The sequence below is a fragment of the Argopecten irradians genome, chromosome 8 (assembly GCF_041381155.1).
Source record: "Argopecten irradians isolate NY chromosome 8, Ai_NY, whole genome shotgun sequence".
Taxonomy (NCBI): Eukaryota; Metazoa; Mollusca; class Bivalvia; order Pectinida; family Pectinidae; genus Argopecten; species Argopecten irradians.
In genome coordinates, this window is record NC_091141.1 from 101,101 (window position 1) to 173,189 (window position 72,089).

The window sequence follows — 72,089 nt, forward strand, 5'->3', positions numbered from 1 at the left end:
TTAAAAATTTGTTACCGCTATTTCTCAAAAAGAACTGAAGGGATCTTTCTCAAATTTCATATGTAGGTTCACCTAGGACCCTAGTTGTGCATATTGCATTTTGGGACCGATCAGTCAACAAGATGGCCGACAGGCGGCCATCTTGGATTTTGATAGTTTAAGTTTGTTACCGCTATTTCTCAAAAAGTACTGAAGAGATCTTTCTCAAATTTCATATATAGGTTCCCTAGGGCCCTAGTTGTGTATGTTGCATTTTGGGACCGATCGGTGAACAAAATGGCCGACAGGCGGCCATCTTGGATTTTGATAGTTTAAGTTTGTTACCGCTATTTCTCAAAAAGTACTGAAGGGATCTTTCTCAAATTTCATATGTAGGTTCCCCTAGAACCCTAGTTGTGCATATTGCATTTTGGGACCGATCGGTGAACAAGATGACCGACCGACGGCCATCTTGGATTTTGATAGTTAAAGTTTGTTATCGCTATTTCTCAGAAAGTACTGAAGGGATCTTTCTCAAATTCCAAGCATAGTTTCCCCTTGTACCCTAGTTGTGCATAGTACCTTTAAGGACTGCTCCATAATGCTTTTTGGGACTGATCGGTAAAAAAGATGGCCAACCGGCCGCCATCTTAGATTTCATTGTTGAAGTTTGTTACCACTTTTTCTTAGAAAGTACTATAGCGATCTGTCTCAAATTTTATATGTAGTGTGTTTGAAAAAGTTTGAAAAGCAGGGAAAAGACCCTCTTTCCATTGTCAGACATAGATCATTCTTTGGTGGGCGCCAAGATCCGTCTGGGATCTCTTGTTAAAGGGTATGATAAACGGCAAGTGTATGATACAATGTATTACCATTTCATTGCATGAGTGTACTGTAATTGATTCTCATCACATATTTGTTCTCCATATATATGCATTACCTGTACAAATAGGTAGTTTTTAGGTCATCTGACCCGAAGGGTCAGGATGACCTATAGTCGTCATGTTTCGTCCGTCGTCGTCCGCCGTCCGCCGTCCGCTGTGCGCCGTCCGCCGTGCGCCGTGCGTTAACTTTTCACATTTTGAACTTCTTCTCAAGTTTCTACCGGCGCGATTTAGCTGAAACTTGCATGAAATGATCCTGACATGGTCCCGACAAAGTGTTGTTATTTTTCGGGTCAATCCCAAATCCAAGATGGCCGCCACAGCTGCCATACTGAAAAACACATTTTGAACTTCTTCTCAAGTTCTACCGGTGCGATTTAGCAGAAACTTGCATGAAATGATCCTGACATGGTCCCGACAAAGTGTTGTTATTTTTCGGGTCAATCCCAAATCCAAGATGGCCGCCACAGCTGCCATATTGAAAACACATTTTGAACTTCTTCTCAAGTTCTACTGGTGTGATTTGGCTGAAACTTGCATGAAATGATCCTGACATGGTCCCGACAAAGTGTTGTTATTTTTAGGGTCGATCCGAAATCCAAGATGGCCGCCACAGCTGCCATATTGAAAACACATTTTGAACCTTTTCTGAAGTTCTACCGGTGCGATTTAGCTGAAACTTACATGAAATGATCCTGGCATGGTCCAAAAAAAATGTGTTGTTATTTTTCGGTTCGATCCTAAATCCAAGATGGCCGCCACAGCCGCCATATTGAAAACACATTTTGAACTTCTTCTCAAGTTCTACTGGTGCGATTTGGCTGAAACTTGCATGAAAACAATCCTGACATGGTTCTGACAAAGTGTTGTTATTTTTCTGGTTGATACGAAATCCAAGATGGCCGCCACGGCTGCCATATTGAAAACACATTTCAATCTTTTTCTTAAGTTCTACTGGTGCGATTTAGCTGAAACTTGCATGAAAATGATCCTGACATGGTACCGACTTAATGTTGTTATTTTTCGGGTCAATCCGAAATCCAAGATGGCCGCCACAGCCACCATCTTGAAATCACATTTTGATCTTCTTCTCAAGTTCTTACAGTGCGGTTTAGTTGAAACTTGAATGAAATGATCCTGACATGGTCTCGATTAAGTTGATATCTCACCAAATGGCACGAAATAATAGGATTTGTATATTCAAAAACCAGTGGCACTGGATGAATCCAGAAATTAAATCAACCCACAAATCTCTTGAGTTCTCATGTTTAAATGAAAAGGTTTATTGCCATAATACCTGGGGGTTTTAGTATGATAAACAATTATCAGATCAAATTATGCAGTAGATGTTTTGCCTACAGATTTTATTTACATTAAAACTGTTGCTTGTTGGACCAGTTCATGTAAGTATATAATGCAAATAAATGTTTGTTTAACCCAAAAGAGGAGTTTGTTTTCACGCTCATATTTAAGTTGTAGATTGCATGAGGATTCAAATTTGTTAAATGATTGGGTTTATATCCCACTAATCTGAGGTGGCCCGTTCCCATATTATTCTCCTAATGGTGAGTCTGTTACAAACTTCTTAATACTTGAGAGTTGAAATTGTGTATATTTTCTTTTTAAACAACAACAACAAAATTTTTCTTTCTGCAACATTTTTTTATGTTCTTAAAAATGTTCTGCAATATCATAATTTCTCTATGATCTTCCTATATTGCCAGTATTAACATCAGAACCCTCCGGATTATACTTCAACATCTGTAAATAGACCAACTTGATGATGTTGCTTAATTTAATGTATTTTGAAATAGTATAGAAAAGAAAATAAACAATTAAACTTCGTTCTTTTTATGCTGTATAATGATTCATATTATCCAGTGATTAGTCCGCTAAACCTGCCTATATTATTAGGCTTTTTTATTTATTTATTTTTTTTTTTTTTTAAGCAAAAAAAAAAAAAAATTAAAAAAGCCTAATGATATAGGCAGGTTTAGCGGACTATCCAGTGATATCCTTGGAGAAAATATTAAGAAATCCTGGATTGCGTACAAGGCAATGATAATGTTTAATAATTATTGAATATTTTTCTTTGGCATGAATAAAATATTTCATTTAAACAGTTTATTCAGTGGTGAAAATAAAGCGCTAGAAATATATATATATATATAAAAAGAAAAAGAAGGAAAAAAAAACCAAAAAAAATTACGCCGGCGGTGTGATTCGAACTCGGAGATATTTTATCGGAGTACAAGAACGATAACTCTGTGCATCAACAGGAAGTTATCGAAGAATTGCATTCTGGGATTCGACAAGGTAACGTGGTGGTTGTTTTGTAAAAAGTGCTGGCAATGTTGAACTTTTTCTTGCGTTTTGTTGGTGTAAATGGCGTTTTTAACATTGTTTGTACATCACATATAACATGTTTTAACGTGAACCGATTTACATATGGTTTTGGTGATTAAAAAATCGTCAGCATCGTAAAGACATCGGCTCCTCAGCACATGATCCAGTAATATTTGACATAGATGCTGGGAGTTTACACTGAATTTGCGATGTTTTATGTAATTTTATTTTGGGCGAGTACATTTCGTTATGAATGAGTAAACATGATCTGTTTTCTAGCTGAATTTTTCTTTTCGGATTTGATTTTATGTAGGCCTACTAGGCGTCTACACTCGTTTGTCCCAACGCTAATCATAATGTTATTTGTACCTGGTAACAGTTTTGGGACACTCCCGTATATGCAGGATAGTCCTGCATTTGAGTAACAGTCCTGTATTTGAAGGATAATTTTGTTACGCAAATGCAAGTTTCTGTAAAAATGAAAACTGATAAAGTTGTTTTTAAACATTGCTATAAAAAAGGGCGTCATTATTTTTACATGGCATCATCACACTAATACAACTACTTACACATCATTTACTCCAAATGGGAAAAAATTTCATTATCTAAAATGTTTGTAAAATAAAATCATCTCTATTGCTTACTTATGGGGCTAAAAAATAGAACACAGGTTACTGGTAAAAGGTCAATCAACCATGTCACTGTATTTGCACTAAATTTCCCTTGATGGTTAGAACACTGTAGTCTATGGAAGAGCACCTCAATTGTCCACTTTATGAATTATTAGAATCATAAGCTTTGCTGAATATTACTGGCATTGAGTTCATAACAAGAAAAACAATATTGAACACAAATAACTTCTACTTTCACTTTCCTCTTCTGCAAAAATACGTGACTCCAGCTACAAAATAATATATCTCAACGTCATTCTCCGTATATATGTTACTTAATAATTATAATTTTACATGTTTATAAACATTATCAAAATTATATTGACCTTAACCATCACTCAAGATGTCTTCTGTGCAGCTTTTACTCAAATAGGGATAAGATATTCCTTCTTTAAACTCTTATCACCCTCGGGTGGATGAAAATGGCATTAAGGAATAAAAATTGAAAATAATTTCAACTGCTAAGAATGTTAGACCTAACGGTTATTAATGGGCCACTAACCTTCCGAAATGGCTTTCAATTTTTAGCTCACCTGGTCCAAAGGACCAAGGTGAGCTTTAGCTGCGATGACGTAGCTCTGAACGACGGATGGAAGATTTCTGACAGATGGTCGTCGTCAGAGCTACGATTCCGTCCCATTGACCGTAGTGTTGCAAAACATCCAGCGGTGAAAATGTTGCATTTCACGTGTGTCATGTAATTTTGTAATTAAATTCAACAATATCAAACATTTTAAATATAAAATGATTATTTATTTACCTACCTCCATGTCTAAATTATGTTTTTAAAACACTTTTGAATGGCTCACATCTCCGACACGGCTCACTTGGCCGCCATGATGCTTCTCGTTAGAAAGTTCTCGCGCTCCAAATATGGCAACTAGTACCATATATGGAATGACCTACAAATTTTCACTACGAAAGAAATAAATGTTACAAAGTTTTTAACATGAACTTTAAAAATTCTTTTACGCTAAATTCTAAATAATACTTACATTTATCAGTTCCACCATGTTTATTCTTAGTTTATTGGCTTTTTAAAACTTTTAAACATATTTTACCTGTTAAGCGTTTCATTTCGTCACGGTTTCCGGTTAATCAAACATGGCGGCGTATTTGAACAGAATTATACATGTGCTGTGTTTGCCTTGAATTTTACCACTAATAGTTGATGAAACATTATAATCGAAAGGTTTGTGAATTGAATATTGATCATAGTTGTCAGAACAATACAGTTACATAAGGATATTACCCGAAAAATATATTTTTATCAGTCTCAAGTGTGCGCGTGTGGATCACAGCGGGGCTTGCAACACTAGTGGCAATGGGGTGGAATTCATACGCTGCCGGGAACCGGAGTGGAGGCAGGGTATGATTATTCGTTCTAGGTGAGCTTATGCCATACCGTGGCGTCCGTACGTCAACAATCGACTTCTTCTCCATAACCGCTGGTCGGATTTCAACAAAATTTGACTGGTAGCATCCTTATGGGCTACTAACTGAAAATTGTACAAATGATGGGGGCTGACCCCTCAGGGGCCTGAGGGGCGGGGCCAAAAGGAGTCAATTTGGCTATTTCTATTTAAACGACTTCTTCTCTGAAACTAAGCATGGGAGAGCACCCAAAATGCAATGGTAGCATCCTTATAGGCTGGGGATTCAAAATTGTACAAATGATGGGGCTGACCCCCTGGGAGCCTGAGGGGTGGGGTCAAAAGGGGTCAATTTGGCTATTTCCATTTAAACGACTTCTTCTCTGAAACTAAGCATGGGATAGCACCCAAAATGCAATGGTAGCATCCTTATAGGGTGGGGATTCAAAATTGTACAAATGATGGGGCTGACCCCCTGGGGCCTGAGGGGCGGGGGTCAAAAGGGGTCAATTTGGCTATTTCCATATAAACGACTTGTTCTCTGACATTAAGCATGGAATAGCATCCATAATGCAATGGTAGCATCTTTATAGGGTGGGGATTCCAAATTGTACAAATGATGTGGCTGAACCCCCGGGGGCCTGAGGGGCGGGGTCAAAAGTGGTCAATTTGGCTTTTCCATATGAACGACTTCTTCTCTGAAACTAAGCATGGGATAGCACCCAAAATGCAATGGTAGCATCCTTATAGGCTGGGGATTCAAAATTGTTCAAATGATGGGGCTGACCCCCTAGGGGCCTGAGGGGCGAGGTCAAAAGGGGTCAATTTGGATATTTCCATATAAATGACTTCTTCTCCGCAACTAAGCATGGGATATATATATATAGCACCCATAATGCAATGGTAGCATCCTTATAGGGTGAGGATTCAAAATTGTTCAAATGATAGGGCTGAAGTGGTCAATATGACTATTTCCGTATAAAAGACTTCTTCTCTGTAACTAAACATGGGCTTACGCTCATAATGCAATGGTAGCATCCTTATAAGGTGGGGATTCAAAATTGTGCAAATGATGGGGCTGATCCCCCGGGGGGCCTGAGGGGTGGGGTCAAAAGGGGTCAATTTGGCTACTATTTTCATATAAATAACTTCCTCTCTGAGCCTTTGTATTGGATAGCATATTTGTATGGTATCTATAGCATTATTATATGGTTGTGTTTCAAAATTAAAAAAAATTTGGAGTCCATTTTACTAATTTTTCTAATTGTTAGAGTCTTTGTGATAATTACAAAAAAAAAAAAACCAAAAAAAAAACCAGGTGAGCGATACAGGCCCTCTGGGCCTCTTGTTAAATTGGGAATTTAAAAACAAGATTGATTATTTTATAGAGTCACAGAAGCTATTAATCAACCGTTACACTTACCATCACCTTCTTGACACTTTAATCATTTTCATAACGGGTGTCGTTTCTCGCCATCCGTCCTAATAACCACACGTCGGCCGATTATCACTGCGCGACATGGCAAAACAGCAAAATGATTCTTCACTGTTAACATAGTTTACACAGGGAATCTAGCATTTTGTTCGTGTTTTAACATCCTCTTAGGCCATTCATAATTGATATACATTTTTAGCCCACCATCATCAGATGGTGGGGTATTCAAATGGCTTTTTGTCCGTTGTCCGTGGTCTGTCCTTCCGTCCATCCGTGAACAATTCTTATCACTATTTCTCAGAAAGTATTAAAGGGATCTTTTTTAAATTTCAGATGTAGGTTCACCTATGGCTCTACCTAGGGCCCTAGTTGTGCATATTGCATTTTGGGACCGATCGGTCAACAAGATGGCCGCCAGGCAGCCATCTTGGATTTTGATAGTTAAAGTTTGTTATTGCTATTTCTCAAGGACTACCGAAAGGATCTGTCTCAAATTTCATATGTAGGTTCCCCTAGGGTCCTAGTTGTGCATATCACATTTTGGGACCAATTGGTCAACAAGGTGGCCACCAGGCAGCCATCTTGGATTTTGATAGTTAAAGTTTGTTATCGCTATTTCTCATTAAGTACTGAAGGGATCATTCTCAAATTGCACATGTAGGTTCCCCTAGGGCCCTTGTTGTGCATATTGGGATTTGAGACTGATTGATAAACAAGATGGCCGTAGGGCAGCCATCTTGGGTTTTGTAGTATGTTTGAAAAGTTTGAAAGTAAAGAAAAGATCCATCTTTCCATTGTCAGACATAGATCATTTTTTAGTTGGCGCCAAGATCCCTCTGGGATCTCTTGTCTTATATTAATATTGTTTCAAGAAACTTATACTTTCTGTTTTGCAATGGTAGTTTAATATTAAGTTTTACCTTCACAGATTTGAGCTTGAAACTAAGCACAGGCACATATACGTGTGAATTACAAGTCACTTGTAAAAATAATGAACAAGATGGTCGCCAGGCAGCCATCTTGGATTTTGATAGTTGAAGTCTGTTATCGCTATTTATCAGAATGCACTGATAGGATCTCTCTCAAATCATATGTAGGTTGCACTAGGGCCCTAGTTATGTATATTGTGTACATATTTTGGGACCGATCGGTCAAAAAGATGGCCGCCATGCAGCCATCTTGGATTTTGATAGTTAAAGTTTGTTATCGCTATTTCTCAGAATGCACTGATAGGATCTCTCTCAAATTTCATATGTAGGTTGCACAAGGGCCCTAGTTTATGTATATTGCATTTTAGGATCGATCACTGAACATGATGGCCGCTCCATCTTGGATTTTGATAGTTAAAGTCTGTTACCACTATTTATCAGAAAGATGCTAAAGGGATCTGTCTCCAAATACCATAAGTAGGTGGTACCTAGGGCCCTTGCTGTGCACATTGCAATTTTGTTTACTAATCCATCAACAATATGGCCGACCAGCCGCATCTTTTATCACTCTTTGTCAGAAAGTTACTGAAGCGATTCCATACATAGGTTCCCCTTGGGCCATAATAGTTGTGCATAGTAACCTTTTCTGGGACTTGAATCGGTCAACAAGATTGGCCATTACTGTGCCGGCAGTCCTAAAATTTCACCTCTGTTTCTCAGAAAGTTACTGGATGTGATCTGTCTTAAAATCTCATATATAGTTATTGTTTGTAAAAAAAAGTTTTAAAAGCAGGGAAAAGATCCCTTCATTCCATTGTCAGACATAGGCCTTTCTTAGGGTGGGCGTCATGATCCCCTCATGGGAACCTCTTGCTGAAGTGAACAGTCAACAAAATGGCCGACAGGCAGCCATCTTGGATTTTGATAATTGGCGTTTGAAAAGCAGACAATTAATATCCCTCTTTTCAGTGTCATATCATTCTTTGGTGGGTACCAAGATCCTCTGGAATCTTCTGTTACATTTAATTTTTTTTCGGGGAAAAACAGGTGTTTGGGTTTTGAAAACATTCAACAATAACATTTTGTGTTTTAGGTCAGTTTCTCACTACACAAGCTACAATAACCAAGATTTAGTCAATGATTGATGTGGTGTAACATACACATAATGGCATTTGAAAAATGTATATATGCACTATACATTATTTGTGAATATTTTGTTTACTATTCAAGTTTTTTTTTTTTTTTGGGGGGGGGGGGTGGCCAAGTGGTTAAGCCCTTCACCTCTTATATGCGGGTTTGAATCCCAAGTGGGGCAGTTTGCCAGGTACTGACCACTGGTCAGTGTTTTTCTCCGGGTACTCCGGTTTTCCCTGTACTATTATTCCTGGCACATCCTTACATGACCCTGGCTGTTAAAAGGACGTTAAACTAATAAAACTAATTCAAGTTTTTAAGAGGGTTTAATGAACTTTAATCGTTTTTGCACTTTGAAAATTTTAGTGCTATTATTTTGATAATAACATTTACATTTGATACTTCTTAGTTCTGTATTCTGTATACAAGAAGACACAACACGAACATACCGCAGTCTCCCAGTACACTCACCTCGCACAACATACACGCAACATACCGCATTACATGGGAGGCCGTCCCTTACATGACCATCAGCTGTTAATAGGACGTTAATAAATCAAACAAACAAAAAAGTATTCTGTATGTGGTATATACCAAATTCATTGACAAAGTGGAACATAGAACAAAGATAATTATGAGTGTTGGCTGTGTTGATTGTATATGCTAGTAATTGCTGATCAGTCATGTTTTGCTTTACTAATGCATTGTATAATCATAATTTCAGATTCTATCTTTTGCAATGCCTCGAGGGAAGTTTTGGCGAAGAGGGCTTGCTGCAAAGAAGGGGAATGGCCACCCCTCTAACAAAGGCTTGACGAGTGTGACGTTGACATGGGTACGCCCCCTGTAAAAAAGGCACTGGTTGACGACATGGGTACGCCCCCCTGTAGAAAAGGCACTGGGTGACGATGGTTTGAGTGTTCATTTCAAAAATGCTTTACGAGTGACATTGACATGGGTACGCCCCCTGTAAAAAAGGGCACTGGTTGACGACATGGGTACGCCCCCTGTAGAAAAGGCACTGGTTTGACATGAAGGTACGCCCCCGAAAAAGGCACTTGAAGTTGATTTGAGCACTGTGTTTGAGCACTGGTTTGAGTAACTGAATTTGAGTATTGATTTGAGTATGATTTGAGCAATGATCGAAACACTGGTTTGAACAAAGATTAAAGCTTTAGTTTTTGAACAATAAATTAAGCAATGCTTTGACAAAATTTTTATGGAAACTGATTTTGAAAACTGAATGCAATGAATCTACCTCTGAATTGAGCAATAATTTTGACAGCAGATTTAAGTACTGGTTTGATCTTAGCAAAGAATACTGAACTACAGACAGAAACCAACATTTTCTCAACAGCCCACCTACTACAGGTAGAAATTACCTGAACCAAACTGTGAAAAAACCCTAAAAATTCTGTTGGAAAAAACTTGAGTACCACAGTTCTGAATAAGAACAGAAAACACAAACCTTTGTATAACATTATGCTAGTCACTGCTAAGTATGAACGCATAAGAAAAAAGATTAATGACAAAGCTATAAAAAAGCAGAAAACAAACTCCAAAGGGAAAAAGAAAAAAATAAAGAAAAAGCCTCTCTACAATATCATGCTGATAACAAATAAATCAAACAGGAAAAAAAGCAAAGTTCCACAAATGTCAGCAGATGCAATTCAACCTGATCGAAATACTGAAAAATGTACCAGGATGGGTAAACAAGCAATGAGAAAAAGAAACATCACAATACAAAGAAAAAATGTCTACAGAGACAAAAAATTGCCATCAAATGTTAGAAAAATAACAACAAAAACCTAGTTGTGGTCACAGAAAGAATGCCCATTGCCCAGAAAAATATTGCATCAGAACATACAGGGAAAACAAAAAGCGCCAGCAACGGAAAATCAAAGGCAAAGATTTGCTCAAGTAAGCAAAAGAAAGGAATACTAAAGTATAGATTGAAGGCACAAACAAATGATGAGCAATTGCAAATTGATCAAAGTTCTGTACAAAACTTGAAGACTGATGATACAAAACTTCCTTCAATCAAACATGAAACAAGGAAGAGAAAACCAAAAGTTGTTGGCGGAAAATTAAAACTTGATCATGAAAATACAACATCACCTGAACAAATCCGCTTAAGTGATGAAATGATGAAAACAGTAGAGCATCGTATTGCAGAGCTATCTTTTCTAAAGCATGTAGAAGATGTTTGTGCTGAGAGAAATGTTAATTTAAAAAGAAATTCAGAGCAAGCCCAAACTCAAAAACTTGCTGATAGTACAGCTTTTACCAGCAGTATGGATGTTATTTTTGAAAAACAAACGGGTCCTGTTACTTACTATTTTCAGAAATTATCGTTTTGTACAAAATACAAACTGATCAGCAAGTTGGGTATTGAAACTAACATTATATCAACTGAAAAATGCGACCGAAGAATCTTGGGAAAACCTCTGAACACGAAAATCATTATGGGTGATGGAAATTGTTTCTTCAGAGCCTTGTCGTTTGCGGTATCAGACGAAGAAAGTCACCATAAATTATTGAGGAAAGCAGTTGTTGCGCATATGATAAAATTTCAAAATAAATTCAACAGCTATTTACGACTAGGATATAAGTCTGTACCTGAATATTTGTCGAAGAAAAGCATGCTACATGATGGTACATGGGCTACTGAAGTCGAGATCTTAGCTGCAGCAGACTTGCTTCAAACAGACATTTACATTTTTGATGAAGCAGTATATTCATGGCAGCTCTTCTCTGCAAAACAAGTAGATAAAAGAACAAAAGTGGAACTGGAAGCCATTTATATGACACATTGCGATCAGACACATTACAATGTTGTATTGTCTGTAGACACTGTATTTGCTGTTGAAGGTCATGGATCAAACAAAGTCATATCAGGAGTAAATTTTATAGAAGAAAATAATTCACCATCGCTCATATAAATTTCGAGATGTTTGAACAGCCTTCTGTACTTCACTGAAATAAAGAGTATATTATGATTGAAAAATCGGACTTGCATGCATGACTACCAGAAACATTTTTAATTACAATTATAGAATTAATGTTCACACCATGCAATTAATAAACTTTATCTGACTTGTGCTTTTGATGTGTTTGTTATCTGGACCAGTTGGTTTTTCAATGATATCATGATAATGAAATAATGTTCAGTAACTGTGTTGTGTAATGTACGTAGCAATTCTAAATTGACTGGTGTAGGTCCCAGAGAAATCAGTTAGATTTTCAAATATAGATGTCACTTGCACTTCTTATTTATTGTAGTATACTTTGAAAGAGCGCAGTTCTCTGTGCGGCCTTTGGCCACGTAGAGCGAAGCTCTACTAACCATAACACATGTGTGAGCATATAGATTCCAATACATTCCAGTACCCCTTGGACTTTGAAATTGTGTTCCGCGGTAAAAGTCTCGCGCCTCCATGTAGGCAGCCATGTTTTAATTCTCGTTATCAGCACGACGAGATTTAAAATTTTCTGTACTAGACGAAATGTGTCATCGGGATACGCTTTAAAATTACTGTTTACACAAATACGAGAACAACGCTAAATGTACTGGTCCAATATATACTCTGTATGTTTTCAAACGCACGGTACCGTTAGTAGTGACGTAACAAAACCAAACGTCAAAGATGACGCCACAGATTCCCGCGTAACATGATAACATGGCATATTGCCAAGTTTTCTCTGCATCTGATCAAAACAAGAATTTGAACTATTCCATTTGGATTATTTCGAATTCTTTATAACTATTGATATTATGTGCATGTCAATGAAATATATTTTATTGTTAATCTCATAGAAAAATGTAGACAATATAAAGTTATAATGTTATAATCTTTTACATGTAGATGCGCTCTTCTGAGGCTTTGCCTTAAATTCATATTACTTTCTATTTACAATGATTGGGCAGGAAAACATGTATGTGTCACAGACAGTGGTTAGTAGGGGGGGGGGGGTGCAAAAAGTAGTGTTATTTAGGTAGATCATATAAATTGAAATTTAAAAATACAAATTACAAATTTGTATATATCAATGTATTAAATGGAGATTCGGTATTTAATCCCTATTTTGGATAATCTAATGTAATCTCTTTCCGCGTGTGGCTCAACTAGGACTAGGAGCCTACAAACGTCAGTATGACTGTTGACAGTGTTGTCAGAAAACTAGGCCTACTGGTTTGTTTGTATGTGACTCACTCTCTGACGACGAAAAATGGGTCTTCTAGAGACATTTTGTGCCTCAGTTCAGTTGATGATGATCTTCTCTTAAAGTTTCATCTCACGATATCGTCATACACTAGATTCTCTTTTACATCCGTCCCTGGTGTCGAGACAAAAAAAAAAGTGTTATAAAAAAATTATGGGACTCATAGCCGGAACTAATAATAATGAACCAATATTAGAAAACGTTTGTCGGAATGCGGAACTCCGGAATAATGTAAAATCAAATAAAATTTAATTGGATGACTTATATACGGTTAAAATATGAGTTTAAAAGAAACATACAATTTTTCGATACTTAATAGCATATTAAAAATCACATTTCTATGTGAAATATTTTTTTCGCGGTTTATCTTGGAGTTGGCTCCCCTCCGCACAAGGTCAAGAGTTCAAACGCAGCAGCAGCAGCAAGCTCATCAACATCACATCGGCTCTTCGATAATGTATCCGAGCTGCGGCCATCTTGTGGTGATCAGAGTAGCTTTCATCACAGACATAAAGATGCTAAAGTGTGTTTTTATCAAATGTTCTAACTGAAATTGCATTATGGTAAAACGGAAGGCCGTTTCAGGCGACGATTCTGATGGAGATCAAACGATCCCATTGCCCATTCAGACCGTTTTAACATTTAATCATATTCCCTCTTAAGTTAAAATATCATTTGAATTTATTTCCCTTAAGTGTAATACTTTTTATCTTAAGGTAAATAAACGCTTTTGCATTATGTGTCATTTTCCCTTAACATAAAACGAAAATCACTTAAGGGAAATTAATATAATTCATCTTAAGGTGAAATCATTTTCACTTAAGTTAAAATCGTTTTCACTTAAGGGAAATGAGCACATAAAGTATGGGTATCAATATAACCCCCATGAGGACAAAATATTGAACTGACCCAAAATTGACCAATCACTAAGCGTTTACTTTCTGTCCAATCAAAACCAGCCTTCTGTAGGCGTTATGTTGTTACTGTAAACAACATGGCGGCGCCCTTAAAAACTAGCGAGATGAAATGGTTTGAAGTAAACTCAGCATGGACGCCGCGGCTGTCGTACAAAACGCCATCGAAGCAGTGGAAAGGGCGATTCCTCGTCCAGACGAGATAGTAGAGACAACAAGAAGAATTTTCAGAAGAAGACAGCGAAGAGACGGTGGTAAGCACACGTTTTCAATATTTTGAATAAAATTTCAATCAATACTGTTACACTTCATAAAATTCTTTATTGTAGTCGATACTTCATGCAAAATACCTTATCAAAGTTTCTTCTTGTATATGTATCTATGTATTCCAATTTAATGTTGAAAATTAACACTTACCAAGAAAAAAAAATATTTATATTGATCATATGGGAAGGCTGGCAAAATATCTGTATACTTGTTCTATTAATGTCAGGTTTCTCAAACAGCCTCTTGTATGGGTTCCTAAGTTTAGTGTCTTTGTATATTAAATCTAATATGCAGATAAACTTTGTAAGTTGATTGTATACACATATAAAGTTTCAGTATTAAAAATGTGGATGCACAAAAGGTTTAATATTAGCATTAAAAATGCTATCATAAGGTTGATCGAAACACATTAATTATACTATATTGTTCTTATGTAAGACCAATATTAGAGTATGCAGATATTGTCTGGAGTAACTGTACTGATAGTGAATCAATATTACTTGAATCTGTTCAAATTGAAATGAAATTTATTACAGTAGTGGAACATCACATCAAAAACTTTATTCTGAAACTTGTTTGGAACTTTTATCTTCTAGACGATACAAACATAAACCTATTTTTATGTACAAAATATTACATCATATAACACCCATATATACTTATATGACATAGTCGCACCACTTATTAATAATGAAGTTCCGCTTCATAATCTGAGGCACCATAGGTTCTTTAATAATCCTCATTTTACATTAAATCTTTTTGGTAATAGCTATTTTTGCGTTGCCATGCGAATTCGGAACTCATTTGACACTGATATAACTTAAGCGCCAACATTAGGTATATTTAACAAAAATTGATTAATGCAAATCCTATAATTTACTTATAACAGGGTACAGACAAAACCCCCCCCCCCCTCCCTACAGACAAAAGCCCCTCCATACTAATGGAAAAGTAAACAAGCTCCTGCATTTTTAGAAAAAAAGATTAAACTAAAAAAAATAGAATCAAAATATCATTTTTTGAATAATTTTATGTTTCAACTATAGTTCAAAATAAGACACAATATAGAAATTTACTGGATTACTGGGATTTTGATAAAATTTTGATTAATTTATTTAATGATTTATAGAAAAAAAAGTAACAAATTATTTTGATGTTACACTAATTATTACACTATATGTCCTCCACTCTTTCATTTCATTTCAAAATATTTTATTAAACAATACAAGTTATACAGGAATTACAGAGAAAGATATTATATTGATAAATGGATTAGACAACAGGCAAAGCCTATATAGGTCCTCTCCAGAAATCCGGTTTTACTAAACTAATTAATTATTAATAAATAAATATAGATAGTGTTGTCTCAGTATATAAATATCATAGAAATGAAAAGAAAAGTGTATAATATTAGGAGCATACGCAAGCGGGCCATAGAAAAGAAAATTTATTTAAACTATTAAATATATATTTAAATGAATAGGTAATAAATAGGCAATCTCTTTTATAGAAAATACATTAATTAAGTTATACATATCACATCCACACACACATACACACCCTCTCATACTGGCCTTAAATATATCAATACATGAATATATTTTAATATTATCATAAAACTATTTGTACAATTGAAATCTCTTAGTTTTTTAAATATAATTACTTGTATGAAGTAATATCATTTCATTAGTATTATTAGAAAAATCAATAGACCCAGATAACAGAATTTCAATATTAACAAAACACAAAAGATTAGAAATAGATCCATTTATGTGACAACAAATTGTAGAAATTGAAATTTTATGCTAAATGAAAACAAATAATATAATAATTTGATAGATAATATAAGATATCAATTTAACTGCACAAAACTATTTTTGACCTTGCAAATCATATTTTCATCATTTTCAATTTCCTTTATTTATGATAAATTATTTTAGATGATTACTTATTTAATTGGTTTTATTTATTTTCTTAATTTATCAGATGTGATCATATAATTAGTCACTTGCAACCACATACTTCACACCTTTGAGATGATTTTATAAATTTACTGACATTGTGTGTATATATGTAATCGCTGTCATTATCATACTGTCAGGTGTCATTGTATGATCTATAGCGGTTAAATACGCATACTTAGTATATATGTCACCTACAAGTGAACTCGTCACCAACACCTGACAAAGCAAATGATGTCTTAATTGTTTTAATTATATAAACTCAAGTGTCATTGTTTGTGAAAATTATGGCTTGTGTTTTCAAATGAATGTGCCAATTATGTTACTAAAAAGACACATAATGGAAATAGAATTCTTTTTACCTTAAGTGGAAATAATGTGTAAAGGCACCTTATGCAAATCCAAATAACACATAATGGAAATAAAAACATTTTCGCCTTAAGTGAAATAACACATAATGGAAATAAAAATCTGTTCACCTTAAGTGAAATAACACATTATGGAAATAAAAATGTTTTGGCCTTAAGTGTAAAGACACATAATGGAAATAAAAATCTTTTCACCTTAACTGAAATTACACATAATGGAAATAAAAATCTTTTCACCTTAACTGAAATTACACATAATGGAAATGAAAACATTTTCACCTTAAGTGAAATAACACATAATGGAAATGAAAATCTTTTCACCTTAACTGAAATAACACATAATGGAAATAAAAATCTTTTCGCCTTAAGTGAAATAACACATAATGGAAATGAAAACATTTTCACCTTAAGTGAAATAACACATAATGGAAATAAAAACATTTTCACCTTAAGTGAAATAACACATAATGGAAATGAAAATCTTTTCACCTTAACTGAAATTACACATAATGGAAATGAAAACATTTTCACCTTAAGTGTAAAGACACATAATGGAAATAAAAATCTTTTCACCTTAAGTGAAATTACACATAATGGAAATGAAAAATCTTTTGGCCTTAAAAAACAATTTCGCCTTAAGTGAAATTACACATAATGGAAATGAAAACATTTTCACCTTAAGTGAAATAACACATAATGGAAATAAAAATCTTTTCACCTTAACTGAAATAACACATAATGGAAATAAAAATCTTTTCACCTTAACTGAAATAACACATAATGGAAATAAAAATCTTTTCGCCTTAAGTGAAATAACACATAATGGAAATGAAAACATTTTCACCTTAAGTGAAATAACACATAATGGAAATAAAAATCTTTTCGCCTTAAGTGTAAAGACACATAATGGAAATAAAAATCTTTTCACCTTAAGTGAAATAACACATAATGGAAATAAAAATCTTTTCACCTTAAGTGAAATAACACATAATGGAAATAAAAATCTTTTCACCTTAATTGAAATAACACATAATGGAAATAACAATCTTTTCACCTTAACTGAACTAACACATAATGGAAATAAAAATCTTTTCACCTTAAGTGAAATAACACATGGAAATACCTTAAGTGAAATAAAAACATTTTTCACCTTAAGTGAAATAACACATAATGGAAATAAAAATCTTTTCGCCTTAAGTGAAATAACACATAATGGAAATAAAAACATTTTCACCTTAAGTGAAATAACACATAATGGAAATAAAAACATTTTCGCCTTAAGTGAAATAACACATAATGGAAATAAAAATCTTTTCACCTTAAGTGAAATAACACATAATGGAAATAAAAATCTTTTCACCTTAAGTGAAATAACACATAATGGAAATAAAAATCTTTTCACCTTAAGTGAAATAACACATAATGGAAATAACAATCTTTTCACCTTAACTGAAATTACACATAATGGAAATAAAATATTTTTTACCTTAAGTGAAATTACACATACTGGAAATAACACTCTTTCACCTTAAGTGAAATAAACACATAATGGAAATGAAAACATTTTCACCTTAAGTGAAATAACACATAATGGAAATGAAAACATTTTCGCCTTAAGCGAAATAACACATAATGGAAATGAAAACATTTTCACCTTAAGTGAAATAACACATAATGGAAATAAAAACATTTTCGCCTTAAGTGAAATAACACATAATGGAAATAAAAACATTTTCGCCTTAAGTGAAATAACACATAATGGAAATAAAAACATTTTCGCCTTAAGTGAAATAACACATAATGGAAATAAAAATCTTTTCACCTTAAGTGAAATAACACATAATGGAAATAAAAATCTTTTCGCCTTAACTGAAATAACACATAATGGAAATAACTATCTTTTCGCCTTAACTGAAATTACACATAATGGAAATAAAATATTTTTACCTTAAGTGAAATTAAACATACTGGAAATAAAAGTCTTTTCACCTTAGTGTAATTACACATAATGGAAATTACATTCTTTTTAAGTGTAAAGACACATAATGGCTTCACCCCTCAGACCCCATGGGGGTTCAGCCACACTAGTTGTATTAATTTAAATTTCCACTCAATAAAGATGCGACAATGCTAAGGGATGCTGAACATTGCCCAACTTGATCCTGTGTTGATCTTTGATCTATTTACTAAGTAAGAAAGTGTTATAGGTTAATACATAATAATATGGATGGATTAAATATCATACTTAAAAAGTAAGTAAGTTCTTTGTGTATGTGAATGTAAGTGTATTAAAATAAAACCTTAGCAAGTAAGAGAATGTTTGTGTATGTATCTTAATTATTGTATGGATGAATAAACTTATAATCTACAGCGTATGAGAATGTGCTATGTGAGAGTGTAAGGGTCTGTATGATTTCACAAGAGAGAAATAATAAATACATATTAAGCATGTATGATGATCATTGATCAGTTATCTTGTGTACATTACATTTATTGATGAAAACACTGAAAAAAATGTAAATTATAAAAAGAATAAATGTCTTGGGGCCTTGACCAAGTTTGACCGGGACTTTTGACCCTTTTTGGCTGAGTTATGGCCCTTTGATTAACGAAAAACTCTATTTTCGTCTTTTTGGTCAATAACTCTTGCAAATATTACTGGATTTTCTTGAAACTTGGTAACATGGTTAAATGACACACTGTTAAAAATGTATTCATATGTGACATTGAAAATTTTGATTTCCTTTTCCTATTTCAGAGCAAAAAAGAGGAAGAAAACCTAAGGAGTGGAAGTTTCTTGTTTTCCTACTAAGCAAGGCTAACGATGACTATTTGCCAACGTCAGTTGAAATTAATCGCCTACAACGCTGTGGATATGGTAAGCACATGACCTTAATCTTCTTTAACTATGAAACAAGTTCCTAAAATTTCATTGCCCTGAATTCATTTGCCTAGTCAAGTCAAGATTTCAATTACATTTCCAGCTTTTTTTGGTCACCTGAAAGGCTCAAGTGACCTATTCTAATTACGTTTTGACGCCATTATCCATAGTGTATCCGTAAACAAGGGGGGGGGGCGCAAAGTGCAAGATTTTATAACCCCCATTCGATCTTGAATTAACGATTTGTCTTATAAATATGTTATTTCATATTTGAGCAGCAGTTGCACAAAATGTCACTTTTCAATGCAATGTAACAGACACTAACACACACTGAAAATGGTTTTGAAGGAGATCAGGGGGAATCTGCTATGAGAAAAAATTGAAAATCAGCTCCATGAAACTTTCTGTGTTTATTGTACAAGTGCCCTATAGTTGTTTCTTTTGCTGTTGCAGACGTTCAATCTTTGGGATTTTTTCTGTTACAATGGAAAAGATAACCAAATTACAGTTTCTTTTTATTACATGCTGTTATTTTTTCCTGTTTTTAATACTGACACACATTTAAAGTCATTGTTACTTTGACTTTGATGTATTTGAGTTTTTATACTAACTGCGCGGGAGATAATGTCACGCTTGTGGATCCTTGTTTTCTTTCAAATGTGCATTTTTAGAAACATTACAGTTATTAAAGTCGTCGTTTTGAAGTATTGAATTATATAAACCCTATGAACATTATTTGTTCAATTTCTATAGGAAAATGAGTAAAACTTATCCGGAGATAGCATTTTAACATACCGGTATCATATCAAAATTGGGATCTCTTGTGTACAAAATGATAGTGGGGGTATATTTAGTTCTAGTTAGATGGTGATTCTATTATGTATTATTGGTACCCCAGCGTTCTTTTCTTTCTTTCCTAAGATGAGATTTATTTTACAGGATACCCATCTGCCCAGTTGTCAAACCAAGATCGCTATCCAGTGAAAACTGCCATTCCAGTTGACATGCCCTTGAATGACTTTCAGTCCATGATTTGCACATTATACCCAGATGCACGCCTTGGAATGATTGGATTTACCTTCGCCAAGTGTGACCAAGGGAAGAAGCTACGTAGAATTGAAGCAGACGCTGTTGCAGATCTGAAAAGCATCTTGAAGCAGGGGAAATTATACCTTATTCCTAATCGGGACTTGAGAATGGCAAGTATTAAGTGTTGATGGACACCCTACCCATAATTGAGTGCTTTTAGTAATGCAAAGCAGTTAATGGTATCATCATTATGTACACATTTTAATGCCTATACCATGGAACAAGGGATGGCGACTATTAGTGTTACCCAAATATACAAATATAACATATCATGTATTGTCCCATTTTGTCTAATTTTATTAATTGGTAATTTGGGCTTTGACATTTTTAATCATATTTCTAGTTAGAATCATAGAAATGTTTTGGTGAAAAACTGTCTGAGCATAGATAGCTTTTTAAACCACATTTGGTCTGTTGTTCATTTGTTCAAACATCCGTCCATAAACAATTCTTGTCATCACTATTTCTCACAACACATATTGGAGGGATCTCTCTTAAATTTCATATGTAGGTTCCTCTTGGTGCCTAGTTATGAACATTGCATTTTGGAACTGATCAGTCTCTAAGATGGCCAGCAGGCAGCCACCTTAGATTTTAACAACTGAAGTTTATTATCACAATTTGCCAGATATCATATTACACATGAGATCAGACTCATGGAGAAACATTTTTCCTGATTTCTTTATGTAAATGGATTTTAACTATATATGCAACCACACTGATAGGTAAAACAAATATTTAGCATGAGTCTTGTTTTAATTGCAAATGCAATAAATAACTGGCCATAGATGCATGATTTAGTAACTATATGAATATTGTGCTAATGGTTGATTTCATTTTAGGAAACTCCACTGCTTATGGAAGAAGAAACGATAGTTCGAGAAAATGTAGAAGCTGTTGTCCAACAACCTCCACCACTAGTTGTCCAACAACCACCACCACCAGTTGTCCAACAACCTCCACCACCAGTTGTCCAACAACCGCCACCACCAGTTGTCCAACAACCTCCACCACCAGTTGTCCAACAACCGCCACCACCAGTTGTCCAACAACCGCCACCACCAGTTGTCCAACAACCGCCACCACCAGTTGTCCAACAACCTCCACCACCAGTTGTCCAACAACCGCCACCACCAGTTGTCCAACAACCACCACCACCAGTTGTCCAACAACCTCCACCACCAGTTGTCCAACAACCTCCACCACCAGTTGTCCAACAACCGCCCCACCACCAGTTGTCCAACAACCTCCACCACCAGTTGTCCAACAACCACCACCACCAGTTGTCCAACAACCTCCACCACCACCAGTTGTCCAACAACCGCCACCACCAGTTGTCCAACAACCTCCACCACCAGTTGTCCAACAACCGCCACCACCAGTTGTCCAACAACCTCCACCACCAGTTGTCCAACAACCGCCACCACCAGTTGTCCAACAACCTCCACCACCAGTTGTCCAACAACCACCACCACCAGTTGTCCAACAACCTCCACCACCAGTTGTCCAACAACCGCCACCACCAGTTGTCCAACAACCTCCACCACCAGTTGTCCATCAACCTCCACCACCAGTTGTCCAACCAACCCCAGAGGCTATGCCACAACCAACGCCAAATCACATTGTTGATGAAACTCTCGTACAGGTATTAAATTTATCAAACTGTAAATATAGAATTATGTTGTGGAAAGTATTTGGTTGGTGCTTTTTCATTATACTAAGTGTCATCATAAAACGAAAAATGACACTCCTTTCATATTCCTTTGAGCTCAAGCTCGCTTTAAAGGAGTAGATATGATAGGACCAGTATTTGGCCTTAATTTTTCAGGCCGAAAAATATTAACTCTGATCCACATCAATTTCACATAAATAAATACTCTCATACTTGCCATTCATCAAAACATAACTTTTTATAACCATGTACACGATGTGCTCCACCTATGACGTCATCAAATTGATGATTTTCCTCTTCTTGCCAAATTTTGCTAAAAATTCATCATATTTAGGTTAGAAAAGGCTTGAAATGGATTTGGCCGCCACCTTGGAGCAACTTTATATTTTGCATGGATATGCGTAAATACATGATACACAACGTGTGAAAATCTCTTTCTGCTCCATGAAGGCGGCCACATTCATTTTTAGAGAAAACCACTCAAAAATTATGATTTTTCAAGGATTTTTGTGAAAAATGGCGGGAAACTGCATGTTGATGACGTCATAGTGAACATAAATGGCACATGCGGGATATTTTTGGGATGTAATGTGTTAGCAAATGTATTCAACTGTTATATGGCAAAATATGGTGTTCTTTACTGGAGAATTAATTTTGGGGCCATATTAGAGTCTTAACGTACCTTCTCCTTTGTATACCTCCATTTTACAAGTCTGTCTTTCCATATGAAAATATATACAACTCCAACTAATCTGCTTGATCACTTTCAATGAAACTTGACAGCAATTATGGGGACTTTTGTAATGATGCATATGCAGGTTTTCGTGTGCTGAAATTGTGAATTTCATGGGTAACCAAGTCACTTTACAGGAATTTGGTGAAATGGTTGATAAGTTTTAGATTTTAAAACATTATTGCATTTGGTTGTCATAGTTAGCAAACAAAATGTCAGAATAGATCATTATTGAGCTGTTAAGTTGTTCAATTTTTTTTAACTTTTGGTTGCCATGGTCTGAAATGGGAATGACAAAGGACTAAATCAGTCATTTAGTCCATATGGTTCATGAAAGCTATGTTTGTAATGATAACTTACGACTGAATTTTAAATTAATAATAATAACTTCTAAAAAAAAATCCAATTTCTACCTGTACAATGAATGATATTATGGATGACCACATGTCTTTTTAGGGGGGGGGGGGGATTTTTGAATGTATGTTTTTGTTATCTGTTGCCAAAAAAATGGCCAAAGTCTGAATTTTATCGCCATTGACATATTTGTTTTGTTACTGCTTACGAGAACCCTGTCTTGTTTCTTCTGATACAAGTTTTTTTCTTTTGTTTTGTACATTGTTACTGACATGGTATAATTGTTCACAGATGGATATGTCTCATGACTCTTCCTTTGAAGACACAGATACACCTGTTGTAAGTATTTACTAAATCCATAAGCTTCATTTTGTAAACTGTTCTAAGAATAATATCTGAAATAATGTTACCATTGTTAAATTAACGAATATATTTTATCTATGTTAAATTTATTACAAAACAATCTATGAAACTTTTATTGATCCCTTTTGAAGGCTATGTGGTAAGTGCATATTTGGTTTTAAAGTAGGAGGAAACTTTTATGCCAGAGAACTTTTTCCCCTCAGTACATCTTTAATCATCTTTATTTGAATGAAATTTGGTTAAAGAAGTAAGGGATATAAAAACCCTATTTATTTTTATTAAACAAAATGGGATCCATTTTCTAGCATATAAATTGGTATTGATTGTCTGGTGTCAAGAAATTTGTCAAGTTTGATAATTAACATGTGTAGAAGAGAAACAGAGCTTTGTAGTCTAAATCTTACATTATAATGCTTTGTCTTAATGATATAATAAATGTTATTACATGGAAGATAACTTTTCTTTGGTATATATTTCTTTAATTTTTCTATTTTAGATTTCATTTAGACGGAGACGGATGGCAGGCATAAGGGCACGAGAGACAATAAGACAATCGGCAGCAAGAATTATGACGGTAATAATGTCCCATTACTTTCATATTAATTGTATTTATAAAGTTGCTCAGTAAAGTAATCTATGATAAAAATTACTGATTCTATTCCTTAGGTAATATCTCTGATAAACTTTTCTAGTTACTATTTTAAATCATTTTAGCCCTTCTCTGACAGTTTGTGATTTCAACTTTTTGGAGACACTTGATCAAATTCAAATAAAAAATTAAATGGTCAGATCGAGACGAACCAAACTGAGATTTCAATTATTTTCATGATCAAAGTGAGACATTTCATCTCTTAGGTAAAGATAAGGCTCAAACACTTTCTTTTATGTAGGACTTCTGTGTTTGAAGAGTCTAATTACTAAACAATCTTGCAATTTTATTTTAGACATCTTCTGGATCAGTATCTCCTGTGTCTTCTGCAGCATCCCAACCCTCGTCTCCTCTTCGACTTGATATAGATTCACCTCCAAGAATACCGCCTCTCCCATCTCTGGAGAATTCACCAAGTGTAATTCAACAGTCAAATCTGGATGAAGGTACATATACTTAAATCGTTTTGTACCTGGTACTCTTTAACGCTGAAATTTGATTATTCTGTGACATAATATCATCAAAAAGTAACTTTTTATAGTTCTGTTATTAAAAACATTTCTCATTTTTTAAATTAGTATTTTTGTATTAATGAAATCAAAGGGGTAATAATTAAACAGTTAAATCTATTGGCGATGAAATCATTACAAAAATCCTACTAGAGTAGTGGTATATACAGTGTTGTACTATAGTAGTGGTATACAGTGTTGTACTAGGGTGGTGGTATACAGTGTTGTACTATCTTGGTGGTATACAGTGTTGTACTATCTTGGTGGTATACAGTGTTGTACTATCTTGGTGGTATACAATGTTGTACTAGAGTAGTGGTATACAGTGTTGTACTATCTTGGTGGTATACAATGTTGTACTAGAGTAGTGGTATACAGTGTTGTACTAGAGTAGTGGTATACAGTGTTGTACTATAGTAGTGGTATACAGTGTTGTACTAGAGTAGTGGTATACAGTGTTGTACTATAGTAGTGGTATACAGTGTTGTACTAGAGTAGTGGTATACAGTGTTGTACTATAGTAGTGGTATACAGTGTTGTACTATAGTAGTGGTATACAGTGTTGTACTAGAGTAGTGGTATACAGTGTGTTGTACTAGAGTAGTGGTATATACAGTGTTGTACTATAGTAGTGGTATACAGTGTTGTACTAGAGTAGTGGTATATACAGTGTTGTACTAGAGTAGTGGTATATACAGTGTTGTACTAGAGTAGTGGTATATACAGTGTTGTACTATAGTAGTGGTATATACAGTGTTGTACTATAGTAGTGGTATATACTAAGTAGTGTGTAGTTTGTACTAAGTAGTATACAGTGTTGTACTATAGTAGTGGTATACAGTGTTGTACTAGAGTAGTGGTACAGGTGTACTAAGTAGGTATACGTGTTGTACTATAGTAGTGGTATACAGTGTTGTACTATAGTAGTGGTATACAGTGTTGTACTAGAGTAGTGGTATACAGTGGTTGTACTTTACTAGTGTAGTGGTATACAGTGTTGTACTAAGTAGTGGTATACAGTGTTGTACTATAGTAGTGGTATATACAGTGTTGTACTATAGTAGTGGTTATACAGTGTTGTACTATGTAGTGGTATACAGTGTTGTACTAAGTAGTGGTATACAGTGTTGTACTAGAGTAGTGGTATACAGTGTTGTACTATAGTAGTGGATATACAGTGTTGTACTATAGTAGTGGTATATACAGTGTTGTACTAGTAGTGGTATACAGTGTTGTACTATAGTAGTGGTATATACAGTGTTGTACTATAGTAGTGGTATATACAGTGTTGTATACTAGAGTAGTGGTATACAGTGTGTTGTACTATAGTAGTGGTATATACAGTGTTGTACTATAGTAGTGGTATATACAGTGTTGTACTAGAGTAGTGGTATACAGTGTTGTACTATAGTAGTGGTATATACAGTGTTGTACTAGAGTAGTGGTATATACAGTGTTGTACTAGAGTGGTGGTATACAGTGTTGTACTATAGTAGTGGTATATACAGTGTTGTACTAGAGTAGTGGTATATACAGTGTTGTACTAGAGTAGTGGTATACAGTGTTGTACTACTATAGTAGTGGTATACAGTGTTGTACTAGTAGTGGTATATACAGTGTTGTACTAGAGTAGTGGTATACAGTGTTGTACTATAGTAGTGGTATACAGTGTTGTACTAGAGTAGTGGTATACAGTGTTGTACTAGAGTAGTGGTATACAGTGTTGTACTAGTAGTGGTATACAGTGTTGTATAGTACGTGTTGTACTAGAGTGTGGTATACAGTGTTGTACTAAGTAGTGGTATACAGTGTTGTACTAAGTAGTGGTATATACAGTGTTGTACTAAGTAGTGGTATACAGTGTTGTACTATAGTAGTGTATATACAGTGTTGTACTAGAGTAGTGGTATACAGTGTTGTACTAAGTGTGGTATACAGTGTTGTACTAGAGTAGTGGTATACAGTGTTGTACTATAGTAGTGGTATACAGTGTTGTACTAGAGTAGTGGTATACAGTGTTGTACTAGAGTAGTGGTATACAGTGTTGTACTAGTAGTGGTGTATACAGTGTTGTACTAGAGTAGTGGTATACAGTGTTGTACTAGAGTAGTGGTATACAGTGTTGTACTATAGTAGTGGTATACAGTGTTGTACTAGAGTAGTGGTATACAGTGTTGTACTAGAGTAGTGGTATATACAGTGTTGTACTATAGTAGTGGTATACAGTGTTGTACTAGAGTAGTGGTATACAGTGTTGTACTAAGTGGTGGTATACAGTGTTGTACTAAGTAGTGGTATACAGTGTTGTATAGAGTAGTGGTATACAGTGTTGTACTAGAGTAGTGGTATACAGTGTTGTACTAGAGTAGTGGTATACAGTGTTGTACTAGAGTAGTGGTATACAGTGTTGTACTAGAGTAGTGGTATACAGTGTTGTACTAGAGTAGTGGTATACAGTGTTGTACTATAGTAGTGGTATACAGTGTTGTACTAGAGTAGTGGTATACAGTGTTGTACTAGAGTAGTGGTATATACAGTGTTGTACTAAGTAGTGGTATACAGTGTTGTACTAGAGTAGTGGTATACAGTGTTGTACTAGAGTAGTGGTATACAGTGTTGTACTATAGTAGTGGTATACAGTGTTGTACTATAGTAGTGGTATATACAGTGTTGTACTATAGTAGTGGGTATACAGTGTTGTACTAGAGTAGTGGTATACAGTGTTGTACTAGAGTAGTGGTATACAGTGTTGTACTAGAGTAGTGGTATACAGTGTTGTACTATAGTAGTAGTGGTATACAGTGTTGTACTAGAGTAGTGGTATACAGTGTTGTACTATAGTAGTGGTATACAGTGTTGTACTATAGTAGTGGTATATACAGTGTTGTACTATAGTAGTGGTATACAGTGTTGTACTAGAGTAGTGGTATACAGTGTTGTACTAGTAGTGGTATACAGTGTTGTACTAGAGTAGTGGTATACAGTGTTGTACTATAGTGGTGGTATACAGTGTTGTACTAGAGTAGTGGTATACAGTGTTGTACTATAGTAGTGGTATATACAGTGTTGTACTAGAGTAGTGGTATACAGTGTTGTACTAAGTAGTGGTATACAGTGTTGTACTAAGTAGTGGTATACAGTGTTGTACTATAGTAGTGGTATACAGTGTTGTACTATAGTAGTGGTATACAGTGTTTGTACTAGAGTAGTGGTATACAGTGTTGTACTAGAGTAGTGGTATATACAGTGTTGTACTATAGTAGTGGTATATACAGTGTTGTACTAGAGTAGTGGTATATACAGTGTTGTACTAGAGTAGTGGTATACAGTGTTGTACTATAGTAGTGGTATATACAGTGTTGTACTAGAGTAGTGGTATATACAGTGTTGTACTAGAGTAGTGGTATACAGTGTTGTACTATAGTAGTGGTATACAGTGTTGTACTAGAGTAGTGGTATACAGTGTTGTACTATAGTAGTGGTATATACAGTGTTGTACTAGAGTGTGGTATACAGTGTTGTACTATAGTAGTGGTATACAGTGTTGTACTAGTAGTGGTTACAGTGTTGTACTAGAGTGTGGTGTATATAGTGATACTGTTGTATAGTAGTGGTATATACAGTGTTGTACTAGAGTAGTGGTATACAGTGTTGTACTAGAGTAGTGGTATACAGTGTTGTACTAGAGTAGTGGTATATACAGTGTTGTACTAGAGTGGTGGTATACAGTGTTGTACTAAAGTAGTGGTATATACAGTGTTGTACTAGAGTAGTGGTATACAGTGTTGTACTAGAGTAGTGGTATACAGTGTTGTACTAGAGTGGTGGTATACAGTGTTGTACTAGAGTGGTGGTATACAGTGTTGTACTAGAGTAGTGGTATACAGTGTTGTACTAATAGTAGTGGTATACAGTGTTGTACTATAGTAGTGGTATACAGTGTTGTACTAGAGTAGTGGTATACAGTGTTGTACTATAGTAGTGGTATACAGTGTTGTACTAGAGTAGTGGTATACAGTGTTGTACTAGAGTGGTGGTATACAGTGTTGTACTAGAGTGTGGTATACAGTGTTGTACTAGAGTAGTGGTATACAGTGTTGTACTAGAGTAGTGGTATACAGTGTTGTACTAGAGTGGTGGTATACAGTGTTGTACTAGAGTAGTGGTATACAGTGTTGTACTAGAGTGGTGGTATACAGTGTTGTACTAGAGTGGTGGTATACAGTGTTGTACTATAGTAGTGGTATACAGTGTTGTACTATAGTAGTGGTATATACAGTGTTGTACTAGAGTAGTGGTATACAGTGTTGTACTAGAGTAGTGGTATACAGTGTTGTACTAGAGTAGTGGTATATACAGTGTTGTACTATAGTAGTGGTATATACAGTGTTGTACTATAGTAGTGGTATACAGTGTTGTACTAGAGTAGTGGTATACAGTGTTGTACTAGAGTAGTGGTATATACAGTGTTGTACTAGTAGTGGTATACAGTGTTGTACTAGAGTAGTGGTATATACAGTGTTGTACTATAGTAGTGGTATACAGTGTTGTACTATAGTAGTGGTATATACAGTGTTGTACTATAGTAGTGGTATACAGTGTTGTACTAGAGTAGTGGTATACAGTGTTTGTACTAGAGTGGTGGTATACAGTGTTGTACTAGAGTAGTGGTATACAGTGTTGTACTAGAGTAGTGGTATACAGTGTTGTACTATAGTAGTGGTATATACAGTGTTGTACTAGAGTAGTGGTATACAGTGTTGTACTATAGTAGTGGTATACAGTGTTGTACTATAGTAGTGGTATATACAGTGTTGTACTAGAGTAGTGGTATACAGTGTTGTACTATAGTAGTGGTATACAGTGTTGTACTAGAGTAGTGGTATACAGTGTTGTACTAGAGTGGTGGTATACAGTGTTGTACTAGAGTGGTGGTATACAGTGTTGTACTAGAGTAGTGGTATACAGTGTTGTACTATAGTAGTGGTATACAGTGTTGTACTATAGTAGTGGTATACAGTGTTGTACTAGAGTGGTGGTATACAGTGTTGTACTATAGTAGTGGTATACAGTGTTGTACTAGGGTGGTGGTATACAGTGTTGTACTATAGTAGTGGTATACAGTGTTGTACTAGAGTGGTATTTACAGTGTTGTACTATAGTAGTGGTATATACAGTGTTGTACTAGAGTGGTGGTATACAGTGTTGTACTAGAGTGGTGGTAAACAGTGTTGTACTAGAGTGGTGGTATTTAGTGTTTTAATACAGTAAGACACATGTATAACAAACATGCTTATAACATTGTAAATTCATTTCCTACTCAATGTTCAAATAATATATCTGCATAATATATAACAAGATTGTTATGATAAAGCCTCAAAGCACCTTTGTTATAAATATAATTTTATGACTTTTTTATTTTTATATTATAGCTCTCAGCAATCTCAACGGCATACTCTCTGGCAGCAAGCATGTCACAGTCCGTAGAAACCATGTCGTGAAAGACCTCATGGACGTCTATGGAAATGCTGACATTCTTCAACACATGCTAAATGTGTCATTTGAAGGAGAGGAAGGTCAGGATGCAGGAGGGCTGACTAAAGATGTGTTCACAGCATTTTGGGAGAGAGCATATGTACAATTTTTTTGTGGTGAAGATTTGTTAGTGCCTTTTATGCCCCCCCATAAGTATTGTGAAGCCATTTCAGCTTTTCCGATACTTGGAAGAATCCTATGCCATGGCATTGCCTTGATAGGATTCCTCCCAGTAAGGATAAGTCGAACTGTGCTGCTAAATGTAGGGCTTGGTCCGATGATGGATGAGAAAATCCTGCTACAGGATTTTCTATCCTTCATCTCAGAGCACGAGAGAGAGTTGACTAGGAAAGGACTTGATGCCTTTGACACATTGTCACAAGGAGAGACTTGTCAGTTAATTGATATGTTTTCTAGGTTCAACATGTCTGTGGTTCCTACAAGGAACACTTTTAAGCAGCATGTGTTGAACCTAGCAGTGTATGAATTAACTGGGAAGCCTTCCTTCCTCTGTAACCAAATGAAATCTGGCATTCCTGATCTCTATCAGGATGTCTTTTTTCACCAGGTTGCGAAGGAAGGCCTTGTGACAATGTGTGAAAGGTTGGCGCCAACTCCCTCGCGTGTCTCTGATCTGTTGAGGACAGATCACCAGTTACGACCTGAGGAAGACAGGATATTTTACTTCCTGAAGGACTTTGTTCTTTCATTGTCCTCTCATGAAGATCTTATCCGTTTTCTCCAGTTTGTGACTGGTTCATCAGTTATGCCCTCATTAGCTATAACTGTGATATTTCACCATGCGGATGGCCTACAAAGACATCCAATTGGTAGGACATGTGGTAATGTCTTGGAATTGCCCCTGGAATACGACACCCTTCAAGAATTTAAAAGGGAGTTCCTTTGTATTATCAGGAATGATGACTCATTCCAAATGCATATGGCTTAAAATACATTTTTCTTATTATATTTATGACAAAAATTACCTATTTATTTAAGTGATAATTGTAATAAGTTCAACTAAGAGAGAAAAAAAACTGAAATGAAATGATGGCAAAGATGTACAAAAACATAACTCTAGAGGTAGACAGGTTTTTTAATGCTATTAGCAAAAGAAAATTGAAAAGATCAATTTCCTTCACCAATCTTTATGTGTCAACTTCAAGTCAAAGCTGTTTACAAAGATAATATAGCTGTTTTATGCGTGCAATTTTTGTTTGGTTGCTATTGTTGTAATTTTTAGAAGGATGAATTTGAAAAACTCTTTTTTTTTTTAAATTTGAAACAATGTTTCAAAAAATGTTACATTACTTCCACAGTTTACCAAATGAAAAAAAACCCTTAATTTAAAGGCAAAATTGCAAGCTTGCTATACATTACGTTGGGATGAATATGTCTGTAAGACTGATTTTGTGGTTTATGTTATGCTTCTTATAATTTTTATGCAATTAAATTCTATTTTGTTAATACCTAGTCTTATCAATATACTTATTTGTGAAACTACTCTTATACATAAATAAAATCTGAAATTAAAAGTCTTTGCAAAAATGATCGAGTCTGGGTTTATTGCAATGTAACACGAGATGACAGTTCTGATCACATTGTGTTGGTTTATTTGAGTAAATAATATACGTAAATATGTAAAAAGCCTTTCTATTCTATAATTCCTTTTTTTACTTATTATTGTAGATGCATAAATATACCATATTATGTGTTCCCTTTTTCATTTGATCTTTTATAGTGCCTAAAATGGCTTAATTTACCATCTAATGTTATTTCACTGACAATGTTGGAGATAATTTAATAATTTTGCCTTTGTTAAATGTGTAATAGTAGCTCAATTTGATTTTGTTTTGAGGCATATTTATGACCTTTTGGAATTTTCTTTGAATTTCAACTTGGTAATGGTTATTTTTATTTCATTAGTTAAAGATGCTCTACCACTGACATATAGTATTTTTTCTCTATTAAAAGCAGGAGTAGACGAATTAGTATTTTATCTTAGCTACAAAAGTTACTTACTTTACACCATTCAAAAGTCTGGGATTTGAATTTTATTTCAAAATGTAAATACATGTATTAAAAAAAGATTAATTGCATCATGAAAAAATTCCATAGAACTATGTCCTATATATGGAATGAAGTATTGATTGCGCATGCACCTAAAGCAAAATTAATTATTTTATATTATTTTTTGTGTTAATTAGACATAAATACCAATAATGTTTAAAATAATGAGTATTGTGTAGCCTCTGTCGTCGGTGGAGCATCTTTAAACACTTCCCCAGAAATGTGACCTGCATTTTGAAACATTAAATTATTCAGATCTGTACAGACCTTACTATTCTCTGTTCTTCATTTCATTTTTTAAACTTATAGATGCATTAAAATACCATATTTTGTTTTCCCTTTTTTATTCTCTTTTATCATCTGATGTTATTTCTCTGAAGATATTGGATAAATTGTTTTGTCTATTAAATGTGTAATAGTAGCTCAACTTTTTTTTGTTTTGATGCATATGTATGACCTTTTTGAATTTTCTTTGACTTTTAACCTTGTGATGGCCATTTTGGTCATCTGTGTTGTCACTTCCAGCCTTCTTTACCATGATAGTGTATTTGAAATGTTTATTGTTATGTGTATAATCACAAAATAGAAATAAATGATTAATGATGCAAACAAAAAACAAGCTTCTGTTTTCAATGATTATAACCTTGTCCTGACAATACTATTATACTAAACTATAAGGCATTTTAACTTCAAAGTACACAAGCTTGAGGTTGTATTTCAAATTCCCTGTCATACCTAGTCCAAGCTATTTCAAAATTGAAGTAAATGATTTTGGTACACTTTCACTGTCTTACCCAAATGGACCCACATACAAAGTAAATAGTTCATTGCCTTATAGTTTAGGAATAGATCATGGACAAGGTCGGTCTGACCGATACAATGCAAGATTAGTCCCCAGCATATTCATGGTGGGGAACTAATAGGTAGAATCAAAAACAAACAAATTGCATATATGAAAGTCAAATTTTAATGAACAGGAATTCAACGTAAGTGGATGTGTCGCCTGCACAGCAGTTTAAACATCACAAAAAATAGTTATTATTTACGGTGAAAATATTGTTAATAAAGAAGTGAAGTTATATTATGAAGTCGTGTAACTCTTTCAAATATTGACACGATTTTGACCTGTATGAAACCCATCTGAGATCTTATTGATATAAAGCAATATACATACCAGTAATTTGGTTGAAATCGCATAATAAATACAAAAGTTATGGAGCAGTAACCAAAAAATTGTCTGTTTTGATAATTTTAAAGTCCCGTAACTCTTGAAAATATTGACACGATTTTGACCATTATTAAACTCTTATGAGATCTCTTTAATATGAAATAAAACAAAAAATTTGGTTGAAATAGAACAATAAATATTGAATTAATCGAGCGGAAACCATGGATTTATCTGTTTTGACAATTTTGAAGTCCCGTAACTCTTGCAAATATTGACCGATTTTGACCATTATCAAACTCATCCGAGATCTCATTGATATAAAACAAATTAAACAATATATAAAATTTGGTTGAAATAAATACTAAAGCTATCGCACGGAAACCATTTCCCGGATGCCGATGCCGACATAGTGATACCGAAGTGTCGCCTTTGCGTTGCATGCAACACAAAAACCATGAAAAAATGGTATGGTTTGATAGCCAAAAAATGTAAGGAATATTATTTTTCTAACTCTATAATTCACAATTTATGAAATTCAACAGCTCATAGTTGTATTTTAGAAGTCATTCTATCTAAGTATTGCTGTTGCATGAAAGTTAATATGAATACAGCAAGATTCATGATGGAATTAGAATTCTATCAACTGCTTCAACACAAAGCCTGTACTGTTCTTCTAAAGAAGCAGCTCCAGAGGTTTCGTGAAGGATTCTTTGCATATCTTGGGAGTTCAACACATGACCTCTCCTCTGAATGACCCTGTCGCTATCATTGAGTTGAACATCAGTCTCACTCAAACCAAATGCCTGAAGTTTGTCTCTCAAATTGTCTGCATTTGTTTCTACGGTACGAATTTTGGCATCACCCATCAGCATGCCCTCAGACCATATTTGTTCTGGTGTTCTGTTGGACTCTGTCCGGATCCTGTGGTTGTTCCAGCCTTTCATAAAGGAGTGCAGTTTTTTGTTTACCTCTGGAATATACACCATCTGTAAGGCACATATATGGCTGTCATTGTTGATGTCCAGAATGCCACTGTCTTCCATCATGTAGAATTTCTGGTAGAAAACATTACCCACTTGCTCCTGAACATCTCTCCACAGACGCTCTATCCGCTGATTATGGACTGACCTCCCTGTCAAGTGGCTTGTTGTGGAATTTTGAACCAAGTTCATAAATAGAGCAACTTGAATATTTTCCCCTCCATGGTCACTCCTCACTCTTGCTGGCAGTCCATATCTCATAACTGCACCAATAAATAGGTTCAGGACTGTTTTTGACAAGTTATCAGCTCCACATTCCAGGAATGTAATCAAACGGGAAAAGCCATCTATACACCCATGAGTCACAATACCCCACCTGTGACAAGAGAACAAACAAAAATAATTATAAATAAATGAACCTAATTGCAATGAAGACTTTTCCAAAATTAAAAATAGTTCATGATCTTTATTTTACAAATTTAGCCCTTGGTGATGATACTCAAGTTCAAATGAATTTGTGTCACATATCAGGGGTTAATCTATAGCTAGGTTTTGGGGAACTACCCTTTTTCAAAATAGGGGGAAAATTGGGAGAAATATAGGTGAATTTGACTCCTCTGATACTGGTCCAAAATCATATTCATTTTGACAAAAAAAAAGCTGTAAAACAATTTATTTTATTTTCAGATTTAATATAAGACATTTTAAGCTCAAAAATTAAAAGTTTGAGTTAATAATAAAATATGCAGTAGCTGTATGATAAAAATGAAATGTAACCAAATGATGAGAAGGACAAAAAAGTAAATCATTAAATGAACATATATAATTATGAATCCCTCTTACCCATAATTTCTTTGCCAATCAGTCACCTGACAACTTTAACAGAGATTATAGAATATAAAAGTTACCTAATTAGACGCATGTGTCCATCTATATGCCACAGGCTGTTTGGTACAGGCACCTTGTAGACACGTCTCACTATGGCACGACTCCATCTCTGAGCTGCTGCCTCAGGATCAATCCTATTCAGAGTACTACGGACTCTATGCCTCTGTAGTTGCAGTCCTTGACTTCTAAGGTAACCACTCATCATCTGAAATCAGTATTCAAATTTATTGGTAACCATTCAAACAAAACCACTACCAGTACTTAACAAGAAATCAAGATGAAAGTTTCTAAAAACAAATATTGTGTCTAAATGAAATAACAAAGTTGACATGTACATTTCAACTTAGATGGGACTGTTGCAATTGGCATTGAATTTTAAACCAGTTGCAATTGTTTCCCTGTGTATTTTGGGAATATTTCATAGCAAGTTTGTCAAATTTGGAGAGAAGTTATTTTCAAAAACCTTTGATAGGTTATTTATTAAATCATCAACTGTGCAAATTGAAATGCAATAACTTAACCAATCCACAATTACCCCTTATCCCTTGTTGTTGACTATTATAGTCAACAAGCTTAAAGATGCTCCACCGCCGACAGAGCATAAATGATATTCATCATTTGAACAACAATTGGTGTTTAATCGTGTATATATATGTCTATTTAACGCAAAAAATAATATAAAATAATTTATTTCGCCATTGGTGCATGCGCAATTAGTACTTCATTTCATATAGGATATAGTGACACGGAATTTTTTCGGGATGCAATTAATTGTTTTTCATATTTTTAACTTAAAGTAAAATTAGAAGCTCAAACTTTTCAATGGTGGTACTGGTAATGGTGTAAAGTAAGTAACTTTTGCAACTGAAGAAAAATACTAAATCGTCTGCTCCTGTTTTTGATAGCGAAAAAATACCATTTGTCAGCGGTGGAGCATCTTTAAGATTTTACCCTCCCCACTCTCACATTGTCAAATTTAGTCGACACTTGATAACCACATTGACGTTCTTTTATCACAATAAATTTCAAATTAAATTAAAATTCAATCAGTGATTTTAAGTAGGTAATAAACTTTCCAAATGATCAATGAAATATTTAATTGGACCATGTATATTGTTTTTATGGCAGAGGAACAAGGTAAATAAAATACGGATGTTATCATCATGAAAAAATGGCGGTCTGTTGCACATTTGCACCACATTGCAATTAATATCAAAATAAAATCTTGATGTACTTGCAGGTTATAAATAATTCATAAATAAAATAGGTGCATTAACTTGGTATGTTTGAACTAAATGAATTAGCATACAACAACTGGCCATTTTGTTCCGACATTTTCTCAAAAACTTTCAGGTACGAGATTATAAACTACTTTTGATATGGAATATTAATTGGGAAAGAATACAAGACAGGGAAAGAGTTTAAAATATATAGTAAGAACTCAAAAGTACAAGTATAGAAGTATAGAAATATAGAAGTGAATGCTTATCAAGAGTCATGATCAGGTCCTGGATCCGTTATCGGTTGGAAATTTTCTGTAATATTATTATATTAAGATTTTTCACAGTATTTGCCTTTGGGAGTGGAGTTGATATTCAACCCCAGCTTTACATATATAGGTAGGGAAAACATGGAGACATACCCATAATATTTTATATAACATTTTACCTCATTTCCTGCATTTGGATGTGTCTGATGAAGGTCTTCAACAGCAGCATCTAGATCACTGTCACTGATAGCTGTATATTTGACACTCCGTACAGACAGGTTTTCAGATTTCAGAGTCTTGTAGATTAGGGATGGACTGCATTTTAGTTGAGATGCAACTGCTCGAGCTGTGAAGCCTTTCTTCAACTGTGTCTTTATCAGGTCAACGGTGATGCCAAAAGCAGGACGGCCTTTTCCTTTAGGAGACTCATTATGTATGGATCCTTATAATACAAAAGAAAAAAAAGATAATAATAAATAACAAATACTGAATTCACCGTAATTAGCTTTCAGGGGACTTAAAAATTGTAACAAATAAGCTGATAATGAGAATTAAAGAAATGGCTGCCTACATGGAGGTACAAGACTTTTACCGCGGGACACGATTTCAAAGTCCAAGGGAGGATTGGAATCTATATGCTCACACATCTGTTACGGTTATATTAGTAGAGCTTTGCCCTATGCAGCATTTGGCACTTTAAAACAACAAACATTTTTATTCATTTAAATTTAAATTCACTTTTAATTAATTTCAATGCGTTCTGTCATAAGCTTCTCTATATATACATCAAAGGAACATGATCTTGCGCACACATAATTTTAACAAGGTAACTTATACAGACATAAAAGCTATATAATGGCAATGTAAATTCTCATACAATCTCAGTTTTTTAGTTTAAGATGTAGACATACTGTGTTACAATAGGGCCATAGTGGAAGAATGGTGGAAAATGCCCTCTGATTTAAAAAGTCGCCAACATTTTTTTATTTGACATTCGTAAAAATTGCAAACTGATTTATAATTCAATTATTTTGTTTTTTATTAGATTTAAATGGTCAGCTAAATAAACTGAATATCATAATAATTTAAATATGATTCCAATTGGTTTATATAGTGTACTGGGCAAGACCATGTGCCATGTTTACTTCCAGTAATAACATGGGGTAAGGTCAATGTTTTTTCGTTTATTTTTGGTAAATTGAAAAAATACCATTTATTTTTGGAAGTTACTGAAAAACAAATGTTTGGTCCTTGCTTTCATCATGATATAACAATAAATAAATATCTTATAAATTTTCTATCGGCTATGAAACTCTTAGGTGCGCAAGATCATGTGCCAGCATTGTATATGCCTATATATAAAAGTGGGGCCTTTTTGCATGGGACCGTTGTAACCGTATTCCAATGAAAGTAGAACTACTGAGATTACAAAGTGCGGTGAACAGTGGTCCGCAAGTGCCCAGACTTATAGTAAATCATAGTTTGTATTTTATTATAGGTATCAGGTCCTTTCGGTAACATGTCGTTTCGGTAACATAGCTGAAGTCGTTTCGGTACATTGTACGGTCGTTTCGGGACACATAGAAAAGTAATTTCAGTACTTTTATGTACTTTCGGTAGGGTTATTTTATGACGAAATATGTTATTTCTAATAAACACATTTATTTTACAATTATTTTGCATTTATCAGTGATATAGATGTATACTATTTACGTAACTGCTTTTGGCACAATATACTAATGTAGTTTTCTCTGTTCATAATTCACTGCGTTCAGAATGTACTTGTGTTTAGAAAACTCCTATGTGTGTCACAAGACTAAATATTAAATTTTCACAGCTTATGAAGTTATGAACTTTTATACATGTACGATTTTGATACTGGTTAATGTAGCTACAGTATTACAGAGATTTTTAGTACATACAATGATATTTTAATCATATACTTAAATAATATCAAAGCTCTATTATTTGTGATGATTATGGAAATAAAATGCAAATTTGCGTGATTAAAAAACTATGTTATAAAATGAAGCATTCTGTAATTTACGAGTCTTTTGAAGATTTTATAGAGGAGAATCTGATTGCCGATTGAAATAGGTTATTACAGTACATAATGAATATCTGATTGCCGATTGAAATAGGTTATTACAGTACATAATGAATATACATTAATGCGATACTTGATGCAAAGAAAGTAGCGAATATTCCATGAAAAACCATGTAACGAAGTACCATTTTTTAGAAACGACCGCAAGACTTTTCGGTACTCCCGAAACGTCTAAAATTCTTATAAAATATTTATTATATTCACAAAGTTTATTATGTTTTCATAATTGGAATTATTTATCTGAAAGTGTCAACTTTACTAACCTTGGACATCTATTTCGTTTAAATCAGCTGATCGGGTTAGCCTGGGTGCCGTCGTACTGTTTACAAACTGGATCAAGTCTTCTACCGTTGCTCTCACCTCGGCGAACTGGTTCGTTGGCGTGGAAATCCGGTCAAGATTGTCCAATGAGTTTTTCAAGAGTCCTTCAAGCATAACCTTATCTGGATTTTCTTGGTCTAACTGCCTTCCCACATTTCGTATGTTTCTCTGGATCGCTTCAAGAACGCCACTTATGTCTCCCGCCATATTGTCATCTTCTGATATTTTAACTTCCGTTACGAAAACGAGGCAGACGGAAATGGTTTGTTCCATTTCTTGCCCGGGGTGGGTAAGGGGACGCGGGTATTTTAGTAACCTTAAGGCGAATGCCGTTACACTTAAGGGACACATTCTTTGCATTATGTGAAGTCATTTTTGTTTATCTCTTAAGTGATATCCTTTCCATGTTAAGGGAATAAACCCTCATTTCCATTATGTTATCGATTTAGTTAAGTGGAACGAAACTTGTCTTAAGTGTATTCTTTTCATCTTAAGGCGAAAAACAATTTGCATTATGTGTTTTTTTCACTTAAGGGGACGATTTTTAATCTTAACTATACTATAGTACAACACTGTATACCACTACTATAGTACAACACTGTATACCTATACTATAGTACAACACTGTATACCTATACTATAGTACAACACTGTATACCACTACTATAGTACAACACTGTATACCACTACTATAGTACAACACTGTATACCACTACTATAGTACAACACTGTATACCACTACTATAGTACAACACTGTATACCTATACTATAGTACAACACTGTATACCTATACTATAGTACAACACTGTATACAACTACTATAGTACAACACTGTATACCACTACTATAGTACAACACTGTATACCACTACTATAGTACAACACTGTATACCACTACTATAGTACAACACTGTATACCACTACTATAGTACAACACTGTATACCACTACTATAGTACAACACTGTATACCACTACTATAGTACAACACTGTATACCACTACTATAGTACAACACTGTACACCTATACTATAGTACAACACTGTATACCACTACTATAGTACAACACTGTATACCACTACTATAGTACAACACTGTACACCTATACTATAGTACAACACTGTATACCACTACTATAGTACAACACTGTATACCACTACTATAGTACAACACTGTATACCACTACTATAGTACAACACTGTATACCACTACTATAGTACAACACTGTATACCACTACTATAGTACAACACTGTATACCACTACTATAGTACAACACTGTATACCACTACTATAGTACAACACTGTATACCTATACTATAGTACAACACTGTATACCTATACTATAGTACAACACTGTATACCACTACTATAGTACAACACTGTATACCACTACTATAGTACAACACTGTATACCACTACTCTAGTACAACACTGTATACCACTACTATAGTACAACACTGTATACCTACTACTATAGTACAACACTGTATACCTACTACTATAGTACAACACTGTATACCTATACTATAGTACAACACTGTATACCACTACTATAGTACAACACTGTATACCTATACTATAGTACAACACTGTATACCACTACTATAGTACAACACTGTATACCACTACTATAGTACAACACTGTATACCACTACTATAGTACAACACTGTATACCTACTACTATAGTACAACACTGTATACCACTACTATAGTACAACACTGTATACCACTACTATAGTACAACACTGTATACCACTACTATAGTACAACACTGTATACCACTACTATAGTACAACACTGTATACCTACTACTATAGTACAACACTGTATACCACTACTATAGTACAACACTGTATACCACTACTATAGTACAACACTGTATACCACTACTATAGTACAACACTGTATACCTATACTATAGTACAACACTGTATACCACTACTATAGTACAACACTGTATACCTATACTATAGTACAACACTGTATACCACTACTATAGTACAACACTGTATACCACTACTATAGTACAACACTGTATACCACTACTATAGTACAACACTGTATAGTACAACACTGTATACCTATACTATAGTACAACACTGTATACCTACTACTATAGTACAACACTGTATACCACTACTATAGTACAACACTGTATACCACTACTCTAGTACAACACTGTATACCACTACTATAGTACAACACTGTATACCTATACTATAGTACAACACTGTATACCTATACTATAGTACAACACTGTATACCTATACTATAGTACAACACTGTATACCACTACTATAGTACAACACTGTATACCACTACTATAGTACAACACTGTATACACTACTATAGTACAACACTGTATACCTACTACTATAGTACAACACTGTATACCACTACTATAGTACAACACTGTATACCACTACTATAGTACAACACTGTATACCACTACTATAGTACAACACTGTATACCACTACTATAGTACAACACTGTATACACTATACTATATAGTACAACACTGTATACCTACTACTATAGTACAACACTGTATACCTACTACTATAGTACAACACTGTATACCATACTATAGTACAACACTGTATACCACTACTATAGTACAACACTGTATACCATACTATAGTACAACACTGTATACCACTACTATAGTACAACACTGTAACCATACTATATACAACACTGTATACCACTACTATAGTACAACACTGTATACCTATACTATAGTACAACACTGTATACCATACTATAGTACAACACTGTATACCACTACTATAGTACAACACTGTATACCACTACTACTATAGTACAACACTGTATACCACTACTATAGTACAACACTGTATACCTACTACTATAGTACAACACTGTATACCACTACTATAGTACAACACTGTATACCTATACTATAGTACAACACTGTATACCTATACTATAGTACAACACTGTATACCACTACTATAGTACAACACTGTATACCACTACTATAGTACAACACTGTATACCACTACTATAGTACAACACTGTATACCTATACTATAGTACAACACTGTATACCACTACTATAGTACAACACTGTATACCACTACTATAGTACAACACTGTATACCTATACTATAGTACAACACTGTATACCTATACTATAGTACAACACTGTATACCTATACTATAGTACAACACTGTATACCACTACTATAGTACAACACTGTATACCACTACTCTAGTACAACACTGTATACCACTACTATAGTACAACACTGTACACCTATACTATAGTACAACACTGTATACCACTACTATAGTACAACACTGTATACCTATACTATAGTACAACACTGTATACCACTACTATAGTACAACACTGTATACCACTACTATAGTACAACACTGTATACCACTACTATAGTACAACACTGTATACCACTACTATAGTACAACACTGTATACCACTACTATAGTACAACACTGTATACCACTACTATAGTACAACACTGTATACCACTACTATAGTACAACACTGTATACCTATACTATAGTACAACACTGTATACCACTACTATAGTACAACACTGTATACCTATACTATAGTACAACACTGTATACCACTACTATAGTACAACACTGTATACCTATACTATAGTACAACACTGTATACCACTACTATAGTACAACACTGTATACCACTACTATAGTACAACACTGTATACCACTACTATAGTACAACACTGTATACCTATACTATAGTACAACACTGTATACCACTACTATAGTACAACACTGTATACCTATACTATAGTACAACACTGTATACCTATACTATAGTACAACACTGTATACCTATACTATAGTACAACACTGTATACCTATACTATAGTACAACACTGTATACCACTACTATAGTACAACACTGTATACCACTACTATAGTACAACACTGTATACCACTACTATAGTACAACACTGTATACCACTACTATAGTACAACACTGTATACCACTACTATAGTACAACACTGTATACCACTACTATAGTACAACACTGTATACCACTACTATAGTACAACACTGTATACCACTACTATAGTACAACACTGTATACCACTACTATAGTACAACACTGTATACACTACTACTATAGTACAACACTGTATACCTATACTATAGTACAACACTGTATACCTATACTATAGTACAACACTGTATACCACTACTATAGTACAACACTGTATACCACTACTATAGTACAACACTGTATACCACTACTATAGTACAACACTGTATACCACTACTATAGTACAACACTGTACAACACTGTATACCACTACTATAGTACAACACTGTATACTACTACTATAGTACAACACTGTATACCACTACTATAGTACAACACTGTATACCACTACTATAGTACAACACTGTATACCACTACTATAGTACAACACTGTATACCACTACTATAGTACAACACTGTATACCACTACTATAGTACAACACTGTATACCACTACTATAGTACAACACTGTATACCACTACTATAGTACAACACTGTATACCACTACTATAGTACAACACTGTATACCACTACTATAGTACAACACTGTATACCTATACTATAGTACAACACTGTATACCACTACTATAGTACAACACTGTATACCTATACTATAGTACAACACTGTATACCTATACTATAGTACAACACTGTATACCACTACTATAGTACAACACTGTATACCACTACTATAGTACAACACTGTATACCACTACTATAGTACAACACTGTATACCACTACTATAGTACAACACTGTATACCACTACTATAGTACAACACTGTATACCACTACTATAGTACAACACTGTATACCACTACTATAGTACAACACTGTATACCACTACTATAGTACAACACTGTATACCACTACTATAGTACAACACTGTATACCTATACTATAGTACAACACTGTATACCACTACTATAGTACAACACTGTATACCACTACTATAGTACAACACTGTATACCACTACTATAGTACAACACTGTATACCACTACTATAGTACAACACTGTATACCACTACTATAGTACAACACTGTATACCACTACTATAGTACAACACTGTATACCTATACTATAGTACAACACTGTATACCACTACTATAGTACAACACTGTATACCTATACTATAGTACAACACTGTATACCTATACTATAGTACAACACTGTATACCACTACTACTAGTACAACACTGTATACCACTACTATAGTACAACACTGTATACCACTACTCTAGTACAACACTGTATACCACTACTATAGTACAACACTGTATACCACTACTATAGTACAACACTGTATACACTACTTAGTACAACACTGTATACCACTACTATAGTACAACACTGTATACCACTACTCTAGTACAACACTGTATACCACTACTATAGTACAACACTGTATACCACTACTATAGTACAACACTGTATACCACTACTATAGTACAACACTGTATACCACTACTATAGTACAACACTGTATACCACTACTATAGTACAACACTGTATACCACTACTATAGTACAACACTGTATACCTACTACTCTAGTACAACACTGTATACCACTACTATAGTACAACACTGTATACCACTACTATAGTACAACACTGTATACCACTACTCTAGTACAACACTGTATACCACTACTATAGTACAACACTGTATACCACTACTATAGTACAACACTGTATACCACTACTATAGTACAACACTGTATACCACTACTATAGTACAACACTGTATACCACTACTATAGTACAACACTGTATACCACTACTATAGTACAACACTGTATACCACTACTATAGTACAACACTGTATACCACTACTCTAGTACAACACTGTATACCACTACTATAGTACAACACTGTATACCACTACTATAGTACAACACTGTACACCTATACTATAGTACAACACTGTATACCACTACTATAGTACAACACTGTATACCACTACTATAGTACAACACTGTATACCACTACTATAGTACAACACTGTATACCACTACTATAGTACAACACTGTACACCTATACTATAGTACAACACTGTATACCACTACTATAGTACAACACTGTATACCACTACTGTAGTACAACACTGTATACCACTACTATAGTACAACACTGTATACTACTACTATAGTACAACACTGTATACCACTACTATAGTACAACACTGTATACCACTACTATAGTACAACACTGTATACCACTACTATAGTACAACACTGTATACCACTACTCTAGTACAACACTGTATACCACTACTATAGTACAACACTGTATACCACTACTATAGTACAACACTGTATACCACTACTATAGTACAACACTGTATACCACTACTCTAGTACAACACTGTATACCACTACTATAGTACAACACTGTATACCACTACTATAGTACAACACTGTATACCACTACTATAGTACAACACTGTATACCACTACTATAGTACAACACTGTATACCACTACTCTAGTACAACACTGTATACCTACTACTATAGTACAACACTGTATACCACTACTATAGTACAACACTGTATACCACTACTATATACAACACTGTATACCACTATACTGTATACAACACTGTATACCACTACTATAGTACAACACTGTATACCTATACTATAGTACAACACTGTATACCTACTATAGTACAACACTGTATACCACTACTATAGTACAACACTGTATACCACTACTATAGTACAACACTGTATACCACTACTATAGTACAACACTGTATACCACTACTATAGTACAACACTGTATACCACTACTATAGTACAACACTGTACACCTATACTATAGTACAACACTGTATACCACTACTATAGTACAACACTGTATACCACTACTATAGTACAACACTGTATACCACTACTATAGTACAACACTGTATACCACTACTATAGTACAACACTGTATACCACTACTATAGTACAACACTGTATACCACTACTATAGTACAACACTGTATACCACTACTCTAGTACAACACTGTATACCACTACTATAGTACAACACTGTATACTACTACTATAGTACAACACTGTATACCACTACTATAGTACAACACTGTATACCACTACTATAGTACAACACTGTATACCACTACTATAGTACAACACTGTATACCACTACTCTAGTACAACACTGTATACCACTACTATAGTACAACACTGTATACCACTACTATAGTACAACACTGTATACCACTACTATAGTACAACACTGTATACCACTACTATAGTACAACACTGTATACCACTACTCTAGTACAACACTGTATACCTATACTATAGTACAACACTGTATACCACTACTATAGTACAACACTGTATACCACTACTATAGTACAACACTGTATACCACTACTATAGTACAACACTGTATACCACTACTCTAGTACAACACTGTACACCTATACTATAGTACAACACTGTATACCTATACTATAGTACAACACTGTATACCTATACTATAGTACAACACTGTATACCACTACTATAGTACAACACTGTATACCACTACTATAGTACAACACTGTATACCACTACTATAGTACAACACTGTATACCACTACTATAGTACAACACTGTATACCTACTACTATAGTACAACACTGTATACCACTACTATAGTACACAACACTGTATACTACTACTATAGTACAACACTGTATACCACTACTATAGTACAACACTGTATACCACTACTATAGTACAACACTGTATACCACTACTATAGTACAACACTGTATACCACTACTATAGTACAACACTGTATACCACTACTATAGTACAACACTGTATACCACTACTATAGTACAACACTGTATACCACTACTATAGTACAACACTGTATACCACTACTATAGTACAACACTGTATACCACTACTATAGTACAACACTGTATACCACTACTCTAGTACAACACTGTATACCACTACTATAGTACAACACTGTATACCACTACTATAGTACAACACTGTATACCACTACTATAGTACAACACTGTATACCACTACTATAGTACAACACTGTATACCACTACTATAGTACAACACTGTATACCTATACTATAGTACAACACTGTATACCACTACTATAGTACAACACTGTATACCTACTACTATAGTACAACACTGTATACCTATACTATAGTACAACACTGTATACCACTACTATAGTACAACACTGTATACCACTACTCTAGTACAACACTGTATACCACTACTATAGTACAACACTGTATACCACTACTATAGTACAACACTGTATACCACTACTATAGTACAACACTGTATACCTATACTATAGTACAACACTGTATACCTATACTATAGTACAACACTGTATACCACTACTATAGTACAACACTGTATACCACTACTATAGTACAACACTGTATACCACTACTATAGTACAACACTGTATACCACTACTATAGTACAACACTGTATACAACTACTATAGTACAACACTGTATACCTATACTATAGTACAACACTGTATACCACTACTATAGTACAACACTGTATACCTATACTATAGTACAACACTGTATACCACTACTATAGTACAACACTGTATACCTATACTATAGTACAACACTGTATACCTATACTATAGTACAACACTGTATACCACTACTATAGTACAACACTGTATACCACTACTATAGTACAACACTGTATACCACTACTATAGTACAACACTGTATACCACTACTATAGTACAACACTGTATACCACTACTATAGTACAACACTGTATACCACTACTCTAGTACAACACTGTATACCACTACTATAGTACAACACTGTATATACCACTACTATAGTACAACACTGTATACCACTACTATAGTACAACACTGTATACCACTACTATAGTACAACACTGTATACCACTACTCTAGTACAACACTGTATACCACTACTATAGTACAACACTGTATACCTATACTATAGTACAACACTGTATACCTATACTATAGTACAACACTGTACACCTATACTATAGTACAACACTGTATACCACTACTATAGTACAACACTGTATACCACTACTATAGTACAACACTGTATACCACTACTATAGTACAACACTGTATACCACTACTATAGTACAACACTGTATACCACTACTATAGTACAACACTGTATACCATACTATAGTACAACACTGTATACCACTACTATAGTACAACACTGTACTTAGTACAACACTGTATACACTACTTAGTACAACACTGTATACCACTACTATAGTACAACACTGTATACCACTACTATAGTACAACACTGTATACCACTACTATAGTACAACACTGTATACCACTACTATAGTAACACTGTATACAACACTGTACTATACAACACTGTATACACTACTATAGTACAACACTGTATACCACTACTATAGTACAACACTGTATACCTATACTATAGTACAACACTGTATACCACTACTATAGTACAACACTGTATACCACTACTATAGTACAACACTGTATACCACTACTATAGTACAACACTGTATACCTATACTATAGTACAACACTGTATACCTATACTATAGTACAACACTGTATACCACTACTATAGTACAACACTGTATACCACTACTATAGTACAACACTGTATACCACTACTATAGTACAACACTGTATACCACTACTATAGTACAACACTGTATACCACTACTATAGTACAACACTGTATACCACTACTATAGTACAACACTGTATACCACTACTATAGTACAACACTGTATACCTATACTATAGTACAACACTGTATACCACTACTATAGTACAACACTGTATACCACTACTCTAGTACAACACTGTATACCACTACTATAGTACAACACTGTATACCACTACTATAGTACAACACTGTATACCACTACTATAGTACAACACTGTATACCACTACTATAGTACAACACTGTATACCACTACTATAGTACAACACTGTATACCACTACTATAGTACAACACTGTATACCTATACTATAGTACAACACTGTATACCACTACTATAGTACAACACTGTATACCTACTACTATAGTACAACACTGTATACCACTACTATAGTACAACACTGTATACCACTACTATAGTACAACACTGTATACTACTACTATAGTACAACACTGTATACCTATACTATAGTACAACACTGTATACCACTACTATAGTACAACACTGTATACCACTACTATAGTACAACACTGTATACTACTACTATAGTACAACACTGTATACCACTACTATAGTACAACACTGTATACCACTACTATAGTACAACACTGTATACCACTACTATAGTACAACACTGTATACCACTACTATAGTACAACACTGTATACCTACTACTATAGTACAACACTGTATACCACTACTATAGTACAACACTGTATACCACTACTATAGTACAACACTGTATACCTATACTATAGTACAACACTGTATACCACTACTATAGTACAACACTGTATACCACTACTATAGTACAACACTGTATACCACTACTATAGTACAACACTGTATACCACTACTATAGTACAACACTGTATACCACTACTATAGTACAACACTGTATACCACTACTATAGTACAACACTGTATACCACTACTATAGTACAACACTGTATACCACTACTATAGTACAACACTGTATACCACTACTATAGTACAACACTGTATACCACTACTATAGTACAACACTGTATACCACTACTCTAGTACAACACTGTATACCACTACTATAGTACAACACTGTAACACTACTTAGTACAACACTGTATACACACTACTATAGTACAACACTGTATACCACTACTATAGTACAACACTGTATACCACTACTATAGTACAACACTGTATACCACTACTATAGTACAACACTGTATACCACTACTCTAGTACAACACTGTATACCACTACTATAGTACAACACTGTATACCACTACTATAGTACAACACTGTATACCACTACTATAGTACAACACTGTATACCACTACTATAGTACAACACTGTATACCACTACTATAGTACAACACTGTATACCACTACTATAGTACAACACTGTATACCACTACTATAGTACAACACTGTATACCACTACTATAGTACAACACTGTATACCACTACTATAGTACAACACTGTATACTACTACTATAGTACAACACTGTATACCACTACTATAGTACAACACTGTATACCACTACTCTAGTACAACACTGTATACCACTACTCTAGTACAACACTGTATACCACTACTATAGTACAACACTGTATACCACTACTATAGTACAACACTGTATACCACTACTCTAGTACAACACTGTATACCACTACTATAGTACAACACTGTATACCAAGATTGTTTATTAATTAGACTCTTCAAACACAGAAGTCCTACATAAAAGAAAGTCTTTGAGCCTTATCTTTACCTAAGAGATGAAATGTCTCGCTTTGATCATGAAAATAATTGAAATCTCAGTTTGGTTCGTCTCGATCTGACCATTTAATTTTTTATTTGAATTTGATCAAGTGTCTCCAAAAAGTTGAAATCACAAGCTGTCAGAGAAGGGCTAAAATGATTAAAAACAGTAACTAGAAAAGTTTATCGAAGATATTACCTAAGGAATAGAATCAGTAATTTTTATCATAGATTACTTTACTGAGCAACTTTATAAATACAATTAATATGAAAGTAATGGGACATTATTACCGTCATAATTCTTGCTGCCGATTGTCTTATTGTCTCTCGTGCCCTCATGCCTGCCACCCGTCTCCGTCTAAATGAAATCTAAAATAGAAAAATTAAAGAAATATATACCAAAGAAAAGTTATATTCCATGTAATAACATTTATTATATCATTAAGACAAAGCATTATAATGTAAGATTTAGACTACAAAGCTCTGTTTCTCTTCTACACATATTAATTATCAAACTTGACAATTTCCTGACACCAGACTGTCAATACTAATTTATATGCTAGAAAATGGATCCCATTTTGTTTTTTAACAAAAATAAATTCTTTAACCAAATTTCATTCAAATAAAGATGATTTAAGATGTACTGAGGGATAAAAGTTCTCTGGCATAAAAGTTTCCTCCTACTTTAAAACCAATTATGCACTTACCACATAGCCTTCAAAAGTGATCAGTAAAAGTTTCATAGATTGTTTTGTAATCAATTTAATATAGATAAAATATATTTGCTAATTTAACAATGATAACATTATTTCAGATATTATTCTTAAAACAGTTTACAAAATGAAGCTTATGGATTTAGTAAATACTTACAACAGGTGTATCTGTGTCTTCAAAGGAAGAGTCATGAGACATATCCATCTGTGAACAATTATACCATGTCAGTAACAATATACAAAACAAAAGAAAAAAACTTGTATCAGAAGAAACAAGACAGGGTTCTCGTAAGTGGTCCCAAAAAAAAATTTGTCAATAGCGATAAAGTTCAGACTTTGGCCATTTTTTTGGCAACAGATAACAAAAACATACATTCAAAAATCCCCCTCTAAAAAGACATGTGGTCATCCATAATATCATTCATTGTACAGGTAGAAATTGGATTTTTTTTAAAAGTTATTATCATTAATTTAAAATTCAGTTGTTTTCATTACAAACATAGCTTTCATGAACCATATGGACTAAATGACTGATTTAGTCCTTTGTCATTCCCATTTCAGAACATGGCAACCAAAAGTTAAAAAAAGTGAACAACTTGCCAGCTCAATAATGATCAATTCTGACATTTTGTTTGCTAACCATGACAACCAAATGAAATAATGTTATAAAATCTAAAACTAATCAACCATTTCACCTAATTCCTGTAAAGTGACTTGGTTACCCATGAAAGACAGACTTGTAAAATGGAGGTATACAAATTTAAAGCGAGCTTGAGATCAAAGGAATATGAAAGGAGTGTCATTTTTCGTTTTATGATGACACTTAGTATAATGAAAAAGCACCAAACAAATACTTTCCACAACATAATTCTATATTTACAGTTTGATAAATTTAATACCTGTGCGAGAGTATCATCAACAATGTGATTTGGCGTTGGTTGTGGCACAGCCTCTGGGGTTGGTTGCTGGATAATTTGTGGTGGAGGTTGCTGGACGGCAACTGGTGGTGGCGGTTGTTGAACGACAACTAGTGGTGGTGGTTGTTGGACGGCAACTGGCGGTGGAGGTTGTTGGACAACTGACGGTGGAGGTTGTTGGACAACTGGTGGTGGCGGTTGTTGGACAACTGGTGGTGGAGGTTGTTGGACAACTGGTGGTGGAGGTTGTTGGACAACTGGTGGTGGCGGTTGTTGGACAACTGGTGGTGGCAGTGGTTGGACAACTGGTGGTGGAGGTTGTTGGACAACTGGTGGTGGCAGTGGTTGGACAACTGGTGGTGGAGGTTGTTGGACAACTGGTGGTGGAGGTTGTTGAACAACTGGTGGTGGCAGTGGTTGGACAACTGGTGGTGGCGGTTGTTGGACAACTGGCGGTGGAGGTTGTTGGACAACTGGTGGTGGAGGTTGTTGGACAACTGGTGGTGGAGGTTGTTGGACAACTGGTGGTGGCGGTTGTTGGACAACTGGTGGTGGCAGTGGTTGGACAACTGGTGGTGGCAGTGGTTGGACAACTGGTGGAGGAGGTTGTTGGACAACTGGTGGTGGAGGTTGTTGGACAACTGGTGGTGGAGGTTGTTGGACAACTGGTGGTGGCGGTTGTTGGACAACTGGTGGTGGCAGTGGTTGGACAACTGGTGGTGGCAGTGGTTGGACAACTGGTGGTGGAGGTTGTTGGACAACTGGTGGTGGCAGTGGTTGGACAACTGGTGGTGGCAGTGGTTGGACAACTGGTGGTGGAGGTTGTTGGACAACTGGTGGTGGTGGTTGTTGGACAACTGGTGGTGGCAGTTGTTGGACAACTGGTGGTGGCAGTGGTTGGACAACTGGTGGTGGCAGTGGTTGGACAACTGGTGGTGGAGGTTGTTGGACAACTGGTGGTGGCAGTGGTTGGACAACTGGTGGTGGAGGTTGTTGGACAACTGGTGGATGTGGAGGTTGTTGGACAACTGGTGGTGGCAGTGGTTGGACAACTGGTGGTGGAGGTTGTTGGAACAACTGGTGGTGGAGGTTGTTGGACAACTGGTGGTGGAGGTTGTTGGACAACTGGTGGTGGAGGTTGTTGGACAACTGGTGGTGGAGGTTGTTGGACAACAGCTTCTACATTTTCTCGAACTATCGTTTCTTCTTCCATAAGCAGTGGAGTTTCCTAAAATTAAATCACCCATTAGCGCAATATTCAGATAGTTACTAAATCATGCATCTATGGCCAGTTATTTATTTATTTGCAATTAAAACAAGACTCACGCTAAATATTTGTTTTACCTATTAGCGTGGTTGCATATATAGTTAAAATCCATTTACATAAAGAAATCAGGAAAAAATTTTCTCCATGAGTCTGATCTCATGTGTAATATGATATCTGGGAAATTGTGATAATAAACTTCTGTTGTTAAAATCTAAAATGGCTGCCTGCTGGCCATCTTAGAGACTGATCAGTCCCAAAATGCAATGTGCATAACTAGGCACCAAGAGGAACCTACATATGAAATTTAAGAGAGATCCCTCCAATATGTGTTGTGAAAAATAGAGATGACAAGAATTGTTTATTGACGGATGTTTGAACAAATGAACAACAGACCAAATGTGGTTTAAAAAGCTATCTATGCTCAGACAGTTTTTCACCAAAACATTTCTATGATTCTAACTAGAAATATGATTAAAAATGTCAAAGCCCAAATTACCAATTAATAAAATTAGACAAAATGGGACAATACATGATATGTTATATTTGTATATTTGGGTAACACTAATAGTCGCCATCCCTTGTTCCATGGTATAGGCATTAAAATGTGTACATAATGATGATACCATTAACTGCTTTGCATTTCTAAAAGCACTCAATTATGGGTAGGGTGTCCATCAACACTTAATACTTGCCATTCTCAAGTCCCGATTAGGAATAAGGTATAATTTCCCCTGCTTCAAGATGCTTTTCAGATCTGCAACAGCGTCTGCTTCAATTCTACGTAGCTTCTTCCCTTGGTCACACTTGGCGAAGGTAAATCCAATCATTCCAAGGCGTGCATCGGGGTATAATGTGCAAATCATGGACTGAAAGTCATTCAAGGGCATGTCAACTGGAATGGCAGTTTTCACTGGATAGCGATCTTGGTTTGACAACTGGGCAGATGGGTATCCTGTAAAATAAATCTCATCTTAGGAAAGAAAGAAAAGAACGCTGGGGTACCAATAATACATAATAGAATCACCATCTAACTAGAACTAAATATACCCCCACTATCATTTTGTACACAAGAGATCCCAATTTTGATATGATACCTGTATGTTAAAATGCTATCTCCGGATAAGTTTTACTCGTTTTCCTATAGAAATTGAATAAATAATGTTCATAGGGTTTATATAATTCAATACTTCAAAACGACGACTTTAATAACTGTAATGTTTCTAAAAATGCACATTTGAAAGAAAACAAGGATCCACAAGCGTGACCTTATCTCCCGCGCAGTTAGTATAAAAACTCAAATACATCAAAGTCAAAGTAACAATTATTCAAGTATGACTTTAAATGTGTGTCAGTATTAAAAACTGGAAAAAATAACAGCATGTAATAAAAAGAAACTGTAATTTGGTTATCTTTTCCATTGTAACAGAAAAAATTCCAAAGATTGAACGTCTGCAACAGCAAAAGAAACAACTATAGGGCACTTGTACAATAAACACAGAAAGTTTCATGGAGCTGATTTTCAATTTTTTCTCATTGCAGATTCCCCCTGATCTCCTTCAAAACCATTTAAGTGTGTGTTAGTGTCTGTTACATTGCATTGAAAAGGGACATTTTGTGCAACTGCTGCTCAAATATGAAATAACATATTTATAAGACAAATCGTTAATTCAAGATCGAATGGGGGTTATAAAATCTTGCACTTTGCGCCCCCCCCCCCATTTTGCCCCCCCCCCCCCCCTTGTTTACGGATACACTATGGATAATGGCGTCAAAACGTAATTAGAATAGGTCACTTGCATTGAGCCTTTCAGGTGACCAAAAAAAAGCTGAAGATTAATTAGAATCTTGACTTGACTAGGCAAATGAATTCAGGGCAATGAAATTTTAGGAACTTGTTTCATACTTTAAGATGATTAAGGTCATGTGCTTACCATATCCACAGTGTTGTAGGCGATTAATTTCAACTGACGTTGGCAAATAGTCATCGTTAGCTTTGCTTAGTAGGAAAACAAGAAACTTCCACTGCTTAGGTTTTCTTCCTCTTTTTTGCTCTGAAATAGGAAAAGGAAATCAAAATTTTCAATGTCACATATGAATACATTTTTAATAGTGTGTCATTTAACCATGTTACCAAGTTTCAAGAAAATCCAGTAATATTTGCAACAGTTATTGACCGAAAAGACGAAAATAGGGTTTTTCGTTAATCAAAGGGCCATAACTCAGCCAAAAAGGGTCAAAAGTACCAGTCAAACTTGGTCAAGGCCCCAAGACATTTTTTTTTTTATAATTTACATTTTTGTCAGTTTTTTCATCAATAAATGTAATGTACACAAGATAACTGATCAATGATCATCATACATGCTTAATATGTATTTATTATTTCTCTCTTGTGAAATCATACAGACCCTTACACTCTCACATAGCACATTCTCATACGCTGTAGATTATAAGTTTATTCATCCATACAATAATTAAGATACATACACAAACATTCTCTTACTTGCTAAGGTTTTATTTTAATACACTTACATTCACACACACAAAGAACTTACTTACTTTTTAAGTATGACATTTAATCTATCCACATATTTATATTCACCTATAACACTTTCTTACTTAGTAAATAGATCAAAGATCAACACAGGATCAAGTTGGGCAATGTTCAGCATTCCTTAGCATTGTCGCATCTTTATTGGGTGGAAATTTAAATTAATACAACTAGTGTGGCTGAACCCCCATGGGGTCTGAGGGGTGAAGCCATTATGTGTCTTTACACTTAAAAAAGAATGTAATTTCCATTATGTGTAATTACACTTAAGGTGAAAAGACTTTTATTTCCAGTATGTGTAATTTCACTTAAGGTGGAGATTTTTATTTCCATTATGTGTTATTTCACTTAAGGTGAGAAGATTTTTATTTCAATTGTGTTTTTACACTTAAGGCGAAAAGATTGTTATTTCCATTACGTGTAATTTCACTTAAGGTGAAAAGATTTTTATATCCATTATAATGTTGTTTCACTTAAAGCGAAACTTGAACTTTATCTATTGTACACTTCTTGGTATTGAATTTCATGCAGATTTTCATACAATAACAAAATTGAACAATGACAAATAATAGATTAAACTGAAAAATCTATTATTGCAGACGTGGAACAGAATGAAAATTTTGCCAATTGGTAGAATTTGTAATCATAACAAGAGGCCCAGAGGGCCTGTATCGCTCACCTGGTTTGTAATGCCAAGTAATGTTCTGAATACAGGTTCATTGTTTCTTTTCTGAAGGAATTTTAATATTAACCTCTAAATCCCCTATTGGGCCCCGCCCCTCCCGCCCCCAGGGGGTCAGAGCCAAAATTTATACAAGTTCTGTTCCCCTTCCCCCAAGGATGTTTATGGCCAAATTTGGTCACAATCCAAGCAAAACTCTAGGACAAGAAGTGATTTATAGGATTTACCTCTATTTCCCCTATTGGGCCCCACCCGTCCTGCCCTTGGGGGGCCAGAGTCAAAATTTATACAAGTTCTGTTCCCCTTCCCCCAAGGATGTTTGTGGCCAAATTTGGTTACAATCCATGCAGAACTCTATGACTAGTAGCGATTTAAAGGATTTACCTCTATTTCCCCTATTGGGCCCCGTCCCTCCTGCCCCCGGGGGGTCAGAGCCAAAATTTATACAAGTTCTGTTCCCCTTTCCCAAAGGATGCTTGTGGCCAAATTTGGTTACATTCCATTCAGAACTCTATGACTAGTAGCGATTTAAAGGATTTATCTCTTTTTCCCCTATTGGGCCCCGCCCCTCCTGCCCCTGGGGGATCAGAGCCAAAATTTATACAAGTTCTGTTCCCCTTATCCCAAGGATGTTTGTGGCCAAATTTGGTTACAATTCATGTAGAGCTCTAGGACAAGTAGAGATTTAAAGGATTTACCTCTATTTCCCCTATTGGGCCCCGCCCCTCCTGCCCCCGGGGGGTCAGAGCCAAAATTTATACAAGGTCTGTTCCCCTTCCCCCAAGGATGTTTGTGGCCAAATTTGGTTACATTCCATTCAGAACTCTATGACTAGTAGCGATTTAAAGGATTTACCTCTATTTCCCCTGAGGGCCCCACCCCTCCTGCCCCCGGGGGACCAGAGCCAAAATTTATACAAGTTCTGTTCCTCTTCCCCAAAGGATGTTTGTGGCCAAATTTGGTTACATTCCATTCAGAGCTCTATGACAAGTAGCGATTTAAAGGATTTACCTCTATTACCCCTATTGGGCCCCGCCCCTCCTGCCCCCGTGGGTCAGAGCCAAAATTCATACAAGTTCTGTTCCCCTTCGGGCCAGGTGAGCTAAAAACTCTTTTGACCCCTAAATGTATTAAATCATCTTTTTATTTAACTTCCAAATCTGGATGAATGCTTTGTAAGACAGATCGACACTATTTATTAAACTATAGAATAGTGGTTCAGCTGAAATTAAGCGAGATGTAATTATACAAAATGATATAGATGGAGACTTAAAAATGCTTCAAAAATAGTTCACAGCTCTTATAGATCAATTCATTCAAAACAGGGAGGATAAGAATGTTCAGATCCAATGGTAAATGGTGTGATTCTAAATTCTTAAGGGTTTTTTTTCATTTGGCAAACTGTGGAATTAATGTAACATTTTTTTGAAACATTGTTTCGAATTTTAAAAAAAATAGATGTTTTATTAGATGAAATTGGTTTTACTTTTATCATATATAAAATATGAACTGAACATTATATGTTATCAGGACCAATTGATTCAATTCCTTTTGAAAGGACACTTCAGTCTTAGAATGCATTGAAATTGGCATATACATACATGTATCTGGCCAATAAGCGATATTGATATACACCTGTGGAGATGAATCTACTGTAGTAGCAAAATTCATGAAGGTAAATTGTATACAAAAGAAAGTTGGTTTACAGTAATCTCCAATCGTTCCCTTCCCCCCAAGAGCCAGTGTTTGTACAAACTATTGGATATAATCTTTATAGAAATCTAAGTTAGTAATAGTTTAAAGGAAATGTTGAGAGATGATAAATGGAGAAACGGACCACTTCTTTTTGACTTCATTATTTTTTTTCTTTCAAATTTCAAATTTTTTAATACAATGCGACAAATGCGTAGCGCACGTATTATAGCTAACTTGTTATTTCATATTTTGAAGTCGTTCATGCCAGTACCAAACAAAACATATGCATGTGAGGTGTTCATTTAAACTGTTAAAATTATTTATATACATGTATATCAGAAGGTTTTACAAACAAATTTTAAGAGATCCCAGAGGGATCATGGCACCCACCAAAGAATGATCTATGTCTGACAATGGAAAGAGGGATCTTTTCCCTGCTTTTCAAACTTTTTCAAACACACTACATATACAAGAGATCCCAGAGGGATCTTGGCGCCCACCGAAGATTGATCTATGTCTGACAAATGAAAGAGGGATCTTTTCTCTGCTTTTCAAACTTACAATTCTTTTTTCTGCTTTTCAAACTTTAAACTATCAAAATCCAAGATGGTGGTCGCAAAATGCAATAGGCAGAAATAGGGTCCTAGAGGAACCTACATATGATATTTGAGAACAATCCCTTCAATACTTTCTGAGAAATAGCGGTAACAAACTTTAACTATCAAAATCCAAGATGGCCACCGGTCGGCCATCTTGTTGACCGATCAGTCCCAAAATGCAATATGCACAACTGGGGTCCTAGGGGAACCTACATATGAAATTTGAGAAAGATCCCTTCAATACTTTATGAGAATTAGCGGTAACAAACTTTAACTATCAAAATCCAAGATGGCGGCTGGTCGCCATCTTGTGTGACCGATCAGTCCCAAAAATGCAATATGCACAACTAGGGCCCTACGGGAACCTACATATGAAATTTTAGAAAGATCCCTTCATACTTTATGAGAAATAGCGGTAACAAACTTTAACTATCAAAATCCAAGATGGCGCCTGGCGGCCATCTTGTTGACCGATCAGTCCCAAAATGCAATATGCACAACTAGGGTCCTAGGGGAACCTACATGTGAAATTTGAGAAAGATCCCTTCAGTACTTTCTGAGAAATAGCGGTAACAAACTTTAACTATCAAAATCCAAGATGGCGGCCTGGCGGCCATCTTGTTGACCGATCAGTCCCAAAATGCAATATGCACAACTAGGGTCCTAGGGGAACCTACATATGAAATTTGAGAAAGATCCCTCAGTGCTTTCTGAGAAATAGCGGTAACAAACTTTAACTAACAAAATCCAAGATGGCAGCCGGTCGGCCATCTTGTTGACCGATCAGTCCCAAAATGCAATATGCACAACTAGGGCCTAGGGGAACCTACATATGAAATTTGAGAAAGATCCCTTCAGTACTTTCTGAGAAATAGCGGTAACAAACTTTAACTATCAAAATCCAAGATGGCGGACCTGGCGGCCATTTGTTACTGATCAGTCCTAAATGCAATATGCACAACTAGGGCCCTAGGGGAACCTACATATGAAATTTGAGAAAGATCCCTTCATACTTTCTGAGAAATAGCGGTAACAAAAATTAACGGATCAAAACGACGAGGACGCGACGGAAGACTTGTTGACGGACGATCAGACCCCAAAATGAATATGAATAGCCACTATCTGATGATGGTGGGCTAAAAATGTGAGACAGATTGCTATCAGTACTTTCTGAGGAAATAGTGGTAACAAACTTCAACAATCAAAATCCAAGATGGCGGCCGTTCAGCCATCTTGTTGACCTATCAGTTACAAAATGCAATATGCACAACTAGGGCCCTAGAGGAACCTACATATGAAATTTGAGAGAGATCCCTTCAGTACTTTTTAGAAATAGCAATAACAAACTTTAACTATCAAAATCCAAGATGGCTGCTGGTCGGCCATCTTGTTGACCGATCAGTCCCAAAATGCAATATGCACAACTAGGGGCCTAGGGGAACCTACATATGAAATTTGAGAAGATCCCTTCAATACTTTCTGAGAAATAGCGGTAACAAACTTTAACTATCAAAATCCAAGATGGCTGCCTGGCGGCCATCTTGTTGACACCGATCGATTCCAAAAACAATATGCAAATTCCTAGGGAATCTATGTATGAAATTTGAGAGATCCCTTCAATACTTTCTGAGAAATAGCGGTAACAAACTTTAACATCAAAATCCAAGATGGACCTGGCGGCCATCTTGTTAACAGATCGGTATCAAAACACAATATACACAACTAGGTCCCTAGGGGAACCTACATATGAAATTTGAGAGAGATCCTTTCTGTACTTTCTCAGAAATGGCGGTAACAAATTTTAACTATCAAAATCCAAGATGGCCACCTGGCAGCCATCTTGTAGACCTATCAGTCCCAAAATGCAACATGCACAACAAGGTCCCTAGGGGAACCTACATATGAAATTTGTGAAAGATCCATTCGGTATTTTGAGAAATAGCGGTAACAATCTTTCACTACCAAAATCCAAGATGGCCGCCTGGCCAGGCGGCCATCTTGTTAACCGATAAGTCCCAAAATGCAATATGCACAACTAGGGCCATAGGGGAACCTACATGTGAAATTTGAAAAAGATCCCTTTAGTACTTTCCGAGACATAGCGGTAACAAGAATTGTTAACGGACAGACGGATGGTTAACGGACAGACGGATGGACCACGGACCACGGACGAAAGGCGATTTGAATAGCCCACCATCTGATGTTTTACAAAAAATTTACAGGTCCCTATATACATAGACATCTATGTAGTTATTATGTAGATCTTTGAAATGCACATATCTAAATTATTGATAACAATTTTCAAAATAGTTATCACATAATATAACTTCAAAATAAATTCAGATAAACCTGCTTTTAATTAAATTAATTATTAATTAGCTATAACTTTTTGGCCTTACTTATACCGGTATACATACAATTAAAAAGTATGGAAGGTATTTTGCTTTACTGTCTTTCTTATACCATGGTAGCTATTGGTTTATGGCAATACGCTGTTGTCTGCATCCTGTCTCAGCACATTTAATGAGTATGTATTGTAACTCTATTCTCCCTTCAACAAAAGCCCTTTCTTTATAAAATACAGAAGTATTTTTTTCTTTTAATTAACAGTATTCTATTTTGAAATTTTTTATTTGATACAGCTATTTTGGTTGTATTACAGAAATGTCATACAAAACATATATATATATACGCTGTGATAATTTGAATTATTTATATCAAAGAAGGATTAACATTGAAAACATATATGAAGACATTTAGAATGTTATGTGTACAAGAAGCCATTTATGTTTTCTTTAGAATAAGACACCTACCTATTCCGTATTTGCATATTACAGAGTTATCTGCCCTTGCGGGTAGGTATTGACTGTGACGTCATGTGTTTTCGAGCGTAGCGTCATACTTTTCGGAGAAAATGATGTGAATTGCGTTCACAAAATAATGACGTAACAATCGATACCTATCCGCAAGGGAGCTAACTCTGTAATATGCAAAGACGGAATAGCTAACAGACTAACAACTTGATGTTTGAATAATGGATTATGTAGATAATTAGGAAAGTGTTTAATTGTTGACATAAAAGTAGGACCTAGTAGACAATTACTTAGTAAATATATCTATCAAATTATGTCTTTAGTGCAACATTAAATCAATTTAATTGGTTTTACTCATAGTAATGCAGTATTTGCAGGCCTTATTTTAAACCATTGAACCATATTTGAAAAATAAAATAATCTTTATATTTTTTTTATTTTCGTTTCTTTTTTATATAATGGGGCTTTTGTCCACTTTTCAATAATTAGTATAGAGGGGCTTTTGTTTGTATACCTTAAGGAACTGGCATTTTATCTAAATTTATCTAAATCAAAGTTAATAGTAACTTAACAATAATATTATAATGTATACCATTGTACCGGGTTCAGGAAAGGATCAATATAGGCACTACCTGCCTGTTATCCAATCCTTTTGTTTTCAATAAAATATTTTGAATTGAATTGAAGGAACTCAGGCTTTATTACATAATATATACAGTGTATAATTAATATGTTGTACAACTTGTGCCCAATGCCATTACACCTTTGGCAATTAGATATGTTGAAATCAAATCATATTTTATTTATTTTGCTAAATCCCACATATCTTTAATACAAATTACATTATAAAATGAAATAGGAAATCAAAATGTGAAAACTATGATTTTATAGCTTCATTAAGTTGTGAAAAAAATAAAAATCATTAAATAATAAAGTGTGTTCCAAAATAAGATTTTTATTTCCATTATGTGTATTTTTCATTTGAGGCAAAAAGAATTTTATTTCCATTATGTGTTATTTCACTAAAGGTAAAAAGAATTGTATTTCCATTATGTGTTATTTCACATAAGGCGAAAAAAGTTATTTCCATTATGTGTTATTTCACTTAAGGTGAAAAGATTTTTATTTCCATTATGTGTTATTTCACTTAAGGTGAAAAGATATATATCCATTATGTGTAATTTCAGTTAAGGTGAAAAGATATATCCATTATGTGTAATTTCAGTTAAGGTGAAAAGATATATCCATTATGTGTAATTTCACTTAAGGTGAAAAGATATATATCCATTATGTGTAATTTCAGTTAAGGTGAAAAGATATATCCATTATGTGTAATTTCAGTTAAGGTGAAAAGATATATCCATTATGTGTAATTTCAGTTAAGGTGAAAAGATTTTTATTTCCTTTATTTGTCTTTACACCTAAGACGAAAAGATTTTTATTTCCATTATGTGTTATTTCACTTAAGGTGAAAAGATTTTTATTTCCATTATGCGTTATTTCACTTAAGGTGAAAAGATCGTTACCGGTATTTCCATTACGTGTCTTTACACTTAAGGTGAAAAGATTTTTATTTCCATTATGTGTTTCACTTAAGGTGAAAAGATTTTTATTTCCATTATGTGTTATTTCACTTAAGGTAGCTCCATACTTTTGGGAAAACCCATGTCATTTTTTTCTAACAGGTCTTATTTTCTTGCATTTTTCATGTAGATTTCAAATCTGTAAAGATAAATGGGTGTTCTCGAACTACTTTTTGAGATATTTGAGCTTGAAATATACCATCCATGCAAATTTGCTGACTGAAAATAGAAAAATTCATAAAATTATGTTTTCTGTAATATTAGGGTGAATGTAGTCTCGATACTGTTGATTTTTTGTCCTAAATTTCTTACGATAGAACAATATACAAAACTATTTTATTTTTACAAATGCTAACTAATTTTTGTTATTTCCCAGGACCGTTTCTATACGTAATTATCATGTTTTGCCATATTTTCGCCCGTAAAAAATCACTGAATAGGCCAAAAAGGAAATGAAAACCCATGTCAATTTCACAATATTTGTATATGATATGCCCAAGGTAATATGTTTTTCAAATATCATATAAAAACACGGGGTCCTCGATCAAAATTTCACAATTTTGTAAGCTTGAAGTTAGTAACTCTCAACCCTACCCCCATTTCATCCAGTGCTAAGATGGGTTATATTTGACTATTTTTTGAAAATCATGCCGCAAAAAAACATTCCACATCAGTTCATACGTTTTTGTGATATTATATCTGGTTTATGTCTGTTTGTTTTTTATGATTTTCTCCAAATTGTGTGTTTAAAGGAAATCCGTATGCGATTTTTTTAGAATTCCGGAATTTGGGTCCGGCCGGGTCCCCTCTTATGATTTATAGCGACGAACGGCACTTCCGGTGTTTAAAAATCCATTCCCGTTTACGACAGGGACCGCAAAAACCTCAGAGATAGCATATAATTTTCACTTCACTGATTTTATTTGATTTATTTAATGATTTTAAACATTCAATATTATATGTAGACAATTTTCACCTATTGAAAAAATATCCAAGTGTGATGTCGTGGCGTATCGGAAACCATTCTGGAATTCAAAACAACCTCCGCAACTTCCGGTATATCGTCATATGAATTGGCGCGATTTTCAAAAGTATGGACCTACCTTAAGGCGAAAAGATTTTTATTTCCATTATGTGTTATTTCACTTAAGGCGAAAAGATTTTTATTTCCATTATGTGTTATTTCACTTAAGGCGAAAATGTTTTTATTTCCATTTTGTGTCTTTACACTTAAGGTGAACAGATTTTTATTTCCATTATGTGTATTTTCAGTTAAGGTGAAAAGATTTTTATTTCCATTATGTGTAATTTCAGTTAAGGTGAAAAGGTTTTTATTTCCATTATGTGTTATCTAACTTAAGGTGAAAAGATTTTTATTTCCATTATGTGTTATTTTGATTTGCATAAGGTGCCTTTACACATTATTTCCACTTAAGGTAAAAAGAATTCTATTTCCATTATGTGTCTTTTTGGTAACATAATTGGCACATTCATTTGAAAACACAAGCCATAATTTTCAACAACAATGACACTTGAGTTTATATAATTAAAGGGACAATTCAGTCTAAGAGAACATTAAAATGTGTACATATATAGGAAAAAACCCAGTTCAAATGGAAATTAGATCAGTCGGTTTTACTGTGATATGCCTGAAAAGCCCATGGTTGTGACATGTGTGTAGATGTTCAAACTCGCTCGCTGTCCGCCATTACACATTGTGGTCGAACTTCTTGTATGCCGAACCCTGTCCCTTGCTCGTAGAGTAATTTAATGCAACTTTTGTCTAGAACTGCTCAAATCGCTCTGACAGTAGTGTGTTTACCTTATTAGGTGAATTGTCTTGCCTAAAAAATGATTTTATCACCTTCTCAGTGGTTATGTTGTTTATTTGTTTAACGTGCGTGACTTTGGCTCGGGTATGGGTACAGCGTCCATATTGTACCTGCTTCATCGTATTGATCAACGATTTGATATTTCAACGATATTAATTAAAATATTAAACAATAACGTGGAATTTGTCAATATTTTATATGATATGTTACATAAGAAATGTTGAACTATACGTTTATGCCATATTTAGCTTCTTGGTTATGTAAAAGAATTAGCCTGAGTGAATTGTCCCTTTAAAACAATTAAGACATCATTTGCTTTGTCAGGTGTTGGTGACAAGTTCACTTGTAGGTGACATATATACTAAGTATGCGTATTTAACCACTATAGATCATACAATGACACCTGACAGTATGATGATGATACCGGAAGTGCTCCCCCGAGTTCTACAGAAACTAGGCCGGCCCTACATCCATAGGGAATCGCGGAGAGTGACGTACTACCATGTCACGATAACCTTAAAATTAAAGTTATCTCATGGAATGTAGGAAAGGGACTCGTGAGTAAATTAGGCAATAAAGACTTCTTTAATGTCATAGAACATTATGATATTATTTGTCTAAGCGAATGCTGGATATCTGAAAAAGATGATTTCGAATTGCACGGATATTGTAAATCGGTATACCCGAGGAAAAGTGGTATTGGTGGCGGTGTAGTGATAGTCTACAAATCATGTTTATCAAATAGGATATCTGTCGTAGAAAACATTTATGATAGTATAATATGGATAAAAATTGACGATAATACAATAGATAGATACATCGTATTTTGTTATTTCCCTCCCGAAAACAGTGTATTTTATGAAAATAATGAATTAAGAGATATTGATATGTTTCAAATCCTACAAGATTCTTTAATAAGATATAGTGATCTTGGCAAAGTTTATATTACTGGGGATCTCAATGCACGAACTGGTTGTAGACTTGATATGATAGCAAATGATACTTTAACTAGAAATACTAACCAATCCGCTGATTATGCTTCTGATGATATATGCGATATTACTGAACGTAAAAATATGGATAAAACAGTTAATTCTTTCGGTAGAAAATTATTGTCATTTTGTAAAAATACTGGTTATAGAATAATGAATGGACGACATCCTTGTGACCGAGAGGGAAGTGTTACATTTTTTAGTACGAATGGTACTAGCCTTATTGATTATCTACTTGTGGAGACTAATAACTTTCATGACATAGTAGAGTTTAAGTCTGGAAATTTTGAACCTGTCTCCGACCACGCACCTATATCTTTTACGTTGAGAATAGAACAAATCTCTGAAGTAAGACAAATTAAAGATGATATTCATACTAGATGTGTATGTGAATATATACGGTGGATGGATGGAAATATAAATGAGATAAGACAAAATCTTATGGAAAATATGAATTCATTAAATGATTCACTTAGACCTTCATTGACAAACCCGGTTGATATTGAAAGATGTATTGAACGAGTTGGTTCTAGTGATGTATGTCTACCGTTGTGTGATGTTTTTACCTGTAATTTACATAAATCTGATGAATGTCAAAGGAAGAAATCAGCATTGAAAGAAGATAAACCTTGGTTCAATGATATTTGTAAGCAAAAGTACAACGAATACAAAAGAGCCTTGTATAATTTTAATAATGAGAAAAATGACAGTAGTCATCAAGCGCTTGCAGTGAAAAAGACTGCTTATAAAAAGTATGAAGTAAGACTTAAAAGAGAATATCAACGACATGAAGGTGATATGATGGAATATTTAAGAAAACATAACCCAAAACATTTTTACAAATTTTTCAGCAAAAGTAAATCAAAGACATCTGATAAACTTTCAATTGATGATTTCTTCCTCCACTTCAAGAATCTCGCGAGCCAATGTAACCTAGATGGGGATCAATGTACCAACAATACTAATGATTTTATTGATAACAATTTGTCCTGTGTGTTTAATGAATTAGATAAGGAAATTACTGATCAAGAGGTTTTATTTTCTATACGTAAATTAAAAAGAAACAAAAGTTGTGGTGTCGACAAAATACTTAATGAACTTTTCCTTGATTGTAAGGACATACTTGCTCCATTTTTGGTCAAGCTTTTTAATGCCATTTTTCATTCGGGCATATTTCCAGAGGCCTGGTCTACTGGTTCTATCACACCAGTTTTTAAGAAAGGTGATACTGAAAATATTAATAACTACAGAGGAATAACTCTTGTTAGCTGTATGGGTAAACTTTTTACATCCATATTGAATGAACGTTTAGTAAAGTGGAGTACTGAAAATGATATAATAACAGATGCTCAATTTGGCTTCAAACCGGGCTATTCAACGATAGATGCAATATATGTACTTCAAACCTTAATTAACAAGTATTTAAGTAAGAAGGGCGGGAGATTGTATTGTTGTTTTGTGGATTATAAAAAGGCATTCGATCTTATTGATAGATCTCAGTTATGGAGTAAATTGATTAAACAGGGTGTAAGAGGGAAAATGTTACAAATAATTCAATCATTATATAGTTCGGTCAAATCTTGTGTTAAGCATAATGGTTATTATTCAGATTTTTTCTCAAATACAATCGGTCTCTTCCAAGGAGAAATTCTCTCCCCGATTTTGTACTCATTATTTGTAAATGATTGTGAAATGCACTTTATTAATGAATGCTGTCCATCAATTGAACTTAATTCAATAAGTATTTTTCTTTTAATGTATGCAGATGATACAGTGCTTTTTGCAGAAACACCAGAGAAATTACAGCAAATATTAGATGCTCTGAAGTCTTACAATAATAAACATAGCCTTAATTTGAATATTGATAAGACAAAAATAGTTGTGTTTAGGAATGGGGGCATTATTAGAAACAATGAAAAGTGGTTTTATAATGGAAGCGAATTACAAATTGTTGACTGATTCAATTATCTTGGAATGCTTTTCAATTATAATGGGAAATTTTATGTAACTCAAAAACATGTTGCTGAACAAGGCAATAAGGCTTGTTATGCAATCAATAATAAGTTCAAAAATCATCAATTTAATGTAAGTACACAATGTTCTGTATTTGACACATATGTAAATAGTATATTGAGTTATAGTGCGGAAGTTTGGGGTTTTCATAAAGCCTTAGATATAGAAAAGGTTCATTTAAATTTTTGTAAAAAAAATACTAGGGGTAAAAAAGAGCACTTGTAATAATTTATTATATTGTGAACTCGGAAGATTGCTATTGTCAACATTAAGAAAATTACGTATAATTAAATACTGGCTTAAAATTCGTAACTCAAATAACTGTGTATTAAGAGCTTGCTACGAAGACAGAATACGCTCTGATGACAGTTGGATTTTAAATATACGAGGGGAATTAAATAAATCAAGATTAACATATCTCTGGAATAATACAACAGTAGATGATAAAGTTACTTATAAAATTATTGAGAATAGATTTTAAGATGTTTATAGACAAAAACTAATTTCAAATGTACAAACGATATCAAAGGGGTTTCTTTATAGACATATTGTAGATAAATTCACTCTTCAATTTTACTTAACAAAATCAATTAATAATTCACATATGAAGAATATTGCACGTATAAGACTTAGTTCACATAATTTAAATATTGAACAAGGGCGGTATAGGAATCGTCAGAGAATTCAAAGATTGTGTGAGGTATGTAATGCTAATGACATTGAAGATGAATTTCACTTTATACTTATATGTAATTGTTACTCTGAATTAAGAAAAAAATATATTAAATCATATTAATTTAGACGTCCTAGTGTGTTTAAGTTGGTACTTTTATTATCAACCCAGAATATAGGGGAATTAAACAGGTTAGGAAAATATATAGATTTGGCTTTAAAGCTACGAGATAATTTAATTTCCAATTTAAGTTAATTAATATTCCAATGTTTTGAAATGTGCATTATAAATCATTGATCTTATGTTTTATGAAATGGTATATATACATAATTAATCATACAATGTACATGTTTTGCTATGCAAAATGTAGTTATATGTTTGTCCAGCACTGTCTGCATTGTTATATTGTATATGTTTATGTCAACTCTCCAATGTTGTAAAAAAACAAGGAAATAAAAGAATCTGAATCTGAATCTGATTACATATATACACACAATGTCAGTAAATTTATGAAATCATCTCAAAGGTGTGAAGTATATGGTTGCAAGTGACTAATTATATGATCACATATGACAAATTAAGAAAAAAAAATAAAACCAATTAAATACATGTAAGTAATCATCTAAAATAATTTCTCATAAATAAAGGAAATTGAAAATGTTAAAAATATGATTTGCAAGGTCAAAAATAGTTTTGTGCAGTTAAATTGATATTTAATATTATCTATCAAATTATTATATTATTTGTTTTCATTTAGCATAAAATTTCAATTTCTACAATTTGTTGTCACATAGATGGATCTGATAAAAGGATACTATAACCATTCGTCAATGTTGAAATTGAATTTTTGAGTTACTTTTTCTATATGCAATTCAAAATATTTTATTATTTAAGCAATGGGATGCCCCATGGGTAACAAAAGGACAAAGCGAGTAAATTATTCTTATTTTCATTAACAAGAGTTTCTAACTTTGCACCATATACCATTTTGCCGGATTCAGAAAAGGATCAATAAAGGCATTGCCTGTTATCCAATCCTTTTGTTGCTCAATAAAATATTATGAAATACCATCACTGAAAAGTTTGATCTTCTTATTTTTCTTTGAGAAATATTAAAAATAAGGTAAATTTTATTATAAGAAAATACATATGGATCAGATAACAGAACAAGTCTCCATAGGGGTGTATATATATAATAATTCAATTAATTAAAATATTATTTTATGAACTGCTCACACACACACTCATTCATTCCGGTAAGCTAGTGACTTAGACGGGACTCGACTTAGACAGAAGCATTTTACATCATAATTAGAATTGTGGCGAAGACTTATGTATATATTTAATGAATTAATGTAGATAACAAAATCAACTTTGGTGTGTATATCATTAATTGAATTTCAATAATTTGTATAATTGGGGCAGAAGAAAAAGAAATTGATAGAGTCTAAGTTGTATTAGCAACATTTAGAAATGAAAGGTTCTTTAATTTACCACAATCAAGGACTAACAACTATAATTTTAGCTTTTTCCCAGCATTTATGAAACTTTGGAATTCACTAGAACACTCTATCAGAGATTCTTCTTCTATTTCTTTCTTTAAATTGAAATTAAAAACAACTTTTCCATCTATAATCTCCAACATATTTATGAATTGTAAACCAAGAAATTTAAATATCCTTTTATGCCAATTGCACAATAATGCCAGTGACTTAAATTATGACTAATTCTCTGATCATTTGACTGATGATGGTTCATGCTTATGTGGTGCTCCAACTGAAAATTCCGAACATTATTTTCTTGATTGTAATCATTTTTCTGGTTTTAGACATCAAATTATCTCTATTTCTAATCTTTTGGGTTTTGTTATTATTGAAATTCTGTTGTCTGGGTCTATACGATTTTACTAATGATACTAATGAAATGATATTACTTCATACAAGTAATTTATTAAATGGCGGCTGTGGCGGCCATCTTGGATTTTTTTCGGATCGAACCCGAAAAATAACAACACTTTGTCTGGACCAATGTCAGGATCATTTCATGCAAGTTTCAGAGCCAAATCGCACTGGTAGAACTTGAGAAGAAGTTCAAAAATGTGTTTTTCAAGATGGCGGCTGTAGCGGCCATCTTGGATTATGGATCGACCCGAAAAATAACAACACTTTGTCAGGACCATGTCAGGATCATTTCATGCAAGTTTCAGTCAAATCGCACTAGTAGAACTTGAGAAGAAGTTCAAAAATGTGTTTTCAAGATGGCGGCTGTGGCGGCCATCTTGGGTTTCGGATCAACCTTAAAAAATAACAACACTTTGTCAGGACCATCTCAGGATCATTTCATGCAAGTTTCAGTCAAATCGCACCGGTAGAACTTGAGAAGAAGTTCAAAATGTGTTTTCAAGATGGCGGCTGTGGCGGCCATCTTGGATTTGGATCGACCCGAAAAATAACAACACTTTGCTTGGACCATGTCAGGATCATTTCATGCAAGTTTTCAAATCGCACCGGTAGAACTTGAGAGAAAGTTCAAAATGTGTTTTCAGATGGCGGCTGTGGCGGCCATCTTGGATTTCGGATCGACCCGAAAAATAAAACACTTTGTCTGACCATGTCAGGATCAATTTCATGCAAAGTTTCAGCCAAATCAGCACTGTAGAACTTGAGAAGAAGTTCAAAATGTGTTTTTCAAGATGGCGGCTGTAGCGGCCATCTTGGATTATGGATCGACCCGAAAAATAACAACACTTTGTCAGGACCATGTCAGGATCATTTCATGCAGTTTCAGCCAAATCGCACTAGTAGAACGTTGAGAAGAAGTTTCAAAATGTGTTTTCAAGATGGCGGCTGTGGCGGCCATCTTGGATTTCGGATCGACCCGAAAAATAAAACAACACTTTTGTCAGGACCATGTAGATCATTTTCATGCAA

At 34.6% G+C, this 72,089-nt stretch overlaps 3 protein-coding genes across 3 annotated transcripts; 1 reads left to right on the top strand and 2 right to left on the bottom strand.

The window, feature by feature from the left end:
* Window positions 1-13,626: 13,626 nt before the first annotated feature.
* On the top strand, window positions 13,627-33,296 carry LOC138328861 (uncharacterized). Its single transcript, XM_069275578.1, has 9 exons — window positions 13,627-14,143; window positions 19,244-19,363; window positions 20,306-20,565; window positions 21,298-21,778; window positions 21,814-22,100; window positions 23,506-23,553; window positions 24,074-24,151; window positions 24,522-24,672; window positions 30,168-33,296. Exons 1-9 carry the CDS (start codon window positions 14,023-14,025, stop codon window positions 31,217-31,219), a joined length of 2,598 nt encoding a protein of 865 aa, XP_069131679.1. The 5' UTR covers window positions 13,627-14,022; the 3' UTR covers window positions 31,220-33,296.
* On the bottom strand, window positions 33,290-39,831 carry LOC138329035 (uncharacterized). The gene is made up of 4 exons (XM_069275733.1): window positions 39,236-39,831; window positions 37,045-37,307; window positions 35,397-35,581; window positions 33,290-34,864 (listed from the first exon to the last, which is right to left on the bottom strand). Exons 1-4 carry the CDS (start codon window positions 39,651-39,653, stop codon window positions 34,126-34,128), a joined length of 1,605 nt encoding a protein of 534 aa, XP_069131834.1. The 5' UTR covers window positions 39,654-39,831; the 3' UTR covers window positions 33,290-34,125.
* Window positions 39,832-50,792: 10,961 nt separating this feature from the next.
* Window positions 50,793-56,301, bottom strand: LOC138328864 (uncharacterized). The gene is made up of 8 exons (XM_069275581.1): window positions 56,286-56,301; window positions 55,661-55,780; window positions 54,422-54,681; window positions 53,516-53,690; window positions 52,445-53,463; window positions 51,703-51,750; window positions 51,124-51,201; window positions 50,793-50,807 (listed from the first exon to the last, which is right to left on the bottom strand). The coding sequence occupies exons 1-8, from the start codon at window positions 56,299-56,301 to the stop codon at window positions 50,793-50,795; spliced, it is 1,731 nt and encodes a 576-aa protein (XP_069131682.1).
* Between the last annotated feature and the right edge of the window lie 15,788 nt (window positions 56,302-72,089).

Excerpts from the sequence above, each read along its gene's own strand:
- LOC138328861 (XM_069275578.1), top strand. The coding sequence starts at position 14,023 with ATGGACGCCGCGGCTGTCGTACAAAACGCCATCGAAGCAGTGGAAAGG. Across the intron at positions 14,144-19,243 it reads AAGACAGCGAAGAGACGGTG|AGCAAAAAAGAGGAAGAAAA; the intron begins GTAAGCACACGT and ends TTCCTATTTCAG. Across the intron at positions 24,152-24,521 it reads CGGCAGCAAGAATTATGACG|ACATCTTCTGGATCAGTATC; the intron begins GTAATAATGTCC and ends ATTTTATTTTAG.
- LOC138329035 (XM_069275733.1), bottom strand. The coding sequence starts at position 39,653 with ATGCAAAGAATGTGTCCCTTAAGTGTAACGGCATTCGCCTTAAGGTTA. Across the intron at positions 35,582-37,044 it reads ATCCAAATGCAGGAAATGAG|ATGATGAGTGGTTACCTTAG; the intron begins GTAAAATGTTAT and ends TACTGATTTCAG. Across the intron at positions 34,865-35,396 it reads GGACACATGCGTCTAATTAG|GTGGGGTATTGTGACTCATG; the intron begins GTAACTTTTATA and ends CTCTTGTCACAG.
- LOC138328864 (XM_069275581.1), bottom strand. Across the intron at positions 51,751-52,444 it reads TTGATGATACTCTCGCACAG|ATGGATATGTCTCATGACTC; the intron begins GTATTAAATTTA and ends AATTGTTCACAG. Across the intron at positions 51,202-51,702 it reads AAGACACAGATACACCTGTT|ATTTCATTTAGACGGAGACG; the intron begins GTAAGTATTTAC and ends TTTCTATTTTAG.